This window comes from Benincasa hispida, chromosome 10 (genome assembly GCF_009727055.1).
Source record: "Benincasa hispida cultivar B227 chromosome 10, ASM972705v1, whole genome shotgun sequence".
In the NCBI taxonomy this organism is placed as follows: domain Eukaryota; kingdom Viridiplantae; phylum Streptophyta; class Magnoliopsida; order Cucurbitales; family Cucurbitaceae; genus Benincasa; species Benincasa hispida.
The window spans coordinates 27191496-27263584 of record NC_052358.1 but is presented as its reverse complement, the minus strand read 5'-3'; positions in this window follow the sequence as shown (position 1 = coordinate 27263584).

Here is a 72089-nt window from a genome sequence, read left to right as displayed (position 1 = left end):
ATCCTCTCTTCCAAAGAGAGGACTCAGTCATAGTAGGACTATGACTTTGTTCATTAGAGGAATCAGTGGTACTTAAGGAGTTATATGTAACTAAAGGGGCAAAATGGTAAATTAGCCCAACTGTACTTACGAGCGATTTGTGAAGGGTTATCGCACTATTGATTGGTTGATATGGACACAAAAATATATCTGTAGTAAGGAGAGTGCAACTCTCGGTCTTTAGTGGAGTGCCCTACAAATAACGGATGGTGGATCTGGTGACTAAAGAGTTTAGTCAGTTATTCACGTACCGTTGGAACTTCGAGCTACAGTCCATAAGGTCCCCTTGGTAGCTTGATGGATTGAAGTTGAGAATCAGTTCTTGGAGTTAGTTTGAAATGTTCAAATTAACAAGAGGAAATTCAATTATATATGATATAATTGATGTGATGTATGAGATACATCAAGTGGAGTATTAATATAAATATGATTTACATTAAGTACCATAAAACAGAAAAAGAACTATGGTTTGTATGTTTCATGAGATGAAATACTAAAACTATAGGTTATAAATATAATATAGTAAGTTGGCTATCATAATTATTTATAATAAATTAATTATATGATAATTAAATCTTTTTCTTTAATAACCAATTGAATGGGAGGTTATTGGTGGTTTTATGGTAACCGTGAGATAAAAAGGAAAAATAATTTCCTAAAATTAGCAAGTTACTTGATTCGGAAAGAACTCACGGTGACAAGTTATCAAATGAAATAGTTTCACTAAGCGATGCCTGTGCAGAGACTAAACAATCATGGAGGACTATACGATAGTTCATCAACTGATCGTAGCTAAACGATCAAATGGATAAGTCTATACGATAGGCTGCCATTTACTAAACTATTGAGCACATCGTCTATACGATAAACAGCTTTCTATCTCCCACTTGCTCGATCGTCTACACGATCGTTGTCTTTCAATCTCTTCCTCAAGCCAAGATCATACATAGCCTACAACTTCTGGATTCTCACACCGAAAATACCAAGGTAACCATTGTGGTGGTGTCCTCACTCAGTTCGTGAATCGAGTGTGACTCGATTGGTTCATGGAGGATGCGTTCATTGTGTTCGTGCTGTTACTCGTGTTGTTCCGATCGTTATGTTCGAGTGTTGCTGTTCTTAGACACTTGGAGATTGATCGAGGGATTCATGAAGAATGTTTCTTCAAAGTTATACATACTCTATCCCTTGATACTCTTGTTAACATGCTGTAATTTTGTGTTGTGCATGACTTGTTAGTTTCCGTTCTTTGACTGTAATTGATTGTGTTCACTCAAATGGAATTTGGAATGATCCTTCCACTGCTTATGGAAATCCTTGTGTTTGATTTCCTTCAATTGATATCAGAACCAGGTTGTTCTAATATTCCAAATACCGCTTCTGTTTTAAACTTTCTTTACAGTTGTGGTGGGTTTTAAGGTTTCTACATTACATGTAAGACTTAAATGCATTTATGGATGAATTGATGAATGTTCATGGGTTATTTGCCTTTGTTTAAAACTTTCTTTACGATTACAAAGTGTTAATTTGTAAGGGCCCCTGCATTTTTGGGCATAATTAACAAGCAATTGAGTCTATAGTTCAAAGTGTTTGAGTTTGTTGAGTCGTTTGTGATGAAGTTTCGAAGCATGGAGATGTAGTTCTCATCGAGGAAGAAGACCAAGGGTTGGTCATATTATGTAGCCTAAGGAAAATGATTATTGATATTTGGCTAAACAATCGTGTAGAAAAGTTCTACGTGATCATGTACTATTTACTAAACGATCATTTAGCTAATGCTAAACGATGGGGTAAAGCATTTACTCTATCGCGTAGCGTTGGTTTGCTCGATCGTGTGGATGCTGGAGGTAAACAATCGCGTAGAGCATTTGATGCTCATCGTTTAATAAAAGGCACGCGCATTAAACAATCATATACTTAGCATGCTTTATCGCATACTCACTGACTACATGATCACCCGATATACGATACCTTGGCGTTTGCTTAGCGATCATTTAGACGATTATGCTTCACCACATCGTTGTCGTTTAGTCGATCGCTTAAGGCTTGCATTGCAAGATGCGCACTACACGATGGCGTAACCTCATACTCATCGCATAGTCAAGGTACACTATCGTTACTAAACGATCGTTTAAGCTCAAGAAGCGTTGGTAAACAATTGAGTAAAGAGTTTACTCTATCATGTAGGCGATCACATGAATTTGGTACACAATCAAGGAAACGCGTTTCTTCGCTCGGACGGTTCAAGACCCAGTTCACCTTTTTGAACTGGAGACTCATTGTACTTTGTAATAGTTAGCTTAGTTTTTTTTTCAGGATTTTGAGGCTAATTCTCCCAGTTCATCAACTTTTATTTAATGTACATGAGACGTATCTTGTTTATATGCCATAATGTATGACATATAGATTTAAAACCCACCTTAGGTCATGCATTTGATTCATGAATCATATATTATAAGTGTTATAATATAGCTTTTTGGCATGATGAAATTATAAGAGAGCATGCGCATGCATCATGAAATATAAGAGTTATATTTATGCATGCAGTAAGCATATTCAGGCATCATCTTTATATTATAAGCGTTATAGTATAAGGGTGTATGGAAGCATGTATGCTTGGTTCGTTGCTTGGTTTTATAAGTGTTATATAAAAGTAGCAATGAATGAACAATGCATGGAGCATGACACTTAGGCTTGTTTGTAAAAGTTATGAATGCCTTGTATGTGTAGCTTCACATTGTGTTGGTTTTACTTGTTTCCTGCTATAAGCGTTATAATGGAAATTAGAATTAAAATCGATAAGAAATTGTTGCATGCGGACTTAGGTGAACTCATGTTTTAAAAGGGTTTTAAAATTGGATTGAGATAGACCTAAGTTCAAGGTTTTAATGAGATTAGATACCTACATTTAATCTTTTAAATCAGTTTAATAGGATTAAATTGATTGGCATAAAAGATTAAATTTGTATTAAATCTATCTATAAGGGACTTTTTGTCTAAGGCGGGTTCATTCTAGGCTAGGGTACTTAAGCTGATGGAAACGGAACACCCCTACCTGGGAACCTACTTGGAAAGGTGGATTAGGTAGATTTTCTGCAAGCATGCGACAGTTGATCAAAGACTTCGTTAAGGAGTTTAATGAATGATGATCAAAAGTTGTTCAACTTTCCAAGGTAAGAGTTACTCTTGGGAAAACCTAATAAGTCACTTAGTTAAAATCCTTTTCTGTGTTTTTTCTAAGTAAAATAAACCCTAGGTTATAAAATACTCAGTGGGAGGAAGAGATGTATATGATATGTCTGATTCCACTCACGTTGTCCCTGAATGTTCACGTCGTGAGATTCATGCTTGGCCTCGTGGTGCTTTAGAAGCATCCCTCTTCGGATGGTGTTTGCATGAGTCAATATCAAGGTGGACGGAGAGAGTATTTATAGTAAGTGGGTGAAAGTTTTAGGTTTTATGTCCTAAAACTCGTGGTATAGGTGTTATTGAATAGAAATCCAATAAACCTAAAAGTCCCTTGACTATTGGATGAATACTTGAACTTTATGTGGAGACATAAAGGTGGATCAGGTTCGAGTAAATAGTCAAAATGATCTATAGTACATGGATAAGATTGGATACCTTATTCTGGTAACACTATTGGATAGGCTTCCTCTATAGTTGTTACAAGGAGCTGTAACATGCTACAAACGAAGTGATCCTAATTCGTTCATGTTGGACATGAGGAGTGGGGGTGTCCTTGTACAAAACACTTTGTACAAGATCAGATCACGAAATGAGTCACTCTTACATTATAATGTTGTTTACTGTTTAAGACTGATTGTTTCAAAGCGATGAGCTAGGTAACTTGACCTTAATCCTGAGCTAACTATGAACTCCTGTTTATCTGGGATTGCCCTTAGATTTGCAAAGGTGAGGGTTAGCTCAACAGCGCCGACTCAATATGACTGCCATTTCAGGGGTAAGATTGGATAGATAGTTGGGGACATAGGGTGCAAGAGGGAATTCATTCCTACCAGCTTTAGGGATAGTAGAGAGGTTGTTCCCTTAAGTGCTGATTCTAGGGCTTGAACAAGGGATCCCGCCTTCTCATTTGGCATGAGAGGGACTCGATTTTATGATTGGATCACAAAACATTTGTTCATTAGGAGATTAGTGGAACTTACGGAATAAGAGTAATTTCGGGGTAAAACAGAGATTTGACCCAGCCATCATTGCGAACAACCTGTGAAGGGTTAACTTACTAATCATGGTTATATCGAGTGGACATAATATATCTACAGTGAGGGGAGTTCAACTATGGGCTTTAGTGGAGTGACCCATTAGTTAACGAATAGTGGGTTAGATCGGTCTAATGAGTTTAGCCGATTAATCTCGGATCGTTGGAGCCCATGATTTGTAGGTCCATGAGGTCCCCTACTAGCTCGAAAATGGATTAGCACTAGAGTAGTGTGATAAGTTAATTGAAACGTTCAAATTAGAATCAAAAGGAATTGGAGAAAATATATTTAAATATGATTTAAATTTATGAAAATGAATTTGTGTAAAAATTAATTTAATATTGGATATTAAATTAATTAGAATTATTTAAATTATTTAAATAATTATTTATTAATTTTATTAGAAAATTAATTTATGAAATTAATTTTTAAAATTAACAAAATTTTGAATTTAGAAATAAAATATGGTTTTAAAATCAAAATGGTTATTTTTTTTTTTTTTGGAAATTGAAAAATTACACAAAATTGAAAATGGGTTTTTCATCTTCAACTAGCTTACAAGGAACCCACCTTCTCCTTTGGTTTACTCCAAGCATGAGCTGCATCCCATGTAGTACGTCTCTTTGCATGAGTCTGCAATATATTAAAGAGATTGGAGTGAAGAAAAGTAGGAAGAACCGACTGAATTGTTGCTGAAAAAATCGGATGAAGAAGGTGTTCATCAATGGGTTCTGTTCAGTGAGCTTTCTCCATATTCCCTTTGATTCTAGCTTATTTTGAGTCTCACAACTCATCTAGAGCACCAAGAGGATAGTAGGGAAGATCTTGTGGTGGTCTACACAAGGATTTGGAGGATTTTGCAGCTGAAAATGGAGATTTCGTCGGTTCGGCCAAGGTATGTTCATAAAACCCATTATACTCTGTTTTTAGCATGTTTCTTTTCAACAAAAATGAATGAATTAGAATGCTTATGGATCCTATTCCCTTCTGCTGCGTGATGGTGTTGATCCAACAATTGGTATCAGAGCATCTTATAAGCATTCAGTTCGGATTAATTCTGGTTTGTGGGTGTTTTGTATGAAAATATGAAACTGTTATAATGATATGGTTTTTTGAGATTTAGCCTTTAATTTCTCTTTGATTTCCCGTTTAAATTTGTAATTGGCTCTTTCTTGATGAGCTTAATTTCTTCCCAAGAGTCTGTAATTTATTTGGAGTCATTATAGTTGAAATTAAGCTATAATTCGAAGAAACAAGCGAAGGGGCCGAGTTGTAGATTCCAGCAATCAACCTCTGTTCATATTGTCGTTGAGCTTCAGTAGCTAAACGATCACTTAGCTTCATACGTTAGACGATATGAAGGAAAAGTTAAACGATCACCTAGCTTCGGCCGTTAATCATTTAGGTGTTGTGCGTTAGACGATCATCTACCTCTGGAGCTAAGTGATGCGTTGTATTGCTATGCAATGGCACTACACGATCGTGTAACTTTAGGTGGGAGCTAAATGATGCGGCAAAGACCTATGTGATGGCGCTGAGTGATCGCTTACATGATCGTTTACCTTTGATCGGGAGCTATGTGATGGCGCTAAGCAATCGCTTACACGATCGTTTACCTATGAGCGGCAGCTGAGCGATGCATCGATTGCTATNCTTTGATCGGGAGCTATGTGATGGCGCTAAGCAATCGCTTACACGATCGTTTACCTATGAGCGGCAGCTGAGCGATGCATCGATTGCTATGCGATACCACTAGGTGATCGCTTACCTCAGGTGCACGCTAAACGATCAAGAAGTCATGCTAAACGATGGAGCTATGCGATAGTGTTTGACACTAAGCAATCATGTAGGATCATCCGGCGCTAGAAGATGACATTATACGATAGAAGGCGAATACTATACAATCGTGTAGCTTTGTTAAACAATAGGCATTTGTTGCTAAACGATCAAGCAAACACTAAACGATCAAGCCAAATGCATGATGATGGTCGTCATTGCTAAACAATCTGACTTGGCGAGATTTTGAGCCAGAGCAAGAGAAGCCGGTTCGACCGGTTCTCTTGAGGTTTGGTCCGGTTCAGGTTCAAATGGTTTGTGGTTGGTACGATTTAGTCTCTGCTGGTCCGGTTCAGACAGTTCGGGTCTAGTTCAAGTGGTTTTGGAGCGGTTCGAGCGATGTTGAAGCTGTTTTTGTAATAGTTAGGTTTTTGTTTGTTTGTTATTGCCAAAACTAAAACCATATCAGTACGTGTTTAATTATTTATGCATTGGATGTATGCTATAATTAAATAAATCTTGTATGTGCATATAGTATGCCATTTAGATTTAAAATCCCACCATAGGAAGCATGCAACATGCATTAAAAATATGTTATAATTTGTTATAATATAAAGTATGCATGTTAGGGTTTCTTGTATTTAATATAAGTGTTATATTAGATATTGAATACCTGTATGTTGTGGATGTTTAGCATGTCTAAAGTTTTATAAACTGTTATAAAATTGGGTTAGACATTTAAAATCCATAACAAAGAACAACTGCATGTTCACGTAGGTTAACCACTTGTTTTAATTAGTTAAAATAGGTCGTTAAACTTGTAAAACCTAGGGTTACAAACTCAACCGGTATATAATCCTGTCGAAGGTTGGGGGTATTTAAGTTGACGGTCTACGAAACACCTCCTACCTGGGGATTATGGCCGAATAATTGACCGTTGGTAACCAATTTTATGAGTATTCATGAGCGATGTGAGGTAATAAAAGTGTTTATCACCTAGACATCATACATGGATAAACCATATAGACTTAGGGTATTTTTAATTAGCCAGAAAAAAACCTAAGTATGTAGTTACCCAAACATTAGAACACTTCAGTGGTAGTGAATAACTTCTGTATGATAGAGTTATTAGAAAACTTCAGCGTGAGATTAATAACACGGTATGTTATTCTTAGCTCTCGTGTCCCTAAGAGTTCACAGTCTGGATTTAAGTGATACTTCGTGTCACCCTGGAAATGACCTCCCTACGGAGAGTATTTTTTAGCTTAAATTTAGACTTTGGTGAATAGGGGGAAGTTGTTCGAACAGAAATCAAGTGTATGATTTCAACTGCCACGTCTCTACATAGTTCACACCATGAGATTCATATGACACTTCGTGTCATCCTGGAAGTGACCTCCCTACGTAGAGCAGATGTATGCATCAATACCAAGGTGAACGGAGGAAGTAGTTCATAGTAAGTGGGTGAAGGAAATGTGTCAACATATCCTATGGTCTCCTCCATTATTCTGAATCGTGGGTTCTTACGTTGCACCTATTGGTTAGCTTTAAGCAGCCATTTGCTAGTCATTTAACGACGGCTATCCCCACGGAGTGTTGTAACATAGGATTCGAAACAACCCAGACTTCAGTAAAATGAATAGGGTTTTATAGTTTCGTCTTGGGTATTGTTTTCCATTTCGGAGCGATACTCATACCATTCTATAAGATCCAAAAATGGCAGGTCTACACTTACAGAATTATTAAATGTTAAAAATGTATGACCAAAAGCGGTACCTAAATGACTATCAGAATATGAGTTATTCTGGAGGTAGTATTTAGTTAAGAGTGTCTTGAGTATAGTTGCAAAAGAATAATATTAGGTAAATTATTAAAATTACTAAAACTTGATTGGATATTTAATTTCAGAATGACAAGTTCAATAATACAAGTGTTGGCGTCAGATAAATTTATTGGAGATAATTATGTGAATTAGAAATCAAATTTGAACACGATACTTGTGATAGACAATTTGCGGTTTGTCTTAACTGAGGATTGTCCTCCCATTCCTAGCTCTAACATAAACCGAAATGTTCAGGATGTATATGACAGATGGGTTGAGGCTAATGATATAGCATGTGCTTATATCCTCGCCAGCTTATCTGATGTGTTGACAAAAGAAGCATGAGGATATGAGTACTACCAAAGAGGAAAAATCCTGACGGTTCTTCTTTTTGTGCCATAGGTAGATATCCTTGTTGTTGATTATTTTTCCAAGCAATATTAGAGTGGTTCCTCCACCCAGGGTTGTATGTATTTGAGAAAGGGTTGTTCTTTACAAAGTAGATTGACTGCGGGTTCCATGGACACTCTTCAATCGGATGTGATTCTCCACATGTAGCACAACTCGTGCTCGTCTATTCAATTGCGTTGACCTGCCCTCTTTGCGTTCCAAGATTGTTAATTGTGATGCCCTGTAACAGGTTGATCATCGCATTCATTTAATTTTGCAAAGATGTGATGACACTGTTATTTGCGTTACCTTCTCGAAGTTTTACTCTTTGATCACTTTCCTACCAATCTTCGTGATTCTTCGATATGCGATCAAGAATATTCGTCGCCTCATATGTTTTATCAAGCAGACCACCTGCCGCTGTCGCATTGGCAGCTGTCTGTGATGCACGATTCAATCTGTGATAAAATATCTCTATCTGGAGATAGTCTGGTAATTCGTTGTGCGGACAATCTCACACTAATCTCTTAAACCTCGCCCACGCATCGCTGAGCGATTTGTCTACTTCCTGTTCAAAATTCGTGATTAACTTCCTCCTTCTTGCATTCTCGGTAGGAGGAAAATATTTCTTCATTAACTTCTTGACAATCTGTTCCCACAAAATTATCTCCCTTGGTTCGAGGGAATAAGCCCATTTCCTTGCTTGATCGCATAACGAAAATGGAAACAGCGTGAGACGAACTTCTTCAGCAGAGATATTTGGGAACACAAAGGTGTTACAGATTTTAATGAAACTCCGAAGATGGGTGTGCAGATCCTCGCCATGCCTTCCACCAAACTATCTGGTTGTCTGGATCATCTGTAACATAACCGGCTTCATCTGAACCTTGATCCGTCCAAAGCTAGCCTCATGATTCCTGGGGAGAAATCATATAGGTTAGGTGACGCATAGTCCCTGATGGGTCTATTGCAGTTGTTCACTAGGAGAATGGGGTTTTCCATGATGTTGTTTGCATTTGTGGCTCTTTCTTTCAGTTGTTCTGCCATTCTGGGATTTCTTTCTTGTTGTTGACGGTTGTTTCTCTGTCTTCTTCGAAATGTTCTTTCGATCTCTGGGTCGTAGTTGGGCTCAGGAGCATGTCCTTCGCTCATGCGACGCCTGCTTCTTCCCTTACCAAAGGAATGGTTATGCACAGAGGTCAAAAGCTACAAAGAAAATAAAAAAGGTTTACTGTTATCACAATATGTACTGTCGTAGTCCCCGGCAATGACGCCAAAAACTTGATGCGTGTGAATTGTGATACGATTATGGTGTGAGTTTGTGGTGATGTGTTATGCGGTGAACATGCAAGTTTTCCTAATAAGACCTAAGTATAAGCCTCACTAGGTTTCCTGGTAAGTCCAGGGTCAAACACAGGGACTACTAAGTAAATATACGACAGTCACTTTGATTCTCTTGCGGTGATAAAAACAATTGAAGTTGGATGGTGTTTTGATTAAGAAATTTTCCTATGCGACGAAGTTTGAACGTAGAGTTGATGAAATCGAGAGTGAAAATGAGTATGCAACGAAGGGGTTGAGAAGGGGTTTAGCTAAAACTTCCTATGATTATGTACAGATTATGCGATCATGCTACACACAAATAACAGAACGTCATCTCTCAATGAAAAATGCCATAATTCCTATTTCTAAGACGCATGCGATGTATACGAAAAAGTCATTTGGACTTAAGTCTAAGCCTCCATTCTTGTCTATTTGATGATGAATGATGCACACATAAATAAGGTGACCGCATATCATCATATCCTATTTCTAGGGTGCATGCGATGTGTTAATAGCAATAGAACTTATGTTTAAGTTTCTATTTCTTGCTTATGTAGTTCTAATCTGAATTTCTCAAGCCTAGATTCTAATCTGACTCTCTCAAGTCTAGATACTATCTTTAGACTACTCTCTCAAGTATCTCTAAAGGGTGAATGACGCATACATAAGACAAGATGATCGCATAAAATGTAAATCTTAAGTCATGCTAGCTAAGTACTTCTCAACCCATTCAAAAATTTAGCTACTCATGCGAAGTATGGAGAGATTGAACATAGATTGAAATGAGATTTCCATTTTCTAAAAGTAAAGTACTGAATACAAAATAACAAATGGAATTGAGAGATAAGAAGCCCGGTAAGCAATGTCTTGCTTCCCGTGGCCTTTTACACTGATCTTTTTCACTCTAACTTTGTTCCAGATGTATATTCTTGCTCTCGCAAGTATTAGCCCTCTCTCCTTTGTAACGCTTTCCGGCAGTCTCTCGATCTGTCCGGGAATGATCTCTCGGCTTCCTCGTCTCCTTGCTCGTCTCCGTCGACTAAGTAAAAGTATGAGTATGTACATGAACAGACTAACGACTCTCTAACTTGTTCTATATGTCTTCTTGTTACACTGGTGGCCTTCGGTATTTATAGAGCTCAAGGTGAAGCAGCCTTTCTTTCTAATGATTGCAATGATGGGCGGTATTAATTCTCTTACTCTGATACGCCGATTAATGGTCACCGAAAGTTGAGTGTACATGCTATAGTGTGGTTTTAACGGCTTGTCAACTAAATTTGGATTCGAACCGTCATCATCTTTCCGTCCCATCATGATTTATTATGTTGTCACCTTGATGCGTAGTCTTATGGCGGCCACCTTTTTAAGAAACTTCTCACGATCGGCATGATTTGCGATCGCAATCTTTCAAGCGCTCGGTTGACGCCTAGTTTCCTTTTGGATCGCAATTTATACTTGCACCATCGCATTTTTCTCTGCACAAAATAAGTAAGTTAACTGCTTTTATGCGATGGGCGCATGGATCGCAATTCCTTTTCAGTTTAGCGCTTTTGGACATGATATTGCTTTATTTTACCTTCGCATTCTTCATTGTTTTACTTATTTATAGTTGTATATAACTGTATTTCTACCCATTATCACACCCTAAATTTTAAAACAACGCTTGTTCCTCGAGCATAACTAAAAGATTTTCTAAGGAATAGAGAAAAGAGGAAAAAAATGAAGATTTCACACAATTTTTCGCGAATTAGAAGCCTTTGCGCAATTGCTTCTGCCACTTTTGATTCTGCAATATTTTCTTCATTAATTACTCCGGATTCTTTCATTTCCATGTAAAGATCATTTCCTAGTATTGTCATAATATCAGCCAATTTCATTCTTAAAAAAGTCAACCAATTTTACCCTACCTAGATTCTCAAGGTGCTTTATTTCAAATTTCATGAACCAATGCCTTCTTAATTTTTATCATGATCTTTCACTAAAATATTCTAGGGACCACAAGTTTAACCTTCAAAAAAAACTTTACTTGTTTCCAGGACATTGCATGATTTATTTCAAAATTTTCTCCAGCCGGGGTGTTTTCATGTGACTTTTATCCGGTGCGATTTAGATAATTTTTTTTGTGATCTTACGCTGATCCAAGTGCCCAGCCTTCATTTGCTTGCCTCCACGGGTGTCATGCAGACATCCAACTACAAGCAAGGCGATTTTTCTCAGTTTAAACTCATGCCCATTTTTTTATTTGGGCAGCGGAGTTGCAATCACTTGGTTTATGGTTGATCACGATTCCACCTTCGTTTTGGCTTGTTCCCCACGGAGAATAGATAAAATGAAGAGACATCCAACTATGATTAGGATTCGATCTCAACTTTATGATTTTTTTTTTTTTAGATTGAAATTCTAAAAGTAGGAAGGTTGAAAATAAATACTAGCACCCCCAAATTTATACACAACAATGTCCTCATTGCTAATAGACGAAGTAACTCATGCGATGAACTTAGGAAATTTTGTAAAAATCGTTTTGAAGGAAAGCTGGTGGACCACTAACTTTTAGAAATGTTTCATGAATTGACTATCCTGAAATTAAGTTGACTCTAGTACATGCATTAAGAAATAAAGGCATGAATTTCATCATTGAAATCATAATTGGTACGGGGAAGAATGCGGTGATAAGTAAAGTAATAAAAATTCAATGATTGCGCCAAACTAAAGAGGATGCAATAATAAAATTTAATAATATTAAAATGAAGTACAAAATTGGAATAAAAGAGTCAAGGAAGAATACAACCCCCAAATTTGCTTTGTTGCCCGCATCATCTGTGATCACATCCTTGCTTGCGGTGGCCTGATCGAACTGGTCGCGTATTTTTAGGTTATCACATAGCTCCATCGCAATTGTTCACTATGATCATTGCTAAATATCAAGAGGGTGAAAAGTATGAACGAAAGAGTTGGAAATTCTAAAGAGTAGTGGTTATACAAAAAGTAAGGTAAGTTCATGAAAGAAAGATATCAAAAGGATACTAAAAAAAATGTGTCCCTGATGAGTTTGTGTCGCATATCAACGTAAGGACTGCTCGTTTCTTCTTCAATCAGGATTCCTCAGGTCCACGGAGGTTTTCTCGCGATGAAAGTCTCCTCCGTGATATATTTTGTTTCTATGCCCGTTGACCTTGAATGCGTTCGTCCCTTCTTCATTAGTTAATTCGACCGTACCGTGGAGAATACTTCTTTAATTATAAATGGTCCAGATCAACGTGATTTTAATTTTCCCAGAAAGAGTCATAGCCTAGAGTTGAATAGCAAGACCTTCTAACCAACCTGGAAATTCTTTTCGCACAGTCGTTTGTCATGCCAACGCTTTGTACGTTCTTTGTAGATTTTGGCATTTTCATATACTTGAATTTTCCATTCGTCTAGCTCGAGCAACTGAAGTTTTCTCTCCTCCCCTGCAGTCTTCAAATCAAAGTTAAGCTTCTTCACTGCCCATAGCGCCTTATTCTCTAATTCCAGTGATAAATGACATGCCTTCCCAAACACCCACGCATACGGGGACATGCCTATGAGTGTTTTATAGGTAGTCCTATATTCCCACAAGGCATCGTCAAGCTTCATGGCCCAATCCTTTCTTGAGGGATTCACCACATTTTCTAAAATCAACTTCATTTCCCTATTAGACACCTTGGCTTGGCCGTTTGTCTGGAGGTGATATGCGATGGCGACCTTATGATGGACATTGTACATGAGCAGCAGTCTGTTAATGATGTCATTGACAAAGTGGGAGCCTTCATCACTTATTATGGCACGTGGGGTGCCAAAACGAGTGAAGATGTTTCTTCGCAAGAATCTGGAGACTGTCGCCACATTGTTTGCAATGTATGAAACCGCTTCAATCCACTTGGAGACATAATCGACGGCCAACATAATGTACTTGTGACCATTTGATGGCAGAAATGTTCCCATGAAGTCTATGCCCCACATGTCGAAGAGTTCCAATTCCAATATAATATTCATCGGTATCGCATTCTTCCATGAAATGTTTCCTGTGCGTTGGCACTTGTCGCATTTCATAGAATAGTCTCGTGCATCCTTGAATAAAGTTGGCCAATAATACCCACTTTGTAACACTTTTGCTACTGTACGTTGAACTCCGAAATGTCCGCCATAGGGTGAGTCATGGCATTGGGAAAGTATGCACTGAAAAGCAGTATTTGGCACACAGAGTCGCAAGATCTGGTCTGACCCCCTCTTGTAAATATTCGACTCCTCCCAGTAGTAGGATTTACATTCATACATAAGCCGCCTCTTTTGGTAGGCTATGTAATTCTCCAGAAATTGCTTGCAGACCAGGTAATTAATGACATCTACATACCATGGTAATTCTTCAGGTTTGAACAGCTGCTCATCTATAAAGGATGTGTTCACCTCTTACTAAATGCAATCTACTTCCGAATTCGCTAATCTCGATAGGTGGTCAACAACCTGGTTCTCCGTCCCCTTGCAGTCAATTATCTCCATGTTGAATTCTTGGAGGAGGAGAACCCATCGGATTAGCCTCGACTTTGCATCTTTTTTGGTCATTAAATATTTTATTGCCGAGTGGTCGATGTGAACTATCACTTTGGATCTCAGTAAGTAAGATCTAAATTTCTCAAGCGTAATGATGACCGCAAGAAGCTTCTTCTTTGTGGTAGTGTAGTTTACCTAGGCGGAGTTCAATGTTCTGCTCGCATTTTCGATGGGGTGTAACATTGTCTTTTCCTTTTGTGCTAACATTGCCCCCATCGCATAACCGCTGACTATTAGCTCAAATGGCTTCATCCAGTTAGCTGCGATCAAAATAGGCGTGGTAATTAATGCGTTCTTCAGTACTTTGAAAGCGTTGAGGCATTGTGTATCAAAGTCAAAATTTCTGTTAGCCTCTAGCAACACACTCAATGGTCAAGCTATCTTCGAGAAGTCCTTCACAAATCGACGGTAGAATCTTGCATGTCCCAAGAAACTCCTTATAGCCTTCACATTTGCTGGAGGTGGGAGTTTTTCAATGGCCTCAATTTTTGCTTTATCCACCTCCAACCCTTCCATGGAAACCTTGTGCCCAAGCACAATTCTTCCGTTAACCATAAAATGGCATTTCTCCCAATTCAACACCAGATTTGTTTCTTCGCATTTTTTAAATATCTTCTCCAAGTTGTTCAGACAGACTTCATATGTTTGCCCGTAAACTAAGAAATCTTCCATAAAAATTCCTACTAAATCCTCAAGATACTCAGAGAAGATTGCCATCATGCACCTCTGAAACGTGCAAAAACACACAATGTTGAGGTAGTGTTGCACCAGTAGAAATACAGTGTGCCCGTACTCCATAAATGCATTGAGTTGAGGGGTGTGTTGCGTTGATACATGCGTTGTTGCCCGTCCTTTGTAAAGATGCATTTGCATTAATGGATACATAATGTTAATCATTAATCATGCACTCGTTTGAATCAAATACAAAGGATAAATTTCATTCATTATTTCTATGTATAGAAGCTATTTCTTGATTATTTGTACATGCTCAAATTTTGTATTGCGTTATTTGTAATTCTTTGTATACTTCGTTAATTTTTAATACAACTGAGTAACAATTCTTTCTGTATGTGTTAGCCTCTTCTTTATCATCCTTTGTCAATTATTGCGGTGTTCTTTATCTTTTATTTTGCGTTATTCATTGTGCTGCCATGATGAACTATATGCATAACCTTAGAAACATTTCCCACACTTTGTACTTTCTGACTAACACTTAGATAATTCATAGCAATAGCACTACTTTACCTTTTATCCTTCAAAATTCTACTCAAACCTTCTTTTCAAAATTTTGACTAAGTGTTTTGTCTATTCTGTCCAAAACAACACAATGAGGACCTTGCGCATCTCTAAATTTGAGGTTGGGGAAGGTATGAGCATATGCGATCAAGTGGATGCGGTAAAAAAAATGCGTTCATTCTCAAAAAAAAATCATACGAAACTCCAATGTCAGCGCAAGGGAAATTCCAAAACAATCCTGCTCGTAGTTGGATGTTCGCATGACACCCATAGGAGTAAGCCAAAACGAAGGTGGGTTTCCAAGAACAACGCAATATGAAAAGAAAGAAAAAAAATGAGAGAAAAATAAAAAAATATAAGAGGCAACTCCTCTGACCAGCAAAAGTTAAACTTAGCTGGAAATCAAGAGTTGAAATTGAGATTGGCACACAACCATAGTTGGATGTTTGCATGACACCCTTGGGAACAAGCTAAAACGAAGGGTGTAACCATGATCAACAGTCTCTAATAAAATGATGCAAACTGGACCACCATATACAAACGTATCATGTTGTTTTTGCAAGAAGAGGTAAACGTTCTTTTTAAAACAAGAAAGGAATTTTTTAGTAGATATTTGTTTTATAAAATAATAGAGTAGAGCATGTTTATGAATTATCAAGGATAGAAGGAAATTGCGTTGTTAAGTAATGTTGCCTAGGTGGAGCATTCAAAGCAACCAATCGACGCAAAATAAGGATAGGAATTGAGCAATATTGCCTTAGTTAAAGATATGCTTAAGGACAAGCATATATCTAAATTTGGGGTTGTATAAGAAGATCATCAACAGCTCAGTAGCTTTCCTGGTTCTGTATGTGATGATATCCTACTCATTGGGAATGATGTAGGTTTTTTTACTGACATTAAAAAGTGGCTAGTCATCCAATTCCAAATGAAATATTTGGGAGAGGCACAGTATGTTCTAGGGATCCAGATCATTTGGGATCGTAAGAATAAGAGGTTGGCCTTTTCTCAGGCATCGTACATTGATCAAATGTTGATCAGGTATAGGATGCAGGATTCTAAAAGGGGTTTATTACCCTTCAGGCATGGAATTGTTTTGTCTAAGGATCAATGTCCTAAGACACCTCAAGAGGTTGAGGAAATGAGACGGATTCCCTATGCTTCGGCTGTTGGAAGCTTAATGTATGCAATGTTATGTACTATACCTCACATTTGCTATGCAATAGGGATTTTCAACCGTTATCAGTCCAATCCAGGATTAGATCACTAGATGGCGGTCAAAACGATCCTCAAGTATCTTTAGAGAATGAGGGACTACATTCTCGTGTATGAAGATAAGGATTTGATCCTTACAAGATACACAAACTCTGACTTTCAGACTGATAGAGATTCTCGTAAATTGACATCAGGGTCAGTGTTCACTCTAAATGAAGGGGCTATAGTTTGGCGAAGCATCAAGCAATGATGCATCGCGGACTCCACTAAGGAAGCTGAATACGTAGCCGCTTGTGAAGTTGCTAAGGAGGCTGTTTGGCTTAGGAAGTTCCTTACCAATTTGAAAGTTGTTCCAAATATGTCTTTGCCAATCACTCTCTATTGTGATAATAGTGGGGCTGTGGCAAATTCGAACGAACCTCAGAGTCATCGTAGAGGCAAGCATATCGAATGGAAATATCGTTTGATCAGGGAGATTGTGCATCGCGATGATGTGATAGTCACGAAGATCGCGTTGGAGCACAACGTTGTTGATTTGTTTACAAAGGCCCTTACAGCTAAAGTGTTCGAGGGTCATTTGGAAAATCTTGGTCTACGGGACATGCGGCATCTTGTCTAGGGCAAATAGGAGATGATATTAGGGTATAGAGCATGCCCTAATTTATTGTATATTGTACTTGTTTTTTCATGTATTGTACATTAGTTTCCCGAAGCATTAGGACAAGTGGGAGATTGTTGGGATTGGTGTCCTAATTCTCTCGGAGTCTTATAATTTGTAAACATTATACCCATTGTTATGAATAAAATAAGAGTTATTTTATTTGCATTTACTCAATATCCAATAAACAAAGATCCGTGGTTATTTTGTGTAAACTTAAGCATGTATATGAGATATACCAGTGGATCATGCCTTAAGTAATAACCTAAAAGATCTATAGTATAAGGATAAAGGAGGGATACCTTATCTTGGTGCACTACGTATACGGCCCGCTTTGTAGAGGTTTACAAGTGTTGTGAACTACTACAAATAGTCTGATCCTGACCATTCATGTGGAGACATGCGAGCATGGGTGTCGTATACAAAGAGTTTGTATAAGGCCGGACCATGAGATGATTCATCTCTTTATATAACGTCGTTGATAATTGAGACTTACATCTCACTTAAACGACCATAGGTGACATGACCTTAATCCTAAATATTTTGGGAACTCCTGCCTATGAGGGCGATCCTTTGATTAGTATGGGTGAGAGTGGCTAGATTGCCAACTCAAAAAGCCTACCTTTTTGGGGATTTGTCTGATTGGGAAGCTAGGAACCCAATTACACAAGACGGAATTCACTCCTTCCTCGAAGCAGGGGTAAGTAGATAGATTACTCCCTTAAGGGCTGATTCCGGGTCTTGAACATAGTGGTCACATCCTCTCTTCCAAAGAGAGGACTCAGTCATAGTAGGACTATGACTTTGTTCATTAGAGGAATCAGTGGTACTTAAGGAGTTAGATGTAACTAAAGGGGCAAAATGGTAAATTAGCCCAACTGTACTTACGAGCGATTTGTAAAGGGTTATCGCACTGTTGATTGGTTGATATGGACACAAAAATATATCTGTAGTAAGGAGAGTGTAGCTCTCGGTCTTTAGTCGAGTGCCCAACAGTTAACGGATGGTGGATCCCATGACTAAAGAGTTTAGTCAGTTATTCATGTACCATTGAAGTTTCAAGCTACAAGTCCATAAGGTAACCTTGGTAGCTCAATGGATTCAAGTTGAGAATCAGTTCTTGGAGTTAGTTTGAAGTGTTCAAATTAACAAGAGAAAATTCAATTATATATGATATAATTGGTGTGATGTATGAGATACATCAAGTGGAGTATTAATGTAAATATGATTTACATTAAGTACTATAAAATAGAAAAATAACTATTGTTTGTATGTTTCATGAGATGAAATACTAAAACTATAGGTTATAAATATAATATGGTAAGTTGGTTGTCATATTTATTTATAATAAATTAATTATATGATAATTAAATCTTTTTCTCTAATAACCGATTGAGTGGGAGGTTATTGGTGGTTTTATGGTAACCATGAGATAAAAAGGAAATTTTTTTTCCTAAAATTAGCAAGTTACTTGATTCGGAAAGAACTCACAATGACAAGCTATCAAGTGAAAGAGTTTCACTAAGCAATAACTGTGCAGAGACTAAATGATCGTGGAGCTTTGACTATACGATAGTTCATCAGCTGATCATAGCTAAACGATTGAATGGCTAAGTCTATATGATAGATTACCATTTACTTGGATCGAGCACATCGTCTATATGATAGACAGCTTCTTATCTCCTACTTGCTCGATCGTCTACACGATCATTGTCCTTTAGTCTCTTCCTCAAGCCAAGATCATACAGAGCCCACAACTCCTAGATTCTCACACCGAGAATACCAAGGTAACCATTATGGTGGTGTCCTTACTTAGTTTGTGAATCAAGTGTGACTCGATTGGTTCGTGGAGGCTGCATTCATTGTGTTCGTGTTGTTGCTTGTGTTGTTTCGGTCGTTGTGTTCGAGCATTGTTGTTCTTGGACACTTGAAGATTGATCAAGGGGTTCATGAAGAAAGTTTCTTCAAAGGTATACATACTCTATCCCTTGATACTCTTGTTAGCAAGCTGTAATTTTGTGTTGTGCATGACCTGTTAGTTTCCATTCTTAGACTATAATTGATTGTGTTCACTCGAATGGAATTTGAAACGATCCTTCCGCTGTTCAAGGAAATCCTCGTGTTTGATTTATTTTAAGGAAAAGTGGAAGATTGTTGGAGTTGATGCCATAAATCTCGTGGGTCTTGTAGTTTTTAATTATATTGTACAAACACTTTACTTATCTAATAAAATAAGAGGTATTTTATTTGACATTTAGTTGCATTAACCCACAAAAACCAATAAACTAATATCCAAGGTTATCTTTTGTAACTTAAACATGTATGTAGAGACATGTAGCTCGATCATATTTATGTGATAACCTAAACTATCTGTAGTAGATGGATAAGGTTGGGTACCTTATCCTGGTTACACTACGAATACAACCTACTTTGAAGATGTTACAATTGTTGAAAAGTGCTACAAATGATATGATCCTGATCATTCATGTGGAGACATGTGAATTGGGGTATTCTATACAAAGAGTTTGTATAAGACCAAACCATGAAATGAATAGTCTCTCTATATAACACCTTTGATAGATGAGATTTACATTTCACGAGGATGACCGTAGGTAACTTGACCTTAATCTTTAGTGAGTTGTGAACTTCTGCCCATGAAGACAGTCCTTTGATCTACATGGGTGAAAATGGCCTATTTTTCTGACTCAATATGCCTACCGTTTTGGGAATTCATCTGATTGCGGAGCTGGGAACACAATCACACAATAAGAAATTCACTCATTCTCTATAGTAGAGAAAGTAGAGACATCGCTCCCTTAAATGTTGATTCCAATTATTGAACAAAGTGACGCTACATCCTCTCTTGGCCCAAGAAGGATTCGGTTATAGTTGGACTATAACTTATTGTTCATTAGACAGCTCAGTGTACTTAAGAAGTTATATGTAACTACAAAGGTAAAACAGTAAATTTGGCCTAGTTGTACTTACGAGCAATTTTCGAATGTCAATGCACTGTTGATCGGTTATATCCAAAGGACATGGAAATATATCTATAGTGCGAAAAGTGCAGTTGTCGGTTTTTGGTGAAATGACAGATAGTTAATATTAATTGATTAATTCAGAGTTTAATTGATTAATCAAGTACCATCGGAGCTTCAATCTATAAGTCCATAAGGTCCTCTCATTAGCTCAATCCAGATAGATGAGAATCAAATTAATTTTGGATTAATTTGAATTGTTCAAATTAATAAAGGGAATTAATTATATAAGATGTAATTAATGTAAAATTATATGAGATATAATTAATATAATGTACATGATACATTATGATATAAAGTTTTATTTGAGAGAAAAATAAATATTTGAATATGATTCAAACATGAATATGAATTTTGATTCATAGNATTTAACATATGGAAGAGAAAAGGTTTTTTTTTTCATCTTCGTCTTCCACTATAACACCAAAATGTTAGAATTTTGGTAGAGTTGGTGTTGTGATTTTGCTCTCAAAACTTAAAAAATTCTTCCCCTTCCAAAATTATTCTTGAAGCTCATAAACTCTCAACAGTTCTTTACCCTCTGAGAATACCGAGATCTCTACGTGATGGTGTCCAGTTGACTGGAAATTTGCTGCTATGTTTTTTGGTGTTCGTGACTGAAGAGTTCATTGTGATCGAGAATTTGGAGAGGAATCATGAAGAGATTAGGCTTCAAGGGTATGTGATTTTCGGATCTCTATATCCTCTTGAATTTCTATACAAAAGCATGCTTATTAGGTTATGTATATTTCGTTTTCGTCCTATATGTTTTCAGTATATTATGTGCGGTTAGAACTGGACACGATCGCTTCTGCAACGGATATTCATGTATTCTTTCACTTATGTTTTATTTACAAGCCCATGAAGAGAAGCTTCTCAAGAAGAGCAAATAGACATCAGAGCAACCTTTTCAGTAAAAGTTGCAGTTGAAAGATAAAGAAAATAGCTAAGAAAAAAACAATTGAGGTCGAGAACATGGTAACAATCGTGGACGTGGTGATTTTAGAGGTCGAGGTCGAGGAAACTTCGGTCAAAGAAAATTTTGTTGAGAGCAATTCGAACTCAAATTCATCAAGAGATCGTAAAAGACAAAATTATTCGAGGTCAAATGGAGAAAAATCAAATAATAAAAGGAGGTACAATAAAAGACGGTTTGAATGTTATAGTTGTCCTAAATTTAGCTAATATTCTTAGGAATGTAGAAATAAAGTTGAAGAAAATGCAAATTATGCTAAGAAAGATGAAAAAAGCGGTGAGTCATCTTTGCTTCTAGGATGCAAAGGTGAAGAAACATGTGAGAAAAATGCATGGTATCTTGATAATGGTACAAGCAATCACATGTGTGGATGTAAGTCAATGACCATGAAGAATGGGAATATCATATTTGGTGATGCCACAAAAATTCCTATTAAAGGAAAAGGTAAGATTTTGATTAACTTGAAGAATGGGAAGCATGAGTTTATCTCTAATGTTTATTATGTGCTTGATATGAAGAACAATATTTTGAGTTCAGGACAACTCTTAGAGAAAGGCTTAAATATTTTAATGAAGGATTATAGTTTTTCGATAAGAGATAATCGTGATAATATTATTGCTAAAGTGGAAATGATGAAGAATATAATTTTTTTATTAAACATTCAAACTAATGTTGCTAAATATTTAGAGTCATGTTTGAAAGATCCATCTTGGATTTGGCACTTAAGACTTGGACATTAAACTTTGATGGCTGACTATTAGCAAAGAAGGACATGGTAAAGACTTTTATATGTCAAACATCCAGATCAATTTTGTAAAGGTTGCCTTTATGGCAAGCAATCAAGACAGAGTTTTCCACGAGAATCATCTTCAAGAGCAAGGAGACCACTAAAGTTAGGTCACACTTATCTTTGTGGACTGACCAACCAACTTCTTTCGATAATAATAATTATTTCTTATTATTTATTGATGATTTCAGTCAAAAAACTTCATTTTATTTTGTCAAGGAGAAATAAGAGGTATTTGGCATGTTCAAGAGATTTAAAGCTCTTGTTGGAAAGGAAAGCAGTTATTACATAAAAGCTCTGAGATCAGATAGAAGAGGAGAATTCACTTCAAATAAATTAAAAAAACTTTGTGCATAAAATGGAATTCATTGATCGTTGACAGTTGCATGGACTGTTCAACAAAATGGTGTTGTTGAGAGGAAGAATAGAACGATACTTAATATGGCTCGAAGCATGTTGAAGAGAGAAGATGCCAAAAGAATTTTGGGCATAAGTTGTTGAATGTGCAGTGTACTTGTCCTATCGTTCTCCTACTAGAAGTTTGTGGAACAAAACTCCTCAACAAGCATGGAAAACCATCCATTGCTCATTTTAGAGTATTTGGAAGTATGACTTATGCACATATACTTGATCAAAAGCATAGTAAGCTTGATGATAAAAGTGAGAAGCAAATTTTCATTTGCTATGATGCAAGCTCAAAAGGCAACAAGTTTTATAATCCTATACATAGAAGATGATAGTAAGCAGAGATGTTGTGTTTGATGAAGAAACATGGAATTGGAATGATGAACTAAAAGATTACAAGTTCTTACTTTTTCCTAAGGATGATGAAGAGTCTATTGACATTGCTTCTCCATCAACACCACAAACGTCACCAATCACTCAACAACAAAGCACACCTTCATTGTCTGCAAGTTCAAATGAAGAACCTGGTGGCATGAGAAGTTTATGAGACATATATAATGAAACTGAAGAGTTAAGTCAAAGTTTTAGTAATCTTACTCTTTTTTGTTTATTTGGTGACAGTGAACTTTTAAATTTTGAAGAATTTTCGCAAGACAAAAGATGGAAGATTGCTATGGATGAAAAGATAAGTCTATAAAGAAGAATGATACGTGGGAACTTTTTAATTTTCCAAGTGGAAAGAAAGCAATAGGTGTCAAATGGGTGTTCAGGACAAAAAGAAATGAAAAGGGAGAAGTTGATAGACATAAGGCAAGATTAGTTACAAAAGGCTATATTAAAAAAAAAGGCATTGATTACGATGAAGTATTTGCTATCGTTGCTCGTTTGGAAACCATAAGATTGTTAGTTGCACTTGCTGCTCAAATAAAATGGATGTCAAATCAACATTCTTAAATGGATATTTGGAAGAAGAAGTCTACTTAGAACAACCTCTTGGCTATGTTGTGAAAGGTAAAGAAGACAAAGCCCTAAAATTAAAGAAGGCATTGTACGGATTGAAACAAGCGCCAAGAAAGTTGAATAGCATAATCAACAAACATTTCCTTGACAATGGGTATTTAAGATTCCCTTATGAACATTCTCTTTATATTAAGACTAATGGTCATAGAGATATTTTGTTGATTTTTCTGTATGTAGATGACTTAATTTTTACAAGAAATTGTGCAAGTACGTTTGAAGATATCAAGAAGGTGATGACCCAAGAATTTGAAAAGACAAATATTGGGTTAATGTCATATTATCTTGGCATTGAGGTGAAACAGTCAGAATAAGGTATTTTCATCTCTCAAGAACAATATACTAGAGAAATTCTAGAGAAGTTCAAGATGATCAATTCTAAACCTATCACAACTTCTATAGAAATTGGGATAAAAGTGTCCAAATATGAAGAAGGAGATGTTGTTGATCCTTCAAGTTTCAAAAGCTTGATTGGGAGTTTGAGATATTTGACTTGTATACGATCAAATATTCATTTTAGCATTGAATTGGTGAATCGATTTATGAAATCTCCTACAACTAGTCATTTGAAAGTGGCAAAGAGAAATCTTCATTAACTCAAAGGTAAACTTGATTGTGCGTTATTTTATTCATCGTCTAAAGAATTCATGCTTGAAGGTTAATGTGATAGTGACTGGACTAGAGATGTTAATGACCGAAAAAGTACAAGTAGATATGTGTTCTTTATTGGTAATACCGCTTTTACTTGGAGTTCTAAGAAGAAACCTATTGTGTCATTATCTACTTGTGAGGCATAATATGTTGTTGTAGCTTCATGTGTTTGTCATGAAGTTTGGTTAAGGAATTTGCTTAAGAAAGATGGAATTTTGCAAGATGATGCTACTGTGATCCATGTCGACAATAAGTCAACAATTGCTCTAGCAAAGAATTCGGTGTTTCGTGATCGTAGCAAGCACATTGATATAAGATTTCACTTTCTTAGAGATTGTATTTCAAGAAAGGAGGTTCAAGTTGAATATGTGAAGATTGAAGATCAAATTGCAGATATTTTCACAAAATCATTCAAAGTTGATGTGTTTAACAAGTTGAGAACTTTGCTTGGAGTCTTTAGAAAACATGTTAAGAAGGGATGTTGAACATTAAATATGATTTAATTAGATAAGTTATAAATGAATTAATTTATTAGAGTTGACAAAATTAAATGATGAGAGTTAATTAATTACGTTAATGTAAGAGTTTTATGTAATTAAGTACGAGAGATTCATGAATTAAAGTATTGGGGTTAATATGGGTCCTTATGTATTTAAGTATGAGAGTTATGGACTCATGAGAATTTTATAAATAGGATTGTTTTGAATTGTAAGGAATTCAAGTACGTAGAGAAGAATACACAAAGAGCCAAGTTTGAAGAGTCTTTTAAATAAAAGCAATAAATTGTTTTCCCTCAAATATTCCTTTGTTAGTTATTTATTTGTGAGTGTCCATCATACGCTTACAACATATCTTCCTTCTTAAATTCAAAATTTACAAATCTCAAATCTTTCATCAACTTAAATCCAAAAATTTCAAATGCCTATCAAATAGATTTAAATATATTATCTTCTAAACTATATCAATCTCAGCAGCAAAATGTAAAATTATAGGGAAAATCCAATTACTTGAGATAATTAATTTAAAAATTTACCTAGGCCTCGGAATGTTACTGTTTACATACTAATGATATATTGTTATATTATTTTATTACATTTATAAAATTATAAACTATATAAATAGTAATAATATAAACGAAAAATTTATGAAATGCAAAAAGTGAATGCAAATCTCTAAAATGTATAAAAAAAATTGAAACAGAATTAGACCAAAGTGAATCAAATCTAAGTTTGATAAGAAAAAATATATATATACATATAAATCAAAAGATAAATAGATAAAATTGAATCTAATAATAAAAGATAAAATTGTATAGATATTGATGGAGAAAAATTTGGAAGATAATATGTTAGGATAAAAAATCACGAAAATGTGGTTAAAATCTCATAACTTCATATTACAATTATACTGTATGTAAATGTAGATTAATTTAATCTCATATATTCATATTATTTACATTATGTGTGAATGTGTATTAGTTTATTACCAGAACATACCGAGATTGGTGGAGAAAAATTAGGAAGATACAATATTATATTATAATAAAAAATGACAAAAAAAAAATAATGGTTAAATGGGCCTTATTCTCATTGACAGGGACTCGGCCGAATTTAAAGATGCAGCCCAATCTACGTTCCCTTGGGCTGCTTAATTTGGCTGTTTCTAAAGCAATATTGGCCCGATCAGTGTACGTTTACCTGAACTCAACTATTTTGGGAAATTGTGAGGAATGTCATATAAGGAATTCAAAGTCATCTTTTTCTTTTTCTTTTTAAAATTTTGATTAAGATTTCAAATGACAAGTTGTTTATAATTTTAAAATTATATAAGGGTATTCTCGAACTATTTCTCATTTTAGTCGGGATAGAGATAAACATAAATCATATATTTAATGTTTCTTAAATTATATTAATAGCAATGTTGAAATTATAATACTCGTCCCCATATTGAAAAATATTCTTCTTATACATGATAAAATTTAAAAGCAAATCCATAAGAATTTAGACACACGGTAGATAATGCTAAATAAAGACTACAGATGAGAAGTTAGCAAAGGTGTTTGTTGATGGAAAAATCCGAACAAGAAAACTCACCTGACCTTCACGTACTTTCAACAGTAAATTTGTTATTTTGGAGAAGAAAGACAATATGCAAGACAGGAAAAGAAAACACCAGTGTAGTGCCTGCAAAACCTCTATGCTTAAGTCAGTATTTAGCAAAAGAGGCTGAGCAAGCTAGAGATAGAGGAGAAGAACTTACTTTTTGCAGGGCTTCTATGTTCTATTTATAATGGAGGTCAAGGCTCTTCCTTATCTCTTTAGGATATGGAATCTACTTTTCTTTTTCCTATTTGAAAATCAAACACTCAGGGCTAGATTTGGGTCACTAGGGATATTCCAGAATAAAATGTTGATCTGAATCGGCTACTCACGAGGAATTTACTGGGCTCAGCCTTGGCCTATGAGGTTAAGGCAAGCCTATTGGCCACAAAGGCTCAACTGGCCAATTGAGCCCTAGCCAACCTCCCTTTTCGCCCTATTTGTTAGGAATTCTCTCGAGCCCGCTTCTTGCCACTCTTACGTCCGTTTTCTTTTGGGATTAGGTAACTCTCCTTGTTCTACTTTTATCTTCATCTTTTACTAGTCCAAAATTACCCATAACATTAGTTTCCTACTATTGTGTTGGAATTTTGAGGATAATCTGTTACAGATTTGATACTAAAATCCCAATTTAGGAGTATATTTAGTGTTGTTTTGTCATGGTACATAATAGTACAACATGCTTGTTTGATTTTAACATGTCCATTTTTGGACTTGTAACTCTCTACTTTCAAGATGTGTACCTTTTGCGTTTTGGGTTGAGTATGTAGCCATTGACGTGGCTTAATTTAGTAAATTCTCGGACAATCCTTAGATCATTTTTACTTTAAAAGTAGCTTCAAGCTCGTCAGTTGACCTTTGGCTCTTGTTACCTTAAAAGCTATAGGATTCTTAATCCTCGTGTTTTCCATGGAATGACCCTATCAAGCCCTCATGCCCAGATTTTGGCTTTGTCTTGGTGAATTAATGACTACAATTGTTCCTCTGAAGCAGGCTCTATGTAGAAATGGGTTTTCCTTGACCTCAGGTCATGACTGACTTGGGCCTTAGGTCATAGCTAATTTAAGCTTGTAGATGAGCAGGTGATGTGATAGCACCATAAAATTATCATTTTTCTTTGTTTAATTTGAGATTGTTTGTGGATTTTACATGTTTATATTGCTATCTTTTAGGTAATTGAGCAACCAATAGAGAATACAAACAATCAGAGTCGAAACGGGTTGAAAATGAGTCAAAACAAAGCTCTGGAGCATCAACCATGAAAACAAGGATGAAAATGACCATGTAATATGTTTTTTTTATAGGTATTAAGCATTTAAGAGGTAGAACGGTAAGAAGCTAACAAAGTTGGAACGAACCAAATTGGAACTCTAATGAAGAAACTAGTCAAAAAGAAGAAAAAATGCAGGTGCGCAACTACACTTTCTAGAGCGTAAAGCTATTTTCAAAGGCAGAATTTAAGCGCCTAGGATAACACTGTTGTGCTCTACGGTACTCCAAACATTTTTTATAGAACCTGAGGTGCGCCCTTGCCGTTGCGTGCCGCGGTGCTAATCACTTGCATCGTGGCACTCCCTACTGTCTATATAAAGTGTTTTTCTTGATTTTAGGTCATCCATCTTCGAGCTTTCAGCCCCTAATCCAATTTTGTCCCCTATTCTTCACCTTTCCTCTATAATTCTTCATTATTGGGTGTATTTTATGATCGTAAAGCTTATTTTGGATCGATTTTGTGGCTAAGGTAAGTAGCTAGCTTAGGTCTTGGTGAAACCTATGGATCTATTTTGAGGATTTTGATTCTTATTTTTATTTCTCTTTGATTTTCTGTGGTTCTTGAATGTGCTTAAATTTCTATGCATGGATTTATGTTTGGATTGGTCACCCATCATATCTTCTCTATTAGGCTAGAGAAAATGCATCTATGTGCATGAATCTCATTAGGGCATAAACTTCTAACATGCTTGGTTGAATTTCTAAATTTACTAGAGCAATTATTTTAGTGACATTCATATTATTCAAGAACACAATCGATTAATATTAAGTCTTTCCATTTATTAATCGTCTTAGTAAGAACCTGCTAAATTTCTATAGATTAAATGAAACGTAGTTAGGATAGATATAAGATTTCAATGAGGTGCTTGAACCCAATTAATCGATCATTTATTTTAATTATGTTACTAATTAGTAATTAGGGTGCTTGTCATGGCTGTCCAAGCAAGTTGACTAAGCGTACTAAGTCAAGAGAAATAATCCTTAGTAATCCTATGATCAATCGAACATTGGGTGGATCCAAAGTCCTGAGCTAGGCATTTCTTTACTTTTTCTTACACCTTTACATTCTTGCATTTTATTTTCCTGCACTTTACATTCTCGCATTTTATTTTCCTGTCAAACTAAACCACAAACCCCCTGGTTTTACTGCTTTCCATAGACCGATTTAACTTAGAGAAGTTTTATATTAAGCACTCTCTGGTTCGATCCCGAACTTGCCACTTGTGCTACTCAATAGTATAAATAGTTAGTTCAGTGAATTATAAATTTTATTTTGTAGGGAATTTATTAACGACATAAATATCGGCCCAACATGATGCTTAAATCTAAGATCTAAGCAAAATTTTATTAAATGTTGCATTGTCAAATTTCTTTTTAGTTATGGTTGCTAGTGCCTCTGCTTCTCCTTGTCCTCTGCCTACTCCGAAGGCAATTCTTTTTGTCTCAAATATCTCATTATTGGATCCATCCAATTCATTTTCATTCCAACTTCCTCTTCAATTGTAGTGTTAGTCTCTTGGCCCAAGTTCAATTTTGAATTCAATCTCTTATGTACTAGAATCCTTTGTTTTTTAAGCTTCTTCGTCAGGGATGCTTGGTTGGAACAATACTTCTACTAGACCTGTACTGTTCAAGTTTGTATCATAGGCATCTGCTAATCGGGCCAAAGAATCAACATTAGCATCATGAGACCTTGGGACTCGCTTGATCTTGTACTTCGAAAATGAGGGGAGCATTTCTCTAATTTTAGATAAGTACATCGTCGTTCCTTGATCTTTGGCCTGATATTCAGCTATTACTTGCTTTACTATCAACTGAGTATCACTTAATATCAAAAGGTTTTAAACACGTGTTTTTCTTGCACCCCTTAACCCTGCAATGAGAGCCTCATATTTAACTTCATTATTGGAATCCAAAAATTGAATCTCGGTGCATACTTAAATCATTTTCCATGAGGGAATATGAACATCAATCCTGCTCCACATCCTTTTGTGTTTGTTGATTCGTCGATGAATAAGGTCTATAGGGTTTCATAACTAGTTGATTGAAGAGAATTCACTTTAGCCTCCAACCTAACTCTGACTCGTCCTAAGTTGGTCTTGGCCTGGCCGGTATCCCTTGCGATTGGATTTAATTCAACAATAAAATTAGCCATGGGTTGACCCTTTATAAATTCTCTTGGTTCATAATGAATGTCATATGCTCACTTAATCCTATTGTCTGTTTCATAAGTTGTCTTGGTGCCTCTAGTTTCTGTGTACCTATCTCGAAAGGAAATAAGTTAAGACAGTAACCTTTTGCGCTTTAAAATATGGTGTAACCTTCTAGCTAAAGTGATAGTGTCAGGTTAAGCTTATCCACTTTGAGATATCTAGTCTCAGCTCCCATTATTGCTTTACTTGTATAATAAATCGGTTATTGAAGCCTGTTCTCTTCTTTGACTAAAGCTCTTACTATAGGTTTTCTCCTCTAGTTTATTTTGACCAAGAGATGGTCGACTTTATCTCCTTTTCCATATAATGATTGATCTCGATCTTGTATCTACCCTGGATCGGACCCAGGTTCTCTTCGGCTTCTGCATGATCTGTGTTCACCTCGGCCTTCATTTGGCCTTGATTCACCCAAACTCGACCTAGACGAAGTTCACAGCCTCGTTGTCGGTTTGGTATGAGTTCACCACATTGGTCTCAGCTAGACCTAGATTCACCTCGCCCTCAGCCTGATCGGAGTTCACCACCTCGCCCTTGCCCTGACTTGAGTTCATCACCTCAGTCTCGACCTAGCCTGTGAGATCCCAAATTTTCAAGTAATTTTAATTTAATTATTTGAATTATTTGGGTTATATTTTGAATTTTGAGACTAAAATTGAATGGTTGGGTTAAGGTAATTTGATTTAAATCATAAGTGATAAAATATTTGAAATTTTTTTTCTAATTTAATTGAGAGATTTAGAGGTTTGAATTTAATATGGGGACTTAGAACTTTGGAAGGAATTGATTTAATTTTGGTGGATTTGATTTTGAGAATGGAAGAAGGAAAGAGAAATAATATATATATATATATATTCATTTGGATGTTGACTAGTCAAACTACTTTAAAATTATATATACATGTATTAGGGTGAAAAAAAATTAAATCTCTCTCCTTTACGTGTCTAAGTTCCCAGTCGTTCGAGACCTCACGCAGAACACCCATACTGCCAGACCTGCAATGCCCGTGACCGACCACATAACTGCTGGCCGACATCGTCGCCATCGCTCCTAGTGTCCGCGCCTCCTCCAGCCAGTTGTCGTCGCCGCTGGTTTGCAGTTCTTTCACATCGCCTTAAGCTTGACGTCGGAGGTAGTCCGTCGCCACCGTTAGCACATCCGCGCTACTCGATTCTGCGTCATCACCGCTCAGTCTTGCATCGCCACTACTCATCTTTGTTTTGGGTGTTGTCACCGTTTCGTTTGGGTGAACTTTGTTGAGAATTTGAGGGGTTTCTCGTTCATGTTTTTGGATACCCAACCAAGTGTGGGCCTTACTGCTGATTTAATTATGATTTTTGATGCTAGATTCAAGGTTGGGAGGAATTTTAATGTTTTTGGAGATGTTACAGCATTAAGAGTTTTTCCCTCAATTTTGATATGTTCTAAGAGTTTGAATCCTTTTGGTTTGAACAATAATGTTGCTGCAATTTGGATTTGGAATCCTTAACTTTGGTTTATGCATAAGTTCAAATCTATATGAGAGGTTTTGAAGTGATTTTGGATTAAGCTAAGTTTTGGGTAATTGTTCGGAGATTTTAAATTGAGATTTTGTTTTGAGTTTTCAAAGATTTCGAGTATCCATGGATGGTTGCCTAATTATTGTTTTAATCTTTGTTACGGAGGTTTGATCGGAGATTTTGGAGGAATTTTGGAGACGAAAGTGGGCTATCCAGCTTCTTTAAAATAATGTTCGGTGATTTTCAATAAGTAATTAAGGTTCCAAATCTATATGGATGACCAATTGAGTCGTATGTTTGGTCTACATCCATAAAGTTTGCTTGTTTGGCATCATGTTATTTTGGAGAGTTGAAGGAATAGAATGTTAGTAACGAATTTTGGGTAAAGATTTGCTAAGCTCGAGCTCAATCAAGGTCGAAGGTGACTTTGTACTAAAATCTTCTTGGGTAAGCCTTCATATTTTGGATTTAGATCCTAAAGGTTGCATTTGAATTTGGGTTATGTTGTAGGTTTTAATTCAAACTTTTGTTGGATATTTAGTTGCTTGCATAGCCATTATAGGGGCTCAAATTCGAGGTAAGTGTCTTACTTCCAGATTGTGTATGAACCAATCGCCCTAACTAAGTTGTTGATGTTAAGATTGAATATATACCGCGGAAGCATTATAGTAATCTATGAGCTATATTGTTATGAACATGACATGAGGTTTTATGTTTGCATTTTGCACATTGGGTATAATGGCTATGATAATATGATTTATGGGATGTGGCTTATTGGTTCACTTATACATGCTAGATTAGATGGTGATTGTAAGCTTTTCTATCAACCTGTGTACGTCTTAGGCTTGTGAACCTTTGAGTTCACTACTTATGACTGATTTGGTGTCCCTTTGGGATCACCACCTATGCGATGATTTTGTGTTCGTTCAGGATCATCACGACCGTTATGATTTTTATTTCTTCGGGATCACCATGATTGCCATGGTATATGTTCCTTTGGGATCACCACGACTGCCATAATTTATGGACGTTTGGGGTCACTACTTATGCCTATGCCTATGTTTATGTTTATGACTATGTTATGTTATGTACATCCGTGCCCAGATTGGAAGGCTAACGTTCACCTATTGGATCCAATAGTGGGTCACTAGGATAGACGACGAATGACAAGAAGAATCTATGACCGAGCCTATGTGACCAGATTGATGCTTCTGCATACATGTTTTCTCATGTTTCATGTTTAAATTTAGCATGCAAATATTTGGGTTCTTTGACTGATTTTATTTTAAACTTGTGTTAGGAGTACTTCGAGCAAAGGTTTTATGGTTTACTTTATTGAAAAATCTATCTTTAATAAAAACTTTTGATTCGTTTTGGTTGAGTAGTAAGAGGCATGTTTCCAAGCTTATGCATGCATGTAGTAATGTCCTATTAAAAAGTCGGGTCGTTACAGTTGGTATCAGAACATAAATTTTTAGATTCTATTGATTGATTTACAATGTAGGTCTAGAGTGTCTCTATGGCTCATCAATGTATTATTCATCATCATCAAGTACATCTTACTAATTAAAAGTTATATGGAAGTTGTGCTTTATTCATGTTTAAGCTTTATGTACCGGTTGGTTGTTATTGTTTGTATGACAGTTTGCAGATGCTAGTATGATTTAGGTATTTAGTTATGACACTATGAGAAGGGAAAAGAAAGCCATGAGGTTACTTACCACTAGTTTATCATATGGTATGACTGTTAAAAAGAAACATATGTTTTAACTCAAGGATCTTGGAGTTTGATAAAACAATGGGATGTGAAAATATGAGAGAAAGTACATGTTTAAGCAATTGAATAAGTTATCTTACGAATTTGTTGTAAAGAACAGTGTTATGTTTTGCAATAATAAAGAGTGGTGGTATTACAACAAATTCTTTCACAAGGCACATATATAGGTACAAGATTAAAGTTGCTTTAGGGGTATGAAAGAGAAGAATGAGAGACTATGATTTTATTAAAGGTTGCTACATATTAAAATCATATGCCTTGAGAAGAATTTGAGTGAATTAACAAGTCACAATCACTCTAGTGGTATTGGGGATTGGTGAATTGAGTAAGATGTTGTGTTTTGCTTCTTCATCTAACGTGTTTGAAAAGGGGAAAAAAATTCTAGTAGGTGTATAAGTGACAATATGAAGAACTCTTTATAGGACTTTGGTAAGATGATTTTGACAAGGAAGCCAAGATGGTTGGAAATAAAATAGGCTTAGAATGGGGGAAAACAAGTTGTTGGATTGAATTGTTGATTTTAAGGTACTTTGATTTTGTCTTTGTGTTTTGTTGTGATGAAAAAACTAAATTTAATTAACTATGTCAAGAGAAAAGAGAAGTATTTGTCGTTTTAATGCAATGCCAACTTGTGGGGAATACTAAAGTTTGAAAATGAATTGTAGATTATACAAGAGTTGGAAATGAAGTTTGAAAATGAATCGTAAATTATAAAAGAGTTGCAATAGTCACATGTCTAGAGAATATGTTTTCATTTGAGAAAGCGAAAAAAAAAATACACATTGAATTTATCGAATTTAACAAGAGACAAGTTTGAGCAAATTAAATGTAATTAGGAAATACTTTGTTATTTTGGATTGGTGAAAGGAAATTAAGGGCTTGTTTGGTTCGCAATTCGGATTCTGTTTTGTGTTTTCAGATAAGTTTAGCAAATATGTGTTTGGTAGACAACTTAAATTCTGTTTCTGAAAACTATTTCTGGATTATGTGATCCAAATAGTGTAAATTTTGAAAACAACATTTTAATATTTTCATTGTATCTAGAATTTGAATTTTAAAATTTAAAATATAGAATTATATTAAATAAAGATACAAACATTTAGAAATATAGTATGTCATGTTATAAACTCAATTCATTTTTTTTTAAATATTAAAACATGTATTATGTAATTATTATAAATTAGATTAAATTCAAAATGTGGTCCCTATGATTTGGATAAAGTTAAAGTTTGTCCATATGGCTTTAAAATTTAGAATTTAGTTCCTATGGTTTGATATAACTTCATATATAGTCCCTATGGTTTGTTAAATCCTCTAAAATATTCCTACCATAGGAACTATTTATGAAGCTTTTATCAAACTATAGGAGTAAATTCTAATTATAAACCATAAAACCTCTAGGGACAAAAGTTTCAATTTATCCTATACATTACATAATATTACAAAATAATAATGATACAATCTTTTAACATTAAACCATATTCATAAATAAATTATTATTAGTTTATTGTCAACTAATATTTAGTGGGTAACTACAACTAGTTTGCAATTTTTTTAAATTAGAATTCAATTTCTTAATTCTGCTAACAAACACATCTAAAAAAACAAGAAATACACTATGCTTTCATTCAATTCCTTGTTTTCAAATTTTTTTTTTTTTTAGATTTTCTACCAAACAGGCCATCATGTATTCAAGACTCCCAGATACTTGAGTATGATTTGGATTTTAAGATATGATATGAGTGGTTACAAAGTGTAGGCTTCAGTGTAAAAGAGTAATCTCTTGTTACCCATTGGAATTTTGGACCTTATTATGTATTGGTGGAAGAAATTGTACAAGACATTGGTAAAGCTCAATTTTAGCTTGGGAATCTAACACAAGGTTAAAGAAAGATAATCTTAAGTAAAGTTTTTAAAACCAATAGTTGTTAGAAACTATTGAGGTGGAGAAATGGAACCTTTATCAGTAAAAGGTATATCATTGAAGGTGTTAGTAAAGCCCGAGAGGTTCTGACATTGTGCACAAGCTGAAAACATAAACTAGCAAAGTCATCAGCTTGATTGAAAAAAATTAATAATAACCCAACTCGAGGTAGAAAAAAGTGGTACATGCAATAGTAGATAAGTTAGAACTTCCAAGGTCACTATTGGCATAAGAGATAGAGTTGTTAATAAAATTAGGTTGATGGCAAGATGTTGTTATAGATGGGGTAAAGTAGCTCAAATCATGGAAATATGAACTATTAAACAAAGTTTTTCATATGCCCTAATGTTCCACCTTGGAGCACACCAATTTTGTTTGTTAAGGAGAGAGGTGAAATTTGTGCATTTAGTATCAATTATTAAGAGTTGATTATGGTTGCACAGTCAGATCGTAGGGGAATGCCAGGGTAGTTAGGTGTCAAATTGGGATTCCGAATTATGGATTTAGAGCTTTACAGGATAGTATGTTTTCTCTTACATGGGCAATGAGTTAATCGACTCTAAGGAGAATGAGTATTTTCAAACTAGGACTCACGATTCAAGTAGGTTTTTGTTAAAACTATCTTCACAAATCAATTATAGTTATTATGATTTATGGAGATGTGTTTTCAATTTACTGATGCTCTAGCATCCAAAAACTTCTGAAACTTCATTTCCAGGGGTGTTTTTAGACTCGTTCGTAGTAGGGTCAAAATAATGATATGCGATCACTTTTAAAAATTAAGAGTGACATGTTAATGGTCTTAAATAAGTTTTACAGCTTTAATAGTAGAAAGCCTCATGTCCAATTTCTAACGAGTATGAGACTTAATTGGACAAAATTGTTCCTCAGGCATGTAGCTACTAAGGAGGCACCATTGTCAACTCTCCTAGAGTACAAACCATTTTTAGTTGACTTGATTCACTCTACTAGGTATTTGGAGATTACACCATATATTGGTATGGCTGATTGTTGTATCACATGTATGGAGATTTCAATGTGCAATAAGTTCAAACACGTCTTTAGTAAATGAGATTTCTTAAGCTTGTGATAGTTTTTTGAGTGAATGTATTAAAGTATTGTTGATTTTTAGTATCTTAAGTTTTACAGTGATATTTGGAAGAAGTTGTCACACTTCATAAGGAAACATTAAGCACACAATTAGAGTTCAGTACCGTTTTTCACCCACAGACTGATGGTCAAGTAGAGCATTTGAACTAAATTCTAGAAGTCATGTTGTGCAGTTGTGGCGTTAGTTTGGTAGGAAGTTAGGACTCCTACTTATATCCTTTGGAGTTTTCATACATTAATAGTTATCAAACTGCTTTTGGCATGACACTTTATGGGAAATGTTTATTAGGATGAAGTTGGAGAATGAAAATTTGTTGGGCTTTAATTAGTGTAGACTTCTGAGGAGGCCATTCAAAATATTAGAGTAATAAACAAATCGCAAATAGCAAATAGAAAAGTTACGCCAATGTTAGACACAAGGACCTAGAATTTAAGGTAGGTGATAGAGTGTTTCTTTTAAGTAGTGCCTATGAAAGGTGACTCGAGGTTTGGTAGAATGGGGATGTTAAGTCTGGGTTTCATTAAGCCATTTGAGATCATAGAGTGGATCGACCCAGTAGCATATCATTTAGCCTTACAGCATATCGTTTAGCCTTGCTACAGTCTCGTTCTACAGTTCATAATATTTTTCATGTCTCAATGTTGAGAAAATGTGTAATAGATTCGTCTCACTTAGTGGACTTTAAGCCCTTATAGTTGAATGATAAATTGAGCTAAGAGAAGAAACCTAAGCAAATTCATTCTTGCAAGGGAGGTGAAGGTTTCACGCAATTGGGAGATAACACTAGTGAAAGTTGTTTTTTTTTTTTTTTTTTTGGCAGAATCATCAATTCGAGGAGGAAACATGGAGATGAAAGGATAAGATGAGATCAAAGTTCCCAGATACTTTCCAAGATTAGAACTTTCAGGGATGAAAGTTTCTAAAGAAGAAAAGAATGTGACATCCTGAATTTCAAGTAATTCTAATTTAATTATCTTGAATTATTTGGGTTATTGTTTGGTGTTAAAAATAGGTGTTGTTAATTGTATCTAACCCAAAACAACTAGTACGTAGTGATAGTGGAATAAGAGGTCGATCCACTTAGAACCTTTATTAATTGCCAAAAAATGTGTGTGTGTGGGGGGGAGGGGGGTGGGCTACCTAAAATAAAAATAAAGGCAAGAATAGAAAGAAAAATTTTAGTAATGAGAGAAATGAGAGAGATTATGTAAAATATTCCGATGGGAAAATGAATCTTTAGGATTTTATGTAGATTTAGTAAATTCTATCACGGACTTAATACAAATTCATGCAATTGAGTTGGTCCATAGTTCATTAAAGAAGTACTCTAATGCCCTAATTAGCCAATTAAACAATTAACTCTAATTTAATTCATAACTACTTCCTAAAGACATTCCACAATTAGTCCCTAAATTGCATTAGACTCATGTGTTTTCTTAACGATGACAATTCTTGAAATCAAAAGACTGAAAATTGAAGATTGATTGTATGAATGTTTTGAATTAGTAGGTTCTTTCAAGAAAATAGGAAAATAAGTCCAAGTTTCTATCAAGATTACTAATTCTTGCAACCTAATTAAAGTTTTGTTATAGAACCATGTAATTTTGCATACAAAAATCAATGAAAATTGAGTTGTCAATTCATTTTTAATCAATTTTATTCAAAATCTGAGCAAGAACTTCAAGAACAAGTAATATCTCAAGAAAATACTCATCTACATAATTCCCCAAGAAAAATACTTACCTACTAATGGAGATGTAAATTCTTCAAGATATCCATTGAGAATTTCATAATTGGAACATAGAATGAAGTAATTCTGACAGAATCTCCCTAAAATTTACAAAGAATAAGTTTTTTGTGTTTGTGGAAATTGAAAGTTATCTAAAAAAAATGAAGTTCTCCTCTTGTGAAGTCTAAAACTGAGCCTTTTGTGCTGAAGAGGGTCGCAGCATTGCGACCATGCAATTATAGGTTCTTTTGCGCAGCATTGAGAATTTCAAGCTCTACGTTCATTTGCGCAGGCGCGCACACGCATTTTTATTTTTTTCTCATTCTTTGGAGCGTTGCAACGCTACGTAGAGCTTTGTGATGTTGTCCTATTTTGCAGCAAAATGATCTATTTTAGCTGAGTGATAGAATGGTAATTTGGCTTTGATATTCTTCTTAAGTGATTCTTTTGGTCTATTTTGGCTTGATTTAGCTCCATATTTTTTATGATGACTCCATTGTTATCAGGATCGGATTTTACCTATAAAATATACATTTTAAGCGAAGAATTGAAGTAAATTTGAGGGAATTAACATAGAAAATATAGTTCTTTTCAAGATATAATAAAATACCCCTAACTTAGCTCTTGGTCGTCCTGAGCAAGTTAGAAAGTAGAAATATGCATTCATTCAAACAAAATATGAATTCGTTTATTCACTATTTAATCAAAGTTTCATTCATTCTTATTTTCATTCACTCATTCAAATGTTTTATTCATTCAATTGACTTACACATTCATTTGACTCTTATCTCTTTTCTCAACAATCAAGAAAGTAACAATACAAACATCTAATTAAAAGTTTAAAATTTTGCTAACAATGAGTTGAAACTCATTTTTAAAAAGAAAAGGTCTTTTTCTTGTTTCAAGAAAAGACTACTAAGTTTATGTTTATTTAAAAGCCAAAGCTAGTGGAAAGGTGACATATATCTCTCAATTTCTTTTCGCCCTACACTGGCTCAGTTATCGGTTTAAGATATACCTAAATTGTATTAGAGAGAGGCAATTCTAAAACAATGGTGCCTTTTTAAACTCACGCACACAAAGCTTAAATGACATTTCTTTTACTTAGAGTGATACCTTTCATACTCACACCATCGAAAACCTATCACTCATTTCTCGTGGGTTCTAATAAGGCACGATGAAGGTAGCTCTTTTCACCTCTACCTATACACACATACACACGTTAGTAAAAGTAATGTTATTTTGATTTTTTTTTTCAAGTTTTCTTAATATATATTTTTTAAGCTAGCAAATTTTTCTTTTCTTTTAGAAGGCCCTATTTTATCTCTTTGTCTAGGCTTGCCACTCTAACAAGATGGTTGTTCGTAGACCCAAAAATTGTCCTATCGAGGTGACAAACAAAATCGAGTAAATATGACATTTCTAAAAGTTTTAATTTTTTAAATAAATATAAAAGTTAAGTATTTTATTTTTTATGAAATTAAAAGGAAAAGATTTTTTCTTTTGAAAAATTGGTAGTTTGAAAATTTTAAGATGTCTAAAATTTTGCTTGTATTTTTACTTGAAAGAGTGTGTCATCAAAATTTCATCGATAAGAATCAAGAGATTGTGTAAATCAAATGATGAATAAAACAAAATGAGTGTGATTATTTTATTTTGTGTTTTCATAAATTCAATCAATCATGCATTTATTTATTTAAAGAAAAATGAGTAAAGAATCAAACAATAATCTTTTGGAGCATTAAGAATATTCTCAGAAAATCAAAGTTATGCTATCAAATGAATCAAAGCCTCAAATATATCAAGATATATCAGATGAAGGTCGAAAAATCTATGTAATCAATCTAACTAATCAACTAATCTATTAACCCAAGCTCAGATGCTCAAGGGTTTCTTGCATGCATTTATATGATTCTATATAGACCGTTATAGAGCAAAAAATTTTCATCCAGGTTCATTTTTTTAAACTAAAGATTTAATCAAAGAATGCCAAAACATGTAATGTTTCCCACTCCCGACTTAAAGATGAAACATTGTTCCTAATGTTTTAAATATGCAAATGAGATCAAGGATATAAAGTAAGGGATGTGGAGAGAAACGTCCCTGATTTTTTGGCATTGATTGTTTATTTGCTTGAGAGAATTCCTTATTTTTCTGTTTTTTTAGCTTTCCCTTTTCTTCTTGGAATTACCTACAAAAAAAGGAAAAAGAATCAATTATTCTTTTTTATTTGAAATGCTAAAATAAGAAAGAAAGAAGAAAAATGAAAGAAAAAATGAAAAAGAAAGAAGAAAAAAAAAAAAAAGAAATGAAAAATGAAAAGAAAGAGGAATTTTGTCCTGTTTCTCAAATTTTTAGCGTCATTTGCTCAACATTGGCGAAAAGGGGTATCAAGTGTATGAAGGATTAGTCAAACGTAAGCTCAATTAGACTTGGTTTACATGCTCTTTATTGTAGATTTTATGTCTGTGCCTGTTCACCTTAAAAATCTTTCTTGTTTCAAGACTTTTTATTTCAACTGCACCATAAAAGAAAACATTAATAATTTCAAAAGGATCTAACTATTTGAATTTAAGTTTTCTAAGCATCAATTGTAATCTAGAATTGTAAAGCAACATTTTTTGTCCTATTTTGAAGTATTTTTCTTATTAAGCCATTGTCAAGGAAAATTTTGGTTTTCTCTTTATAAATTTTGGAATTTTCATAAGCATCTTGTCTTAATTCTTCTAATTGTTGTAATTCTAGGAGTCTTTCCTTTTCGGCTTGGGCTAGATTTAAATTATATTGTTTTATTGACCAATACGCTTTGTGTTGAACCTCTAGTGGAAGATGCCATGCTTTGCCATATACAATTATGTACGGGGTTGTTCCTATGGGTGTCTTAAAAGCGGTTCTATGAGTCCAAAGCGCATCATTAAGTTTGGAACTCCAATCTTTTCTCTTCAAGTTAACCGTCTTTTGTAGAATGTTTTTCACTTCTCTATTGGAAATTTCTACTTGGCCATTTATTAAAGGATGATACGGGGTTGCAACACAGTGATGTACTCCGTATTTCCTCAATAATGCCTCTATAGTTCTATTGCAAAAATGTGTTCCTTGGTCGCTTATAATGGCCCTAGGAATTCAAAATCTACAAAAGATATGATTTTTTTTAGCAATTTTGAAATAATAGAAGAATCATTTGTTCTAGTGGGGATTGCTTCAACTCACTTGGGAACATAATCTACTCCAAGTAAAATGTACAGATAGTCAAACAAAGAAGAAAATGGACCCATGAAATCTAAGCCCCATATATCAAATATTTCATAAACAAGAATGGAATTAAGTGGCATTTCATTTTTTTTTTGACAAAGATCAAGATTTTTTACACTTTTCACAAGACTTGCAATATGTCTATGAATCGGCAAAAAGAGAATTCCACAATAGTCCTGTTTCTAAAATTTTTCTAGCAGTTCATTTTGGACTAAAATGACCTCCACATTTATGCTCTTGAAAAAATGAAAAAACAGACTCAAACTCTTCGTTAGGGACACATCTCCTAATTATTTGATCTGAGCAAAATTTTCATAGATAAGGAGGATCCCATACAAAGTATTTATAATTACTTTTGAGTTTAGACCTTCTAGATGAAGACATGTTAAAGGGAAACTTACCAGTCACAAGATAATTTACCATCTTGGCGTACTATGGTAGGAAAGAAGATATCTTAAAAAGGTGTTCATCAACAATGTCTTCTCTAATTGGAATTAACTCTTTTTCTTGCATAATTCAGCTTAGGTGGTTAGCCATAGAATTCTCGAGTCCTTTTCTGTTTTTGATGGCCAAGCACTCTTGCAAAAGAAGGATCCATCTTGCAAGTCTGGGCTTGGATTCTTTCTTCGTCATGAGGTACCTAAGTGCAGCATGGTCAGTATAAAAAATGATTGGAAAATCAAGAATGTAAGATCTAAATTTATCTAAAGAAAAAATAATGGAAATAAATTCATTTTCTATGGTGGAATAATTGATTTTGAGATGAATTGAGAGTTCTAGATGCAAAATACATCACATGGCACTTCTTGTCAACTCTCTATCCTAATATCGCTACAACTTCTAGGTTGCTAGCATCGTACATGATCTCGAATGGCAAGTCCCATCAGGGTGGTTGGAGGATTGGAGTTGAAGTCAACTTCTCGTTAAGCTTGTCAAAGGTTTCCTTGCATTCATCGTTGAATTCAAATAAGGCATCTTTTTGAAGTAGGCTTGACAAAGGAAGTTCAATTTTTGAAAAGTCTTTAATGAACCTCTTGTAGAATCCTGCACTACCAAGAAAAGAACGCACTTCCCTAATGTTTTAAGGATATGGAAGGTTAGCAATGACATTTATTTTTGCTTTATCTACTTCTATGCCTTTTGATGACACAAGATGTCCTAGAACAATTCCGTGAGAAGCCATGAAGTGAAATTTTTATAATTCAAAACTAAATTTGTTTCTATGCATCTTTTTAAAATCAAACTCAAATTGTGTAAACGAATTACCATACACAGTGAAGTCATCTATAAAGATTTCTATGCACTTTGCTACATAGTCGGAGAAAATACTCACCATACATTGTTGAAATGTACCTAGAGCGTCATATAGCCCAAATGGCATTCTCCTAAATGCATATGTACCGTAAGTGTACGTAAAAGTGGTCTTCTCTTGATCTTCCTATGCTATTGGTATTTGATAGAATCCTGAGAAACCATCAAGAAAACAAAAATATGATTTCCTGACGAGTCGTTGAACCATTTGGTCAATGAAATTGAAACGTATAGGAAAGCGATCCTTTTTTGTTACCTCATTTAGTTTTTTGAAATCTATGCACATTCTCCAACCGTTTTGTACTCTCATTGGAATCATCTCACCTTCTTCATTCTTCACAATAGTCATATCGGTTTTCTTCGGTACCATATGTATCAAACTTACACATTGGCTATCTGGGACTGGGTATATTATTCCAAGTTCAAGGAGGTTAAGGATTTCCTTGTGCACTATTTCCATCATCGTTGGATTTAGTCTTCTTTGAGGCTGAACAGTTTCCTTGGCTTAGTCCTCTAGAAAAATTATGTGCAAGTAAAGGGTAGGGCTTATCCCTTTGATATCATCCAAAATCCAACCAATTGCTTTCTTGTAGTTCTTCAATGTTTCCACTAGTGTGCATTCTTGAGAAGATGTGAGTTCTCTAGATATAATCATTGGAAAGGTTTTTTTCTTCTCCTAGAAAGACATACTTGAGGTATGAATGGACAGCCTTAAGCTCGATCCCTCGTACCTGAAATTTAGCAACATCATTATTAGAATAATTATCATTCAAATCAAAATCATTAGAAGGAAACAAAGAGTCAATCGAAGAGTCATCATCAACTAGATCAATGAAGGGGGTAACCAAACAATCCAAATTTTCATCAATAGTAAACAACAATTCATCAAACATATCACATGTATCTATGGAGCAAAGAGACAGATACTCCTCTTGAAATTTCATGGCATAATAAATATTGAAAGAGTTTATCTCTCCATCAAATTCTAGTGACAAAGACCCCTTATCTACATTGATTTTAGCTTTTGTTGTTTTCATGAAGGGTCAACCAAGTCATATATTAGAAGAAGAAATAGAGTATGGTTCATCCATTTTCAAAATATAAAAATCTACTGGAAAGCTTAATTCACCAACTCTTAACAAAACATCCTCTTGTATGCCTAGGGGTTGAATATACGATCTATTGGCTAGTTGTATGCAAACATTCATTTTTATTAGGCCATTTAGTTTTAGGTCTTCATAAACATGAAAAGACATGATATTTATTGAAGCACCTAGATCTAGCAAAGCATGAGTAATAATCCTTTCTCCTATCTTGCAAGGTAAAGTAAACATTCCAGGGTCTCTACATTTTTTAGGTACGTCTTTTTTCAATAAAGCAGACACATTTTTACTCACCGTGACTCTCTCCCCCTCTTTCCCTTTTATTTATTTATTTTTTTGTACATAAATCTTATCAGACTTTTGCATATCTAGGAATTTATTGTATAACATTCAATAAAGGAATATTGATTTGTACCTTTTTAAATATTTCAATTAGTTCTAAATCGACATCTTCTCCTTTAGGCTTAGCTAGTCTACTGGGAACGGGGGCCTTAGAAACATATGGTTCTACCTTAGGGGGAGAGTAGTTACATACCTATGGAAAGATGGAAACTTCCTCAGATTCATTTACCTTGTTTTCATGCTCATTTACCGTTTCTGGCTTCTTAGTAGATGATTGAATTGGGTTAGCACCTTAAGAGGAAGAAGGAATTTCCTTACCGCTTCTAAGGGTAATTGACCTTACATTTGCATGCTCTGCTTGAATGGGGAGCTTGTCAGATGATTTACTCTCAAGTTTTCTTACCACAATTGCAAGTTGTATGATTTGTGTGCCCAAGTTTGAGAAGCCTTGTCTAGTCTCTTGTTCAAAGGATTTGGTGTCTTGTTGAAATTGTTTTGTTTCTTGTTGAAGATATTGTCCTTTTGCAAATTGTGCAGTTCCTGTTGAAATTTAAAGGAGTGGTCAGCAAGGGATTTGACTATGTCCTCTAGAGACATACCTAAGAAGGTTGGTTCCAATTCTCGTATTGCCTTTGAGAACCCCATTTAAAATTGGGATGATCTCGCCACCCTTATGAAGGAACTCTTATATAAGAGTACCTTTGAGCGAAAGCGGATCTTCTTTCCAAAGAAATTATGATAGAATTACCACATTTACATTCAAACAAACAGATATACATCATACTGTATATTACCGGTATGCTTTAAGAATAAATAACAAGAGAACAAGAAAACTTACCAGTCGAAGAACCTTTCTTCACAGCAAAAATCTTACTCTCTCCAAGAGAATAGATTCCTCTCGCTTTCATTGGAACATCAAGCTTTTGTTCACCAAAACTCCGGTCGTCTACCATGAATGGCCTCCACATGAACATCAGGAAGATATGGACAACACCACCCCTTGGAACCCTTAGTATTCTCGGTGTGAGAATCCAAAGAATGGACTCTGTTCGGATTTGGTAGAGGGGAGGAGGAAAAGAGATCGTATACAACGATCAAGCAAGTGGGAGAAGGCTGTGTCTATCGTATAGACAAAATACTTGATCGTTTAGGTGAAGTACACGATCGTGTAGTAAAAGGGCAATGATCATCTATACGATCATTTAGTAAATGCTCGAGCGCTAGACGATCGTTTAGTAAAAGGTAAGCGATCGTTTAGAAAGATGGCGCACGCATGTAAGTGATTATGTAGTAAAGTGAACTATCGTATAATCTCTCAATTTACTAAGTGATAAGTAGCAAAACACTTTGTGAGCAATTAACCGTGTTCTTTGCAAAATGAAAACAATTTTTATTTTATTCTTCAGTTACGAAAACTGATTGAAACTTCCCACTAACGCACAATTACGGAGAAAACAGTAGCCAATTATCCTATAATTGTCAAAAGTTAAAATAATAAATATAATCATTTATATTCATTAACCTATAGTTTAATATCATATATCAACCATAGTGTTGTGACTTGTCACAGATGGTCTGATCCTGAACCAATAAATAAAAAATCCCTGGTTATCTAGATGTAACTTAAGCATGTATGTGGTGACATACAAGTGGATCATGTCTTAAGTGATAACAAAAATGGTCTATAGTATATGGATATAGGAGGGAAACCTTATCTTGGTAACGCTATGGATGGGGCCCACTTTGTGGAATAGTCACAAGTGTTGTGACTTGTCATAGATGGTCTAATCCTGATCATTCGTGTAGGGGACATGCGAGTGGGGGCATCCTATATGTTTATATAAGACCGGACCATGAAGTGTTAACGTCTCATTACATAACACCGTTCATGATAGAGAAATAACTTCACTAGGATGACCATAGGTAACATTCCGGTAGATGTGTGTCAAGGCTGCCGGTGGTGCCATGGATGGGCGGTGGAGTTGACTCTCCCGAGATCTAGCTCTGGTCGAAGGCTCCGATCATCACTCGAAATGGAGGAAGGAGATGAAGAACTGTCAAGCTTTCTTCTCACGCATTTGTATGGATCGCAGGGATAGTCCTAGATATGTTGAAATTCTGCTCATCGACGTCTATATATAGAGCTTGGATTGCCGACAGCATTAATGGACTGCTCTGATTCTAACATTCGCGACGCGTTAGTCCTTTTCTGAATCTCTGCTACTAACGTCGTGGTAGGTGAAATGTCAACATCATATTTTGATTTTCCCGAGAAAGATGCGTTGCATTGATCCCTCTATTATGCGTTATCATGTAGCCGCATCGTGCAGTGACCGCATTCGCTTAATACCATAACTTCTACACGATGACCGCAATCGCTTGACGATCGCAATTCCTGATGAACGCATACGGCTAATTACCGCAATACCCATGCGTTGATCGAATGCGTTTACCTTTGCGGTGGAGAGTTTCTCTGCATACAGTTGTCTATGCAGTAGCCCGGCTTCTGTGTTTGCATCCACTTTTTGCGTTAGCTACAAAAATAGACAACTGAATGCATAATAATGCATAATAATGGGTTAGCCGAGATTCTCAGTGTTGAATGCCACAAGCTCATTTTCTCATGAATTCCTAACACAATTGCTGCATATTATGCTTAACAGTTCTCATAATTCTAAATAAAAGGCCTAAGATGACATGCATTTCTACATGTTATCAAAAACCTACACGATCATGTACCTTTCTCTGAGCGACAAGTGATAACTTGTAGAAATACAAGTTATTTATACTGTTTTATTTAGATATTGGGCTAAAATAAAGAAAAGTTGCGTTGATAGTATAGAAATTGGCTAAGAAATGAAAGAATTATAAAATGTCATCAATACACCCACTAACACCATTGTAATGGTGGAATAGAGTGTTTCCATTTCTGTTTTCCAGGAAATTAGTCACCGCATGCATTAAAGGCTCAAAGATAAAATAAACAACGCATCTACGTCGCATTGCGCCCATCATTCAGGAATGAAGAGATGATCAACGCAATGACGATGCATGCAATAATCAATCAAGAGCTTAGCGATCAACGCAAATTAAATTGCATGAGGTAATAAAAAATAACACCGCATGCGGCGATCGATCGAAGATGTAAAGAGCAACGCATTTGCGGAGAATTTTGACAAATGTACAGCTTTCAGTTGTACATTTCTGACGGGTTGATTGCATAACAGAAGGAATATTCACTCCGCCATTTCAGGAACTACCATAACCATAAAGTGGGGACCACGAAGTCAAAGAGCCAAGCTTCACCTATAAATAGCTTCTACAAATTCACTGAGAGATATACTTGAATACATAGAGATGTGTATATACTAATCTGAGAGAGAGATTGGTCTGAAGCAATTTCCAGAATAGATCCGGGATAATCAAGAGACAAGGCTGAGAGGTGAGTCTCCGGGCAAAGAATCCTTCCAATTCCCGCCGTTGAAGCTCTGTACGAAGGTCATTACTACTAGAAGAGTAAGCCTGAGAGGCAAGCTCTCCTCTCCATTACTTCCACACACCGGCAAGCAAAACCTCCGTTCGGAATTTGTGTCAAGATGTTGACACTCCTTCTGTATTTGTCTCTAAATCTCTATTCATCACTTGTATTCATCTTCTTTACTCTATCATTCACACCATGTATCAGACGCTCAATCTTACTATTAATTGTTATGATCATTACCATTATCATCTCTCTGTCTATTTTCGTTCATCCATAATCCATTTTCTCCATGACGTTATCCTAATTCCCTGGGTAATTAACACGAATTAAGCAAGTAAATTAATTTGTGTTAAGAAAATGATTAAGTTTAGCTAAAGCATGCTCGACGACATCTTCACCTGTGAGAGCATAAGTGAGGATGTTATTCCGCCTATCGAGAGAGGGTTGGAATAATGCGTTAACTAAAGCGAAAGTCCAGAGATGGAAGCAACTTTGCATTCATCACGTTCATCCCTGTTTCACCATAGAGATATGGGAACGCGGCTGATCACCGGGAGGTATACGCCAAGGGAAAGCGAAACCTTAGTTCCATCTTTAACGCAATTAACAAACTTACAATGTTTTTACTATTTGTTCCTTCTATTTCTGATTCATTCATAAAGACTTGCCATCGTATACCACGATCCTTTGTATAACTTCACAGTCAGTCTCGAACTTAGTATCATGTATCATGTATCTTGTATCTTGTATCATTTTATTTTAGGATTTTATTTTCAATGCAACTTTATTTTATCAACGAAATTTTATTTTCATCGCACTTTAGATTCCTGTATAAACCCAATTCTTTATTAATTGTAAAAACCGGTCGCATGTATAAAAAAAGTAACGCATTAACGAAAACAATCCCTGTGTTCGACCTCAGATTATTATGAGAAACTTGCGTGGAATTATACTTGGTTTTAGCGCAAGGAAACTTGTGACACACATTACTCTAGCACATACTACAAGCATATCATTAACAACGCATATTTAGAAGTAGTGTGCATAAGTTATAACACAGCATGACATTCCATTTTTTTTAGCGTTACAAGTTTATGGCAACATGAGCTTGTAGCATATTATCTATTGTCACAATGCATGCATAATACATCCATTCTTATGTCATCAAGTTTACGGCACCATTTCCGGGGACATGGACTTGTTCATTCATTCACATTCATATTTGTCCACATGCTTAAAGATATAAATTTAGCGTTACAACAAGCACCCGACTATACGATAGTCACCTACTATCTCCCACTTGCTTGTCGTTCTATATGATCATCCTTTCCTCCTCCCTCTACCAATTCCATCAAAGTCCGCTCTCTGGATTCTCACTCCGAGAATACCAAGGGCTTCAAGTGGTGGTGTCGTCCCCAGTTGCTACTTGTTCGTGCACTGCCGTTCGTATAGACGATTGTGGTGGTGTTAGATGACTGATTGCTGGGCGATAAGGATCGTAGAGGAGTCGCTTCCGCTGGATTGAGTTCGAGTGAAGATAGTCTTCAATTGGTACGTTTACTCAATATGTTGTATTTTAATTGTTAAATCATGTCTATAACTAGTGTGACAATGCATATTTGTTTGTTAGAATGTGTGTGTGGTAATTCGATCACAATAAAATAGGAAAGATCTGAACCCGCTCATTGATACTATTGTTTAAGAGTTCCTTCAAAACGTCACCGATGAATGCCCCATCACTGGGATGAGACATTCTCAACCATTAGGTAGAACCAACTCTTGGAACTGAACCTAACAATCACCATTTGTTCGGTTCAGAACTGTTAACCCTTAACAATTCCATAAGTGTGACCCCTCGTTTTCAGCCTCAAAGCCCCGCCCTAATGCGCCCACCGTAGGGAAGAAGCAAATTAGGACAAGAGACTAAGTAACCTTATCCCATACAGGAGATCAAATAAAGAAATGCACAAAACTTCCATCCTATAAGGGGACACTCCCAGGGTGCCTCGAGGCGATGCGTAGAAACTTTATTCAATCCAACGAGGCAGACTGAGGGATATGTTGTCACACTTTCCGCTCCCACTTACTATGAACATTCTCTCCATCCACCTTGATATTGACCTACCCAAACACCATCCTTTAGAGGGACACTTCTAATGTGCCACGATACCGAGGATAGGTCTCACGGTGTGGACAATAAAAGGAAGAAACGTGAGAGATTTAAATGAAGCATCAAATGCCCCAAGTACCTCCCACTGAATGTTCTACCTAGGGGTTCATTAACCTGGACAATTCGACTACTGATTTTAGTCTAAGTCATTTTGGTCTGCTAAAAAACAACTTTTGTCTTTGAAATAAAAACAAGTTCAAGTAGTCACATTAAACGCTTTAATGGACTATCCTTAACCTTGCATGCATACATCAAATCTATCTAATTCACCTTTCCAGTTAGGTTCCCAGGTAGGGGTGTTCCATTTCTGTCACCTTAAAAACCCCAGCCTAGACAGAACCTGCCTTAGTCAAAAGGTCCCTTATAGATAGATTTGCTACAGCTTAACTTTTTATTAGTTAATTTAATTCTATTAAACTGATTAAAAGATTAAAGCCTAAGGTTGCTAGTCATATTAGAACCGTGATTTTAAGTCTATCTCATCCAAGTTTTAAAATAATTTTAAAACCATGATTTAAACCTAAGTTGGTATGCATGTATTTCTTATTGATTTTAGTTCTAATTTCTTTTTATAACCTTTTTGAAAGAAACAACTAAAACATACATGCACAACGAGTTATTTTTAACAATTATAAATTTAACCTATGTGTCATGCTTCATGCAATGTCCGGTCATTACTATACATAACTTTTACATACAAGTAACAACCAAGCACGCATGCTTTCCATACACCCTTATACTATAACAATTATTATATAAAGATGATGCATGTCAATGATTTATGCATGCATAAATATAACTCTTATATTAAATGATGCATGAGCATGTTCTTACATAATTTAAATCATGCTTCTTTAAATCATAACACTTATAATAAAGAGATGATACATGACCAATGCATAACCTAATGAGGGATTTTTCTATATGTGCATACCATATGACATATAATTAAAACATACACCCTATGTATATTAACACAGATTAATGGACCGGGATGAACCACCTCAAAATCGAAATGAAAAACTCTATCTATTATATTTTTCAAACCGGTTCACAGGCGAATCGGGTCTTGAACCGTCGGGCGAAGCTCCCATCATTTAGTAAATGCTCGCCAGGTAAACGATTGTCTAGCGCAAAAGACGAAAACGCGTAGGTACTAAACAATCGTTTAGACAACAACGAAGCTACGAAGCCCGATCGTCTGGATGATCACTTAACAACGATAGGTAAACGATTTACTCCGCGATCTATAGTCAGTAAATAAGCAATGAAGCTTGCTGAGCTATACGATCATCTAGTGCATTCGTGTAAAACAACACCCGAGTATCTGATACTCAACGATCATCTATCCCATCATCTACACGACCCGACCAATGCTTGATCATCTTCATCCTCAAAGAACAACAACCCTTACTACGAAGCTTCTTCTCGAACTACTCACATACTCAAACTACTTTGAAATTACATACTCGATAGCAGTTAATTATGCCCAAAAATGCAGAGGCCTTTACAATTAACTCGAAATGTAAAAGAAATTAACAAACCAGAGGCTGCATCCCAGAAATTCCATTAATCCAAACATCAACAAACGATTTAACGATTAAACAGAGAGTAGACATGCTTTTACCCACTGAGAATGCAAATGCAATTCTTTGCATTAATGAATTTGGAGTATAAGAAATCTAGCTCTGATACCAATTGAAGGAACTCTTATATAAGAGTACCTCTGAGCAGAAGCAGATCTTTCCAAAGACATTGAGACAGAATTACCACATTTACATTCAAACAAACAGATATGCATCATACTTTAAATTACCGGCATGCTTTAAGAATAAATAACTAGAGAACAAGAAAACTTACCAGTCGAAGAACCTTTCTTCATAGCAAAAATTTCGCTCTCTCCAGGAGAACAGATTCCTCTCGCTTTCGATGGAACGTCAACCTTTCGTTCACCAAAACTCCAGTCGTCTACCACGAATGGCCTCCACACGAACATCAAGAAGATGGGGACGAAACCACCACTTGGAACCCTTAGTATTCTCGGTGTGAGAATCCAAAGAATGGGTTCTGTTCGGATTTGGTAGAGGGAAGGAGGAAAAGATATCGTATACAACGATCAAGCAAGTGGGAGAAGGTTGCATCTATCGTACAGACAAAATGCTTGATCGTTTAGGTGAAGTACATGATCATGTACTAAAAGGGAAACGATTGCCTATACGATCATTTACTAAATGCTTGGGTGCTAGACGATCATTTAGTAAAAAGTAAGCGATCGTTTAGAAAGATGGCGAGTGCGTGTAAGCGATCGTGTAGTAAAAGCGAGCTATCGTATAGTCTCTCAATTTACTAAGTGATAAGCAGCAAAACACTTCGTGATCAATTAACTGTGTTCTTTACAAAATGAAAAGAATTTTCATTTTATTCTTCAGTAACGAAAACCGATTGGAACTTCTCACTAACGCACGGTTACAAAGAAAACGACAACCAATTATCCTATAATTGTCCAAAATTAAAATAATAAATATAATCATATTATATTCATTAACCTATAGTTTAATATCATATATCAACCATAGTGTTTTCTCCTCCACTAGATATAAATCATATTTATATCTCTTTTCCACCAATTAATGTATCTCATACATAAAGTCAATCAATCAAAATATAATTAACTAGTTCAATCATATCATATATAATAAAACTCCCTTTAGTCAATTTGAACATTTCAAACTGACCCAAAAACTGATTCTCAACTTGAATCCATTGAGCTGCCAAGGAGACCTTATGGACCTATGGCTCGAAGCTCCAACAGTATGTAAATAGCTGACTAAACTCTTTAGCCACAAGATCCACCATCCTAACTGTCAGGCATTCCACTAAAGACCGACAGCTGAACTCTCCTTATACAGATATATTTCTGTGTCCATCGAATATAACCAATCAACAATACAGTAACCTTCACAGATGCTCGTAAGTACAACTGGACAAATTTACCGTTTTGCCCCTGTAGTTACATCTTGAAGGAACTCTTATACAAGAGTACCTATGAGTAGAAGTGGATCTTTCTGATTTCATTGTGACAGAATTTTCACACATATATTCTAACATACAGATATGCATTGAAAACACTAATTACTGGCATGCTTTAAAAGATTAAATACAAGAGACTTACCAATTGAAGAATTTCTTTAGAAATCTCGGTCTCACTGTGAACGAACTCCTCATGCTCTTTCTCGTTCGACAAGCAATCACCTATCAACGCCACGATCGTCTAACGAACAGCTACGCATGAACAACAATGAACGGGGAGACACCACCACTTGAAGCCCTCAGTATTCTCGGAGTGAGAATCCAAAGGGCGGGCTTTAATGGAATTGGTACAGGGGAGGAGGAAAAACTACGTGTACTACGAACAAGCAAGTGGGAGAAAGAGATGACTATCGTATAGTCGGGTGCTTGATCGTTTAGATCAGGGTACGCGATCATTTAATAATTGCTAAGCAATCGTCTAGGTAAAAGATAAGCGTTCGTTTAGATACGCTCAGGCACTAAGCGATCGTCTAGTAAAGATAAGCGATCGTTTAAGAAGTTGCGGACGATCGTTTAGGAAACGCGGGTGTGCGATCGTTTAGTAAGTGGGTGCTATCGTATAGGCTCTCAACACTAAGCGATACAAGACTTTCACACCGTGAGAAATTTAGCATGTATTTTTCGTACCTTTTGCAAAATGAAAACAGTTTTCATTTTATTCTTTAGTTACTAGAACTGAATTGAACTTCCCATTTTCACACGAATTCGGAGAAAACTTTAGCCAATTATCTCATAACCACCCAATTAATAAAATAATGAATATAATCATATTATATTCTTAACCTATAGTTTGATATCATATATCAACTATAGTGTTTTCTCCTCTACTTGATATAAATCATATTTATATCCAATTTCCTCCAAAATAATGTATCTCATACATTTAGTCAATCATATCATGTATAATTAACCAGTTCAATTATATCATATATAATCGAACTCCCTCTTTTCAATTTGAACATTTCAAACTGACCCAAGAACTGATTCTCAACTTGTATCCAAGCTACCAAGGGGACCTTATGGATCTATGGCTCGAAGCTCCAACGGTACATGAATAGCTAACTAAAATCTTTAGCTACGAGATCCACAATCTGTTAACTGCCAGGCATTCTACTAAAGACCAACAACGGAACTCTTCTTGCCACATATATATTTTGTGTCCATCGTATATAACCAATCATGAGTACGATAACCCTTCACAGATGCTCGTAAGTACAGCTGGGCCAATTTACCATTTTGTCCCTATAGTTACATCTCACTCCTTAAGTACCATTGATCTCTCTAATGAACAATACAACATAGTCCAACTATGTGTGAAAAACTCTCGGGACATGAGAAGGTGTGTGGCGCCACCTCGTTCAAGCCCTGGAATCATCCTTTAGGGAGCTATCTATCTATTTTCCCTTACTTTGGGAAAGGAGTGAATTTCATCTGTGTAACTGAGTTCCTAGCACCCAAATCAGACGAATCCCCAAAATGGTAGGTTTAAGTCGGCGGTTTGGCCACTCGCACCCATGCAAATCAAAGGACCGCCCTCAATGGCAGGAGTTCCCAACTCACTCAGGATTGAGGTCATGTTACCTATAATCATCCTAGCGAAGTGAAGTCTCTGTCATGAATGGTGTTATATAACGAGACATTAACACTTCATGGTCAGGTCTTATACAAACTCTTTGTATAGGACGTCCTCGCTTACATGTCCCCTACACGAATCATCAGAATCAGACCATCTGTGACAAGTCACAACACTTGTGACTATTCCACAAAGCAGGCCGCATCTATAACGTTACCAGGATAAGGTTTCCTTCCTATATCCATATACTACAGACCATTTTGGTTATCAGTTAAGACATGATCCATTTGTATGTCACCATATACATGCTTAAGTTACATAATGATAACCATGAATTTTAGTTTATTGGTTTGTGGTAAATCAAATAAAACATTCAGATGAGCAAAAGCAAGAACTGAAGTAAATATCATATATTATACATCACAAGCATTCGTACAAATTGTTTATAAACTACAGGACACGAGACTTTAGGGCATCAACCCCAACACATCTAACTTCTTAAGTACCACTGATCCCTCTAATGAACAATATAACATAGTCTTACTATGTGTGGACACCTCTCGGGTCATGAGAAGGTGTGTGGCACCGCATCATTCAAGCCCCATAATTAGCCCTTAAGGGAGCAATCTATCTACTTAACTCTGCTTCGAGGAAGAAGTGAATTCCATCTTGTGTAGCTGAGTTCCCAGCTCCAAAATCAGACGAATCCCCAAAGTGGTAGGTTTGAGTCGACGACTTGACCCCTTGCACCCATGCAAATCAAAGGACCGTCCTTAAAGGCAAGAGTTCCCAAGGCACAATGAGGCCAAGCATGAATCTCATAACGTGAACATTCAGATAGAAATGTGAGTGGAATCATTTATATATCATATACATCTCTTCCTCCCACTGAGTATTTTATAACCTAAGGTTTAGTTTACTTAGAAAAAATACGGCTAAGAATGACTTTTTGGTCTTCCCAAGAGTAACTTTTACTTTGGATAGTTAACAACTTTTGATCATCATCCATTAAACTCTTTTACAGAGTCTTTGACCAACTGTCGCATGCTTGCAAAAAATCTATCTAATTCACCTTTCCAAGTAGGTTCCTAGGTAGGAGTGTTATGTTTTCGTTAGCTTAAGTACCCCAGCCTAGACAAAAACCGCCTTAGACAAAAGGTCCCTTATAGATAGATTTAATACAATTTAATCTTTTATGCCAATCAATTTAATCCTATTAAACCGATTTAAAAATATTAAACTAGGTTGCTAATCCCATTAGAACCTTGAACTTAGGTCTATCTCAATCCACTTTTAAAACCCTTTCAAAACATGAGTTCACCTAAGTCCGCATGCAACTCTTTCTTATCGATTTTAGTTCTAAATTCTATTTCAATGCTTATAAAAGAAACAACCAAAACCATCCACAACACAAAGTAAACACATACAAGGCATTTCAAATGCTTATAAATAGCCTAAGTGTCGTATACCACGTGATCGTATAGTCAGTAACTATGTGATGAGGCATGCTAACTACACGATCGTTTAGTGCATGCGTCTTTTATTAAACAACGAGCATCATATGCTCCCACTCGATCATTTACCTCCAGCGTCCACACGATCAGGAAACCAATGCTACATGATAGAGCAAACACTTTACCCCATCATTTAGCATTAGTTAAACGATCGTTTAGTAAATACTACACGATCGCATAGAAAAATCTACACGTTCGTTTAGCCAAATCCCAACGATTATTAACCTGAGGCTACACGACACGACCAACTCTTGGTATTCTTATTCGCTGAGAACCGCATCTCCATGCTTCTTCATCAAGAATAACTCGACAAATTCAAACACTTTGAATTACAGACTCGATTTCTTGTTAATTATACCCAAAAACACAGAGGCCCTTATAAATTAAGACTTTGTATTCAAAAGAAAGCTTTTAAACAGAGGCAATTAATCCGTAAATATTCATCAACGCCATTCACAAACGCATTTAACACTTAAATTCAAATGCAGGAAACCCACTACGACTGTAAAAGAAGTTCAAAACAAAATTGAAATTTGGAATATCATAAAAACCTGACTCTGATACCAATTGAAGGAAATCATACATGAGGATTTACATGAGTAGCGGAATAATCGTTCCAATTCCATTTGTATTTGAACATACACAATTACGGTCAAGAAACACAAACTAACCGGTCATGCACAATACGAAATTATAGCATGCTTAACAAGATAATTAAGGGAAAGATTAAACATACCTTTTGAAGACTCATCTTCAAATGCCCTCAATCACGAATGCTTGTTCAATCTCCAAGATTACAACACACGAACGCTCGAACACAGTGATCCCAACATAGCACGAGCAATGGCAAACTCGAACACAATAAACGACCTCTAAAAACCTCAACTCAGTCGAGTTGAGTAAGACACCACCACAATGGCTACCTTGGTATTCTCGGTGTGAGAATCCAGAAGTGTGGACTCTGAGTGGACTTGGTTAGAGGAAGAGATCGGAGGAATAAGAATCATGTAAACGATTGAGCAGGTGGGAGATGAAGAGAGTCTATTGTATAGATGATGCCCAATCGTTTAGAAGATGGCAAGCTATCATATAACAAAAGCCCTACGATCATTAGAAGATGACCAGCTGAGTGAACTATCGTGGAGTGTCACTCCACGATCGTTTAGTGTCTCTTCAACTATCGTTTAGTGAATCTTATTCACTTGACAGCAAACCATGAGTGAGTTTCCAAGAATAGAAACTCTCACAACAACTTCTAAATTTAGGAAAACATTTTTCCTTTTATCTTACGGTTACCATGAAACCACCAATAACCTCCCACTCAATTGTTTATTAGAGAAAAAGATATAATTACCCATTAATTAATATTATTATAAATATATATGATAACCAACTTACCATATTATATTTATAACCTAGAGTTTTAATATTTCATGTTATGAAACATATAATCCATAATTCTTTTTCTATTTCATGTTACTTAATGTAAATCTCATTTACATTAATCCTTCACTTGATGTATCTCATACATCACACCGATAATATTATATATAATCAAATTTCCTCTTGTCAATTTGAACATTTCAAATCAACACCAAGAACTAATTCTCAACTTGAATCCATTGACCTACCAAGGGGACCTTATGGACATGTAGCTTGAATCTCCAACGGTACATGAATAACTGACTAAACTCTTTAGTCATGGGATCCACCATCCATTAACTGCCAGACACTCCACTAAAGACCAATAGTTGCACTCTCCTTACTACAAATATATTTCGTGTCCATATCAACCAATCAACAGTGCGATAACCCTTCACAGATTGCTCGTAAGTATAGCTGGGCCAATAAAAGTTATGCCCCTGTAGTTACATCTAACTCCTTAAGTACCACTGATCCATCTAATGAACATAAGTCATAGTCCTACTATGACTGAGTCCTCTCTTCCAAAGAGAAGTTGTGGCCACTATGTTCAAGACCCGGAATCAGGCCTTAAGAGAGCAATCTATCTACTTACCTCTACTTCGAGGAAGGAGTGAATTCCATCTTGTGTAACTGAGTTCCCAGCTCCCAAATCAAACAAATACCCAAAAAGGTAGGCATGTTGAGTTGGCAATCTGGCCACTCTCACGTATACTATCAAAGGACCACCCTCAAAGACAAGAGTTCCCAAAACACTCAAGATTAAGGTCATGTCACCTATGGTCGTTTAGGTGAGATGTAAGTCTCAAGTATCAACGACGTTATATAGAGAGACTATTCATCTTGTGGTTCAGTCTTATACAAACTCTTTGTATAGGACATCCCCGCTCGCATGTCTCCACATGAATGGTCAGGATCTACCATCTGTAGTCATTCACAACACTTGCAAACCTCTATAAAGTGGGCCGTATCCATAGTATCACCAGGATCAGGTATCCCTCATTAATCCTTATACTACAAACCTGTTTAGGTTATCATTTAAGGCATGATCCAGTTGTATATCTCACATACATGCTTAAATTTACATACAATAACCATGGAGCTTTGTTTATTGGTTATGAGTAAATGCCAAATAAAATAACTCTTATTTTATTCATAATAATGTGTACAATTTACAAACTACGAGACTCCGAGAGAATTAGGACACCAATCCCAACACCCAGCTATCTATCTACTCTTATCCGAGGCTTATTGAGCAGTGTTGTTGGACTACTGTCACCTATGCAGATCAAAGGATAATCCCGAATAAATAGAAGTTCATAGTTAGCTTAGGATTAAGATCGAGTTACCCTAGGTCATTGAGTTTGAGATAGTCAGTTTTAATAGTAAACAACTGTTAACAAAAGTGACTATTTCGAGGTTCGGTCTTATGCAAACACATTGCACAGGATGCCCCCACTCACATGTCTCCACATGAATGATTTTTGGATCATTTCATTTGTATCAATATATAAAATGGGCCACATCCAATAGTGTCACCAAGATGAGGTACCCAATCTCATCTGTATACTTCTAGACCATTTTGCTACATACTAGAACTTGATCCTCTTTTATGTCGCCACATAAAGTTAAAGTATTCATGTTATAGCCATGGATTTGTTTATTGGATTCTCATAAAAGAATGCAATATCAATAGTAATTTATTGAATAAAATACTTAATAATATTTTTATTGATAAATAGAATATGTTAACAACATTTACGAACTGCGAGTTTAGGACATTCCCAATAGCCTCACCCTTCTATTCCTTGCTTTTTATTAAGGATTGGAACATCCGTAGCTCATTGAGCAAGGTGGTTAGGTTATAGTCAATCCTGTTCAAAACAATATTGCTACGGAAATGTAGGAAACTTTCAAGTAAAGTCTCCAAAATGAAGCTAACCTTACTAGGTTCATTGATGACGGACCCATTCATCTCCACCACGTTGAAGTGGACCATCATGTTGAGAACATCTTCTCGAACAGATGCTTCTTCTTGTACATGAGCATTAAAGATCTGTTTGATAGCGTCATGACTGAGTTGTACAAACGGTTGTCTGAACATTCCCCTCAAAGATTCCATGATCTCATGGGCTGTGAGCATGGGCTCATGCTTCTTGGCCAAGACTTCGTAAAGTCTCGCCAAGAAGTCTGCTAGGGCTTTCTCGTTTGCCCGTGTCCAACGCTCGTATGCTTTACGAACATTTCGAGCAGTATTAGAAGCTAGAATAGGAGGACAATCTTTCATACGGACAAAACGAAGGTCATTGATGATAAGTATTGTGTTGATCGTATTTTTCCATGAAGTGTAATTTTCACCCGTTAGTTTGTCAGTGGTGGGTAGATTTAAGGTAGCGAAAGTCATATTGATAATAGATTGCTAAAACCATACAAATTATTTTTATTAGTCTATTCTCATTAAACCAACAAGACAACCAATCAATTTTAGCAAAATAGTCCAATGTACCCTAATTAACATCCATTTTGCAACGATGTTTCAGTGAGGTAGGACAAAAGTCACCATAGAGTAATCAAGTTCCTCTTCAGTGAAATGAGACACTCTCAACTAATAGATAGAACAACACCTTGTTACTATAACTATCAATCACCATTGTTCGGTCTAGAATTTGTTAAATTCGTTTAACAATTCTTGTAAATGTAACCACTCATTTTAAGTCCTAGAGTTTTGCCCCAATGAGCCAACCGTATGGAAAAACCGATTGGGACATGAAACTAAAGCAACCCTATCTATTTCTGGAGATTGAATAAAACCATGCAAAAATTCCATCCTTTAGGGAGGCACCCACGGTGCCACGAGGGCATGCATGAAACTTTACTTCAAACTATAAACACACTCTTCATTCACCTTGATATTGATCTATACAAATGCCACTTGTAGGGGGACTCCCATGGTGCCTCAAGGCCAAGTATATATCTCAGAGTGTGAATTTTAAGGAGAAACGTGAAGAGGATGAAATAAAGTATCATATACCCCATTTTCCTCCCACTGAGCATTTTACCTAGGGTTAATTAACTTAGGAAAATTCAGCTACTTATTTCTAACTAAGTGATTTTAATTTGCCCAAAAACAACACTTGCCTTTAGTTGAGATTGTGTCATCTCAGTGAAGGGGCACATGATCACTCTACGATGACTTTTGTCCTGCCTCACTGAAACATCATTACAAAATAGATGTCACTTATGGTACATTACGATGGGTTAAACATGAAAAATTCAGAAGCTAACAAAATTAATAAGTACTTTAATTATACTTAATTTTAGTTTAAAAGATTGCAATGACAAATTTACAAAAAAGAGAGGGTTTCATATGAAGTATACCTTTGTAGAAACTCTTCTCAACCTTGCTGAAACCACGAATTCGACCTTCAAATAAGTAGTAGACTACTATGAGATTCTTCTCTACTATTCTTAGCTTTGAATTGAATGGTGGAAACTCACAATTAAATTAGAGTTCAAAGGGTTTGAGAGAGAGTTGAGAATAAAAGGAAAAATCTAAAAATTTCACTTATTTTCAATGCATGAATTGAAAATGAAAGATAATGTAGCTTTTATCAAACTTATTCATGCAAGCACTACACTCATTCAGCAAAGTGACACTTCAAATTGTACTAAGTGAGTGGCCTAGGTGTCAAGAATTGGAAAACCCCCACTAAAAAACCCAAATGTTTGACTTTTCTACTTACAAATTTAAAATTCAAATTTTATTTAAATTAATTGGAATTATGTTAAATAATAAACTAAATTTCTAAAATTGAATTTATTAAATTTGAAAATATTTTTATTTAAATAATTAATAAAACAAATTTAATAAATTAATTAAATAAAAATAATTTAATATCAAATATTATATTAATAAAACATCTAATTCAAACATGAATNAAATTTAATAAATTAATTAAATAAAAATAATTTAATATCAAATATTATATTAATAAAACATCTAATTCAAACATGAATCCTATTCATGTCATCAATATTTAAATCAATATTTAAATACTTTAAACTCTCTAATTTACGTTTAATTTTAATAAATTAAAACGTTTAATTATAACAAATATAATTATCCAAACCCTAAAATTGAATTTGAATATTTCAAATTCAAAACCCTAAAATCGAATTTTGAACACTTCAAAATTTGCTTAATTTTCTAATCCAAGGTGTTAATGTTTTACGTGGTAGTAGAGGGACCTTATGGACCTAACAGATCATGAGCTCCAACGATTTGAAATTAATCAATTAAACTCTTTAACTCGAGTAAATCAATATTCGTTAACCATCGAGACATACCACTATAGCTCGATGGTTGCACTCTCCTCACTGTAGATATATTTTTGTCCACTTAATTTAACCATAATCAGTAAGTTGATCCTTTACAAGTCGTTCGTATTTACAGTTGGATCAAAATTACCGTTTTACCCTTATAAATATATCTTGCTCCTTAAGCTCCCACTGATCCTTTATTGAATAATTGATTTTTAGTCTAACTACTAAACCATGTCCCTCTCGGGCATGAAAGGGTGAGGCCCCTTTGTTCAAGACCAGGAATCAGCACTTACGTGAACAACCTATCTGCTAACCCTAAAATGGGTAGGAGTGAGTTTCATCTTATAGAACTATGTCCCCAGCTATCTATTCGGTCTTATCTCCAAAATTGGAGATTTGTTTAGTAGTATTGTTTAACTACTCTCACCTATGCAAATCAAAGGATAATCCCGAATAAACAAGAGTTCATAGTTAGTTCAAGATTAAGATTGAGTTACCCTAGGTCATCAAATTTAAATAGTCAGTTTTACCAGTAAACAGTTGTTATAAAGAAAAAGTGACTTTTTTCATGGTCCAGTCTTATGAAAAACTCTTTTGCATAGGATGCCCCTACTCGCATGTCTCTACATGAACATTACAGAATCACGTTGTTTGTATCATTATACAAAGTAGGCCGCATCCATAGTATCCCCAGGACAAGGTATCCAATCTCATCCATATACCTATAGGCCTTTTTGGCTATATACTATAACTTGATCCTCTTTTATGTCTCTACATAAAGTTACAGTATTCATACAATAGCCATGGATTCATTTATTGGAATTTTATTACACAAAGCAATTTCAATAACACTTTTATTGAATAAAAACTTCAATAATACTTTCATTGATAACTAGAATATGTTTCCATGATTATGAACTTTGAGTTTTAAGACATTCCCAACACATCGATTGGTTGTCTTGATGGTTCAATGCCATTAGGCTAATTATAAATAATTTGTATGGTTTCAACAATCTTTTCAACATGACTTCTACTACCCTAAATTTACTCACCACTACACTTTGTGGAAAAATACGATCAACACAATCCTTATCATTGATGAGCTTCATTTTTTCCTAATGGAGGATTGTCCTCCCATTCCAGCTCTCAATGTTGCTCGAAATGTTCGACAAGCATACAAGTGATGGACATGGACAAATAAGAAAGTTCATGTATAACTTTCATCCATAATATTGAAATGCCCTTAGGATACCTTCTTTACTTTCATCATCCTTCTCAATAGCTTTTAAGAATACCAATGTTATTTCCTAATTCAGGCGTTTAAAAAATATAATAGGTCAATATTACTAAAGCCTTAACATCAATACTAACGCATGCTCCACATCTTAAGAAACAAGTTATCTTTAAACATGTTAGACATGAAATCATACATAGGAATTCATATTCATTAAACATTATGTGTTGGTCTTACTTCCCAACATGAAGTTAAGTTGCTTGAAATCACATATTAACCCTGGCATAAGATTAATCTTGGTAAAACATAAACTCTTTACTGAAGCATGTTTACCTTAATCAGAAAACATTTAGTTCCAATCCTAAGACTTAAAATCACATCATTAACCCATGTTACCAACTTGACTTAACCAGAAGTCATGCTCAATGAACTTAGCATACAGTTTCCCTCAACTATTCAGGAGATCATCTAAGCAGTGGTAATACACACTTTACGTCACCTGAGAATACCATCTCTCTCTTTCTCATGCACGGGATTGGTACTTCCCAAGGTGACATGTTGAGTCTAATATGCTCCTTATTTATTAACCCCGATAAATGAAACCTTAGCTCTTCCAATTCTGTTGACAACATTCTATACGGTGCCTAAGGAATAGGGTTATACCTAAGATCGAATTCATAGCAGATTCAATGTCCTTATCAGGTAGCAAGCCTGATAATTCTTGCTTCTCAAAGATATCATCTTTTACTTCTTTAATCTCCCGTGTTCTGCCTTTTCCTTTAGCAGCTACTAGATACAACTAATTACATAACACTAGGATTCAACAAATATAAACATGTTGATTATGTATAAATACTATACTAGTTACAACATCCGGAAACTCTTTCATTCCCTACTGGATCATTGCATATACTCTCCCTTGATAATGGGAGGTCATTCCACTACTTTTCTCTATTAAACTCCACTAAAACCTCGCCTTTGGCTTTAGTGGAATTTAACTATTTTCCTGTCTAACAAGTCATCCTTCGCTTTATTTGACTACACGAACTAACTGTGAAAATTCCTTTCTTAACATGACTTACCTACCCGCACTGGGAGCAGTCATCCCTTTCATGGTAACATATTCCTGAATGTTGCTTGCCTTAGTTAGCACAAAAAAGTTTCCTATATGTACCAGCCACTAGCTGGCTAGTACGTTTTGTTACTGTTCTAATAGCTAAACCAGCTGCAGATCTCAATCTCTTCCTGCACAATCTGCACTACATGCAACTTCTTGACCTTTCATAACTGACTATCCAACAAATGAAAGTCTGACATTCTCATCATTTGATTCTACTGGAATTCCCGGTGGTTTCCTTTACCTACCCACCGCTATTCATCCTTAGCCAAACTCCACTCAACTCGAATTGTTTTCTCTACTAATTGGTGAGACCCTTCCACTTAGTTGTACAAATAACTAGTATGCATATTGAAGGAAATCTAAACATAGAGATCCAGTGAGCGGAAGTGAATCATTCTAAATTCAATTGAGAATGAACACAAACAATTACAATCTAAACACAAACGATTATGCATATACTTTAATTACAGCATGTTTCTTATAAAAGAACAAACAAGGGATAGAGTATGCAAACCTTTGAAGAACCTTTCTTCAAGTATCCCTCGATCGTTCAGCAATTGGTTCAAAGAAATACTCGAACACGACGAACGGAACAGCTAAAAACACGAACTAATGAATCCTCGATTACAATTGAGTCCAACTCAATCCTCGAACCTCAAACTGAATAGGAAGACCACCACAAGTGTTACCTTGGTATTCTCGGGGTAAGAATCCAAGAGTTGTGGGCTCTGTGTGTCTTCGGATGGAGGAATGAAGGAGGTAGACGATCGAGTTAGTGGGAGATGGATGAAGTCTATCGTATAGACTAGATACTCAATCCTTAATAAGAGGAAGCCTATCGTATAGACTTTGCTACTTGATCGTGCAGCAATGAGTAAACGAGTAACTATCTAAACTCTTTGATCATCATTCATTAAACACTTTAACGAACTCTTTGATCAACTGCTGTATGCTTGCAGCAAATCTATCTAATTCACCTCTCCAGGTAGGTTCCCAGGTAGGGGTGTTCCATTTCCATCAGCTTAAATACCCCAGCCTAGCCAGAACCCGCCTTAGACAAAAGGTACCTTATAGATAGATTTATTACAAATTTAATCTTTTATGGAAATCAATTTAATCCTATTAAACCAATTTAAAAAGATTAAACTTAGGTTTCTAATCTCATTAGAACCATGAATTTAAGTCTCAATCAAATTTTAAAACCCTTTTAAAACATGATTTCACCTAAGTTTGCATGCAACTCTTGGTTATCGATTTTAATTCTAATTTCATTAATTATAACCCTTATAGAAAATGAAACAATTAAAACCAACCAAAATGCGAGGCAACACCCACAAAGAATTTATAACTCTTATAAGTAAACTTAAGTGTCATGCTCCATGCATTGTTCATTTATTACTACTTTTATATAACTCTTATATAATAAAGTAACAAACCAAGCATACATGCTCTCATACACCCTTATACCATAACACTTTTAATATAAAGATGATGCATGAATATGCTTAATGCATGCACAAATATAACTCTTATATTATATGATGCATGAGCATGCTTCCTTGTAATTTAATCATGCAATCTACTATATTATAACACTTATAATATATGATGCATGAATAAATGCATAACCTAAGGTGGGTTTTAAATCTATAGGTCATACATTATTGCATGTAAACTAACCTACATCTCATGTACATTAAAATAAATGATGATGGACGGGAATAATATGCCTCAAAATCATAAATAAAAATAACTATTACATTGAACCATCGAGTCAACCGGTTCAAACAAGCGAACTGGGTCTTGAACTGCCTGGGTGAATCCTCATTCCACTGATCGTGTAGCTTTTCCTTATGATCATCTAGTAAAGTTGGTCGAGTAACCACGATCCTGTAGCAACGATCGAGTACCTTTGAATATGTGATGAAGCATGAAGGCCACTCAATCGTGCAGCGCACTAAGTTTACATGCAAGCCTAAACAATTGAGTAGACGACAACTATGCGATGAAGCATGATCATCTAGACGATCGAGGAGCAAGCGACGAGTATCATATACCGAGTGACCGAATAGCCAGTGACTATGCGATGAAGCATGCTGGCCTACATGATCGTTTAGTTTGCGCGCCTACCATGCAACAAGTATCATATATACTATGCGATCGTTTACCCCCATCGTTTACACGATCGAGTAGCCAACGCAAACTAATCGAGTAAACACTTTACTCATTCGTTAGCATCAACCATACGATTGTTTAGTAAATGCTACATGATTGAGTTAGAACTTTTCTACTCGATCGTTTAGCCAAATCTAAATGATCGTTTAGCCTGGGCTACACCATACGACCAACGCTTGGTCTTTTCTTCCTTGATGAGAACAGCATCCCCATACTTCTTTGAAACTTCACCACGAATGACTCAAGACTCTTCAAACACTTTGAATATAGACTTGATAATAAGTTATTGTGCCCAAAAATGCAGGAGCCCTTACAAATTAACTTTAAAATGTAAAGAAAGCTTTAAAACAGAGGCAATCATCCCTAAGCATCCATCAAACCATCCACAAACATATTTAACTCTTAAACGCATTGTAGAACACTTAAAAACCCACCAAGACTATTAATTATGTTCAATACAGAAATGGAATTAGGAATATCAGAACAACCTAACTCTGATACCAATTGAAGGAAATCTAAACATAGAGATCTAGTGAGCGGAAGTGGATCGTTCAAAGTTCAATTGATAATGAACACAAATAATTACAGTCTAAACACAAACGATCATGCTTATACTAAATTACAACATACTTCTTATAAAAGAACAAACAAGGAATAGAGTATGCAAACCTTTGAAGAACCTTTCTTTAAGTATCCCTCGATCGTTCAGCAACTAGTTCAAAGAAATACTCGAACACAATGAACAGAACAATCAATAACACGAACTGATGAATCCTTGATCACAAATGAGTCCAGCTCGATCCTCAAACCTCGAACTGAACAGAGACAACACCATAAGTGTTACCTTGGCATTCTCGGGGTGAGAACCTAGGAGTTGTGGGCTCTCTGTGACTTTGGATAGAGGAACGAAAGAGGTAGATGATCGAGTAGACAATTGAGTAAGTGGGAGATGGATGAATTCTATCGTATAGACTAGATACTCGATCGTTTAGTAAAAGAAAGCCTATCGTATAGACTTTGCTATTCAATCGTATAGCAATGAGTAAACGAGTAACTATCATATAGTAAACTCGTTACTCTATCATGTAGACTGTGGGACACAATCGTTTAGTAAAATGTTTTTACTCGATAGTCCTTTGTCAAACGACACAAATGAATGATCAACCTCAACTAATTTGGAATTTTCCTTTTATCTCACAGTTACCATAACTTCCAATAACCTCCCACTCAATCGGTTATTAAAGAAAATGAATTAATTATAATATAATTAATATATTATAAATAAATATGATAACCACTTATCATATTATATTTATAACCTATAGTTTTAATATTTCATCTATGAAACATATAAACCACGGTTCTTTTTCTATGTTATGGTATTTAATATAAATCATATTTATATTAATTCTTCAGATTAATGTATCACATATAATTGGATTAATCTAATTATATCACATATAATTAAACTTTCTCTTGTTGATTTGAACACTTCAAACTAACCCAAAATCTGATTCTCAACTTGAACCCATTGAGCTACCAAGGGGACCTTATGGACCTGTAGCTTGAAGCTCCAATGGTATGTGAATAACTGACTAAACTCTTTAATCATGAGATCCATCATCCGTTAACTATTGGTCACTCCACTAAAGACCGACAGTTGTACTCTTCGCACTACAAATATATTTTTGTGTCCATTGAATATAACCAATCAACAGCGCGATGACCCTTCACAAATCGCTTGTAAGTACAGCTGGGCCAATTTACCTTTTTTCCCCTGTAGTTACATCTAACTCCCTAAGTACCACTGATTCCTCTAATGAACAATAAGTCCTGTCCTACTATGACTGAGTCCTCTCTTCCAAAGAGAGGGTGTGGCCACTATGTTCAAGACCCGGAATCAGCCCTTAAGGGAGCAATTTATCTACTTACCTCTGCTTCGGGGAAGGAGTGAATTCTATCTTGTGTAGTTGAGTTCCCAGCTCCCCAATCAGACGAATCCCCAAAATGCTAGGCTTGTTGAGTTGGCAATCTAGCCACTCTCACCCATACAAATCAAAGCACCGCCCTCATGAGCAGGAGTTTCCAACTCACTCAAGATTAAGGTCATGTCACCTATGGTCATTCTAGTGAAATGTAAGTCTCAATTATCAACGGCGTTATATAAAGAGACTAATCATCTTGTGGTCCAATTTTATACAAAAACTCTTTGTATAGGTTACCACCGCTCGCATGTCTCCACATGACTGGTCAGTATCAGACCATTTGTAGCACTTTACAACACTTGTAACATCTACAAAGTGGGTCATATCCGTAGTGTCGCCAGGATAAGGTATCCATCCTTTATCTTTATACTACAGACCATTTAGGTTATTACTTAAGGCATGATCCACTTGTATGTCTGACATACATGCTTAAGATACATAAAAAAAACCACGGATCTTAGATTATTGGATTGAATAAATGCTTATAAAATAACATGTATTTTATTAATAACAATATGTTCACAAAGTGTTTACAAACTATGAAACAACCAGGAGAATTAAGACGTCAATCCCAACACATGTTTCCCTCTACAGATGCTTTATAATGGTTTAATTCTAATTTTCCTCTTCTCGTACACTCGGTAATGTATACTGGAATAACCTTGTAAATCTCCACTCACACTCAGTGACCATCATTGATCCCTATACTATCTTGAGGAACCTATCCTTTTAGCTTTTCTAAACGAGCTAGGATAGTAATTCTATTACGGCTTTCCTGAGTTCTATTCATGACACGGCCTGAACACTACTCCTTCTGGCGTCTAAGATCTCCAGCGAAATCTCTACTCCTTCTTACAGTAAGAATACTGCATTTTTTGACTTTACGGTCATCTAAACATCCAACACACTAACTCTCTCTTCTTAGTTTATTCTAACCAAACTTCAACATCTTCTAAAGCTCGACTTCCCTTCTGGAGTCGTTTACTGAACCACTGGATTGCTACCCTTTTCCTTTCTAAAATCTGGATTCCTTTCTAACTTTGGAATCTCTAGCGGTTGGGTCAAAATCCCCATCTACTGCCTGCATGCTCTACCTGCCACTTCCTCTTTACAATCTTTACTTACTTAAGTAGTACACATGCTAGGGACTGACATTAGTGTTGAGAATGTCCTAGAACTCGCAGTTTGTGTTAAACATTCTATTTATCAATAATATTGACTTGTTGAATTTTCATCTTATTATGGAAATCCAATAAACGCATCCTTACTATAGTCTAAATGTTGTAACTTTATGTAGTGACATAAACAGTATCAAGTTGACAGTATATAGCATAAATGGTCTAATAAGTATATGGATGAAATTGGGTATCTCATCCTGGTAACACTAATGGATGCGGCCCACTCTATAGTTCTTACAAGAAGTTATTGAAGTAACAAATGAAGTGATCCACAAATCATTCATGTTGAGACATGAGAGTGGGGGCATTCTATGCAATGAGTTTGCATATAGATTGGACCCCAAAAATAGTCACTTTTCTTTATAACGACTGTTTACTGTTAAAACTGACTATTTCATTTATCATATAACCTAGGTTAACTCGATCTTAATCCCGAGCTAGCTATGAACTCCTGTTTGTTCGAGATTATCCTTTGATCTACAACGGTGAGAGTAGTCTAACAGCACTGCTCAATAAGCTTACCATTTTGGGGATAAGACTAGATGAATAGCTGGGGACATAGCCTTGCAAGATGGAATTCACTCCTACCCTATTTAGGGTTAGTAGATAGGTTGTTCTCTTAAGTATTGATTCCAGGTCTTGAACAATCAGGACCCCGCCTTTTCATGATAGAGAAAGGATCTAATTCATAGAGATTATGAATCAAAATTGTTCATTAGAGGATCAGTAGAAACTTAAGGAACAAGATGTATTCACAGGGATATAACGGTATTTTTGACCAAGCTATGATTACGAACAACCTGTGAATGATCAACTTACTGTTATGGTTATTAAGTGGACATAATATATCTACAATGAAGGGAGTTCAACTATGGGCTATAGTGGTGTGTCCCATTAGTTAACAAATGGGGGTTAGATCAAACTAATGAGTTTAGCCGATTAATCTCGAATCGTTGGAGCCCATGATCTGTAGGTCCGTGAGGTCCCCCTACTAGCTCGTAAATGGATAAGCTTTAGAATAGCTTGAGAAATTAATTTGAAACGTTCAAATTAAACAGAACAGGAGAATATATATTTAAATATCATTTAAATATATGAAGATGATTATTGTGCAAAAATTAATTTAATATTTGATATTAAATTAATTATTATTTTAAATTAATTTATGAAATTAATTTTAGAAAATCATTTTTCAGTTTTATTAATCAAAATATTTTTTTATTTTTAAAAGAAAAATGAAAATCAATTTTGCATGCCATACTAAATGGAAAATGTAATTTTTTCATTATCATCATCTTCTTACTCACACAAAGGCCATTATCTTCTCTTCATTAATACTCCAACATGAGCTGCAAGCCATGCAATTCACTTCTTTGCATGTTGATCTACAATAAATAAAAAAATTTGGAGTTATTTGAGTAGAGCTATTATAGAAGTTTTAAGAGAATCTCTGTGAGAAGAAAGAATTCTTCCTTTTGGGCTGTTGTGTGTTGTTCAATGTTTTTCACTAATTCAAGTTGTTCTTGAGTCCCACAACACTATCTAAAGCTTCAAGAGGATAGTAGGGAATACCTTGAGGTGGTTCACAGTGACCTTTGGTGAAGACTGTTGCTGTACAATCAAGATCTTGGAGAGTTCTTGAAAGGTATGATCTTAAAACCCTCTTTTTAGAAAAGCATGCTTTAGTTTCTACCAAAATTAGTGGATTTTAATGCTTATGAATCCTTGATACTTCCGCTGCATGATATTCAACTATTTCAATTAGGACTCAGAATTATGCATGAACTCTCTTCATTTCCCAAAACCTGTCTCTAAGACCAACTTATCACACCCCCTCCCAGATTTCCCTTTAAACCTGTAAGAGGATGTGACTAAACAGTTACCAACCCTCTCACTGGCACTTACTGCCTACTAACCTGCTTAACCTGACTTAGAACCCTGAAATGCATACATATTCAACCATATACTTAAGACAATAACATTTACTAATAGAGTTCTACATTACTCTTCACTAATACTGAGGGAAATCAGACGAAAAGATTTTCATGAGCAGCGGAATGATCTTTCCAAATTTCATTCATATATGAACATTAACAATTACAGTACATGATAACTTATAGAAATATAAGTTATTTATGTTGTCTTATCTAGATATTGCAGAAAAAAGAGAAGGAATATGCGTTGATTGTATGAAAATTAGCTAAAAAATACAATAATTATGAATTAACGCAATTACATCCACTAACATCGTCAAGATGGTAGAAGAGGATATTTTTACTCTGTTTTGCAGGAAACCAAGTCACCGCTTGCGATTAAGGCTCAACGAGAAACTAAACAATGCATCTCTGTTACATTGTGCCAGCTGAATTTCAACCGCATGCGGTAATAAAAGAAACACCACATGCGAGCAACCGATCGAAATATGCAGCTGAGCAACGCAAACGCGAAGGATTGCGACACGTGTACAACTAACCGTTGTGCAGATTTGACGGTCTGATAGCATAACAGAAAGAATATTTATTCCTCCATCTTTGGAATTTCCATAACAAGAAGTGGAGTCCACAAGCCAAGAGTCAAAGCTTTTCACTTATAAATACCCCCATAGAATTCAGAGAAGATATACTGGATACAGGTATAATTGACACGAGGGCTAATTGCTTCTCGATTAATGAGAGAGAGGCTGAGCTGAGTACTGATCGGAAGAAATCTAGGAAGAGAGAAGAGACAAGGCAGAGAGGTGAGTCTCATTGCGATTCTGCCAGATCCCCACTGTGAAGCTCTATGCTTAGATCCCTGCTACCGGTTGAGCAAGCCTGAGTGGGAAGCTCATCCTTCCGCACGATCCATCCACACCGGCAAGCAAATCTCCATCTAGATTTACGCTAAGACGTTGGCGCTTATTTGTATTTGTTTCTAACTCTATTTTCATCAAGTTTATTTCATCTTCTTAATCTCTTCATTCACAAATCATGTATCAGACGCTAAATAGTTTTATTTAATGTCTCCATCATTTCCATTTCCACTTCTCTGTCTATTTCCGTTCCTCCATTTATCGATTTCTCCATGAATT